Source organism: Apodemus sylvaticus, chromosome 16 (assembly GCF_947179515.1).
Source record: "Apodemus sylvaticus chromosome 16, mApoSyl1.1, whole genome shotgun sequence".
Taxonomy (NCBI): Eukaryota; Metazoa; Chordata; class Mammalia; order Rodentia; family Muridae; genus Apodemus; species Apodemus sylvaticus.
Genome location: NC_067487.1, coordinates 34,847,554 through 34,919,642, shown reverse-complemented (window position 1 = coordinate 34,919,642; position 72,089 = coordinate 34,847,554). Strand labels below are relative to the sequence as shown.

General features: G+C 43.8%; 1 protein-coding gene across 1 annotated transcript; it reads right to left on the bottom strand.

The window, feature by feature from the left end:
- Positions 1 to 18,129: 18,129 nt before the first annotated feature.
- LOC127667126 (keratin-associated protein 10-4-like) lies at positions 18,130 to 32,054 on the bottom strand. The gene is made up of 2 exons (XM_052160135.1): positions 32,046 to 32,054; positions 18,130 to 19,458 (listed from the first exon to the last, which is right to left on the bottom strand). Exons 1-2 carry the CDS (start codon positions 32,052 to 32,054, stop codon positions 18,130 to 18,132), a joined length of 1,338 nt encoding a protein of 445 aa, XP_052016095.1.
- Between the last annotated feature and the right edge of the window lie 40,035 nt (positions 32,055 to 72,089).

Below are 72,089 nucleotides of genomic sequence, written 5' to 3'. Positions count from 1 at the left end.
GCTTAAATCCTCTTATCGTAAACTTAAAGCAGTGTCTTAGCCAAATAATTTATCTTAACATTTTTTTAAATTATTTACTTAAAAAATTTAAAAGCCCATTGTTAAGAGCAAGCCATTTCTTGAGGAAGAACTTTCTAATGAAATATTTTTTACTGTTTTTTTTTTTAAGTTAGCTTATGTTTAACCTTTCACAGATATAAGTTTGAACTTTATTTTGAACCACATCTATATGAATCTGTTAAAAATGTTCTTTCGGCCAGAACTCTCTAGGTGAGGCCTGCAAGATAAGGCTAGACCTACACCCATCAGTCTTGCAAGGAGTAGCCCGTTGTATGAAGGTCAAATAACAAAAGAACCTGTAATATCAAAGCATAACTACAATTTTTTGAAAGCAAAACCCAGTTTTAAGCAATCTTTTCTCCTTAAAAATAATGGCAAACACATTACTTTTATATTGCAAAGTTTGTCTATCAGCTTGTGTGTTTGAATGTATGACAGTGTAACTTATTGAAGAGACATTATTTTAAATTTTATTTTTTATAAGTCTGAGTTCTAGGATAAGAATCACATAAAACATTATGTCAATTTAGAAATATCTTAGAGGCCTGTTTTTCTTGGCTTCTGTCATGCCTCGTGTTGCTTAAGATAGCTTTAACCCTAAATTATCAGTTTTAAACTTACCTTTTGTTACCATCATTATATTTTTTTTTTTTTTAAATCATGTCCAATAATTTATGAGCCAATACTCTATAGTCAAGACATGTAAAACATTTATACCTTTAAGACCAATTAGAAATAAAGATGAAGCAATTACACAAATCTCATTAATTTAAACCAAACATTTTTTTCCAGGTGTAATTTCAGGGGCATAAAGCACTTTGAACCCAGTCATCACCATGGTAGAAATTTGTCTAGGAGAATTAACCATTGAGCTTGAGGCTGCTGGCCCCTTAAGAAGTAGCTTTTTCTCCAGCTGTGTTTAACTCGTAGTTAAGAATGTGAGGCACCTTTAATCATCTTCCTCTGTGTAAATTGCAGACTGGCAGGACTACCAGTAGATCACGTATTTTTTTTTTTACCATTTTTTTTTCTTTTCAACATATAACATAAACACAACAATCATTCAGCCAATCAAAACAATAGACAAACAAATTGACACACATATGGACAGGTTTTGGTGCACCAAAGACAGACAACAGACAGAGATGGAACTCGATGTCCCAAAGAGATCCAAATATCTTAACCAGAACTAAGGATTTTTTTTTTTTCAGGAGAGTTTTGAATTAGTTTTTAACCAATTTTTCTGATACCACGTCCTGCACATGGAAAAACTGCTTTTCCAAAACCTGCTTTTCCTCTTGTTTAAGAGTTAACTCCTTATCTTCTTTTTCTTCTGGGAATTCTGCCAGAGAAGGGCGGGGAGACACAGTGGCATCCACTGATAGTTACTCCATAGTGCCCTGCTTTTGTAACCCCTATTGCGTTCATAAAAAGAGAAAGAGGTTTAGAGAATGTGATATACCTCAGGGTAGAGAAGGGCGGTGCCTAGGCAAACACACAGACATGGTATAGAATAAAGTTTATTCAGGATGGAGGATGAGAGTTAATGGGGTAGTGGAGACAGAGAGAGGCAGAGAGAGTGTGTAGATAAGTACAGACTGGCCATGACCATGTGGAGAGAGGTAGAAGGGGAGGAGACCCCAGGAATTTCTTTACAGTCTAGGACTTACATTCTGCCCCGTGAGTAGTTTTTACTTTCGATTTCTCTGGCCATCTTAGCTGCTTCTGACTTCCAAAGAATAAATTTTCCCCCAGAGAACTCAGCTCGGGCAAGCTGGATAAATTCCTCAGGTGTGAGCCAGTCCTCCGTGCCAAAGTGAAGGGAGCAGTCCACCCATAGGCTGTGACTGCGGACCTTAATTTTTCTAAAATTTTAAAGTCAAGGGGCTTGTTTTGGCTCTGGCTTTTTCTAGCTATTTGTCTTTGAAATAAGTCTTGAAGTTAGGTTTGTCCCTCTGAGTCTCGTAGCTCCTTTAAGAGGACTACTTGCCCCTGTGGCTATCACTTGGTGGAGAGAAGAAATTTTTTCAGTGGCTCTCCTGCTGGCAGCTTCTCTTCTAAGTTGGCTTCCTCCTCGGGAGATAGAGTGTCAGCACCTGGACTATGACTAGATTTCAGAGTTTGTAGAGAAGGATAGACTTTGGTCTTTTTGAGAAATTAGGGAAAAGAGCAGTCATAGACAGAAACCGTTTTAAATGTCCCTTCTCCATATCTATCAGAGGCGGGAGGGATAAGAGAGCACAGAGACAGTGTCCGGACGAGCGCTTTTTCAGAGAACTAGATCTTGGAAACAGGAAGAATTCTGAATAATGTCATTAATCAGAGACCAGTAGTTAAAGACAGTAACTGGAACTTTTTTTGTTTTGTTTTTTTCTTTTTCTTGACCAAAAGTTGCATAGTAATCTCGTACTCTAGCCCATGTTTTCTTACCTATGGTTCCTTTCTCTGGGAACCAGGGACAATTTGTCCGATCTCCTTTTCTTAACCCAGCCCCGTGTCTTGTGAGATTCCTGAATCCCTGAAATGAGCAGGGATTGTTAAGTAAAAGCTTGCCCCATGGGGTCTCACCTTCTGAGAGACGAAGTTGTCGTGGAGACTTTTCCCCTGGCCGAGCGCGCCGGCGGGTCAACCGTGCTTCGACCAAATCCAGTTCTCCCAAGGAGCTGCTCCTCTCCAGGAGCCGAATGCGGAGGGCCCTCCTCCTTGATCCACGACCTCCTTTCTCTAGATAGCTCCACAGGTACCACACTGTTGGGCGCCAAAGTGTCCCGACCCGCAGGACAGTCAACAGGGTTCCTTTAAGCCACCTAGAGGAAAGGCGATGGGGCGACAAGACACAAGAGAGAGAGGCCGGACAGCCTGTCTAGTTCTGATCAAGCTGTCAAACTTTATTTTCCAGACAAGTCAATATAAAGGGAAGCATACAAGGTTTGGGAGGGGTAAAGGGGGGAACAATCTCAGGGGGTTGGCATCATTTCTAAGAAACAGTTTCTCATAATTTCTGGTAAAGCTAGTTATTGCTATTGGAATGTTGGCATGATAAAAGGGGGGCCATGAAGCGGTGAAGTGGAAAGGGGTTGCTATAGTAATGTACCTACAGATGGACTTCAAAGGGAGGGGTTTTGAGATTTATGTAGGAACAGTTCTTGGCATCTACAGATGAATTTCAAAGAGAGGGGGTTTTGAGATTTATGTAGGAACAGTTCCTGGCATGGAGATCTAAGTGAGAATGACTCCTGGTATCGAAGTCTCCTGGCATTGAGAGCCAGGTGGGGATGGCTCCTGGTATGGAGAGTTCTTGGCACTGAATTCTGAAGATGGCTCCCGGCATCCCTCCAGCAAAGTTGGTTTTGAGGAGTTACCATGAGTTTTGCTTACTCTAGTTTCTGCCTTTGCTTCTGTAACTGTTAGTCCTGTATCCCTGACTCTAACCAAGTGCTCATATCTAGATAAAGAATTCAAATGGAGGATAGAAATCACCATACAATGTCATAACTCAAGTACTGTGGAGTCATAGAAGTCAGACAGGCACCTGGCTCTTTCTGTGAGGGAGCAAGGCAGACGAAGAGCAAACATGTTCTGACGAATGAACAGGAGATGTACAAGCAAGGAGGTGCAGCAGAGACACATCTCAGAAGGAAGGTCTGTGTCCACTCACGCTTCTGGGTCTCTTCCTTTTTAGACAAGTCAGTCTTATTAGGCTGGTTGCAGACTTGAAAAGACTTGAGCTGACTTTCTTGACAGCTATTGAGGAAAGGGAACCCATTTGGGAAGTTAGTATTATGATTTTTAAAGACTAAAAAGTAAAGTTAGCCAGATACCCATCTTTATCCCAGCACTCAAGCATAGGCAGGCGGATCTCTGTGAGTTTGAGGCCAGCCTGGTCTACATGGTCAGATCTGGGAAGGCCAGAGCTCTATAGCGAGGCAAAACAAAACTCACACAAACAACCACAACAACCCATAACAAAACCAAAAAAAGGTAAAGTCATGATTGATAAACCATTGTGTCGTGGTTAGGGTTATCATTGCCATGATGAAACACTATGATCAAGACAGCTTGGAAAAGAAGGATTTATTGGACTTACACTTTATCACTGCTCATCAATGAAGGAAGTCAGGACAGGAACCTGGAGGCAGGAAGCTATGGAGAGGTACCACTTCCTGTCTTGCTCAGCCTGCTTCCTTACAGAACCCAAGACCACCAGATGGGGTGGCCACTCCCACAATGGGCTGTGCCCTCTGCATCATTAATTTTAAAAATGCCCAACAGGTTTGCATGCAGCCGGCTCTTGTGGAGACATTTCCTGAATTGAGGCTCCGTCTTCTCCAATGACTCTAACCTGGGTCAAGTTGACATAAGAAACAGCTGGCACACTTTGGTTATGGGTAACTTCCAAAAGTGACATTTGTTTCTCATGAATTAGCACTTCAATGGGTGAGCTACATAATTTGAAATTTTACCCACAGGAAACATTAGTAAGGCTCAAAGCACAAACACAAAATCAGTAGGTGTGTGCGCTGCTTTTTGAGCAAAGGATGGTGGTGGTGGGGTGGAGAATGACCAGCATTTGGATTTCAAAAGCAATTATCATGCAAGTTTGGGCGAGGTGTAAGTTCAGGTCTGACCCTTCATCTAAAGGGAAAGGAAGGGAAACACATCATTAAAGTATTAAGAAAAACATCTCTGACTGCATTTTTGCTCTGCTATGAAGATTTTTACGGAGTTACGAGTAGGACATGATTAGTTTACTTTTGCTACAAGCTAAAGGTAGATTGGTGACTCTTCATTTTCTTTTCTGAAGGAAATGTTTAAAACAACTTATTTTAAAATTTATTATTAAAATGAGAAATAGTTCTGATTGGATGTCTGTATGGAGGCTAGATACTATGAAGGACAGTACCAGGGGTGTGTAACTCTGCGGTTCTGTCACTCGTTAGGAGCCTGAGGGGGCATGCTCGATTCTGGGTTACTATAATTGATAAGTACTGATAAAGGTCTGCTTCTCAAGGACGTCAGGAGCCCCATCCTGTGGCTCTGATGTTATCGACACTCATATTCTACTCCTTAGGGTGAAAACCCTTGTTGCAGCTGCTCCTGGTGATCAATTTATTATAAAATGAATAAGACTTCAGTTCTAGACCCTTATATGTGCTGTACATTTGAGTAGGCTGCAGGCTTTGTGGCAATCAGATTGCAGGGCATGGAGTTTTTCTTTTACCCTTTGGCAGTTTGGTTAAATCTATAAGACCAGTCTAGGGAATAGGTCCAAGGCAGAAGAAGGTTTAATTAAACGCGGAATTACAAAGAGTATCACTTATATATTAAGGTCAATTATAAAGTATTTAAATTTGTGACATAGAAATACATGCATCTTTTTTTTTATAAGATTTAGTGGTGAGCTTAATAACCACCATGCTTTGAAGGAGTAAGGAACATAAGCGATATATGATATTTGCTTTAATTATGACATCAAATGAAAGCGTTATGTTTCTTTTGGTGACGTACTCACAGGTAAAGCAAGTTTTAATAACTTGCTTTAATAAATAAGCAATTGCCTTATATATGGCAATAAATAACTTAGTTTATTGCCTATACGTATAGTGGAGTGAAAATATTTAAAGTAGTACTTTCTTCAGTAGGAGATATGAGGGGTTCATTTTTCAAAGTTTCTATAATTCTTTTTTCCTTTTTTTTTTTTTTTAAAAAAGAAACCCCATACATTTATTTATGTTATTCATTTGTTTGTTTGTTTATTGCATATGGGTACACCACCATTGCTCTCTTCAGACACATCAGAAGAGGGCGTCAGACCCCATTACAGATGGTTGTGAGCTACCATGTGGTTGCTGGGAATTGAAACTCAGGACCTCTGGAAGAGCAGTCAGTGTTCTTAACCACTGAGCCATCTCTCTAGCCCCAGTTTTGTTTGGTTTTTTTCTCATTAAGAACAAAATCTATTTGTCCATATTTTCCTCCATCTTAAGTTCTCTGTACTGTGTCTTTTCTTCAGTGTTTATTATTGCTTCCTAAGGATTCTTTCCTCTGTTAGTAACTCAAGATTTTAGCAGCAACTTGCTTTGCTTCTTACATATTCGCTTGTTCTCTGTGATGTCATTTACCTCACTTCAGCCTTCCGTGCATCCACGAAGTCTTTGCTTTATCTTATTTCCGTCTCTCATTTGAACTTTGCTTTAGTTAACTGCTGTTCTCATTCATCTTGATATGGTCGGCTATTCCCCTCTGTCCCTAGCTTTCCTCCGTGTTTCCTCTCTTCCTTTCCACTTTTATTCTTTTACGTTTCCAGGTTATGTCTCCTAGTTTCTGCTGTCGTTTTCCATGCTTAGCTCCGTCTTGTCATGTGCTCTATTAACCCTGGTACAGCTGAAGGGATTAATTTATTTCCTTTCTGCAATATCTGAGTCCCCTCTCCCTCTGGGTCCTAACACAGAGCAGAAGGCTCCGTTTCCCGCTTATCCAATTGACTGTGTGCATGCTGATGTCTTTGGCCTTGAGTTCAGTTCCATGTTTGACTCTGCCTGGTCTAGTGAGCAAATATCATCCTGAGGGGGTTCGGTGGGCAGAACGTTGAAGTCTGTCTGTTAAAGAAGAGCAAATGCTGTTTGCTTCTTGTGTTTTATTTCCATTTCTTCTTAGTGGAGAAAACCCCAAGATATTAAGAAAGTGAAGACAAGGATGATCAGTTGGTTGCTTTTCTTGAGACATAAGGCGATGGATGGGAATTTTCCGACCCAGTATAATGAGGAGGTCACGAAGGTGGCATTTGAGAGCTGCACTAGTTGCTTCTCTGTTCTGTCCAAGAAGTGACTGTTTCTTTTTTTAGGCTTATTTTTTTTTAAAGATTTATTTACTTATTTTATATATGTGAGCACACTGTCGCTGTCCTCAGACACACCAGAAGAAGGCATCAGATCCCATTACAGATAGTTGTGAGCAACCATGTGGTTGCTGGGAATTGAACTCAGGACCTCTGGAAGAGCAGTCGGTGCTCTTAACCACTCAGTTTAACATCTTTTCTCATTTGGCGACTACTAGTAAATTTTTAGGATAATTTTATTAGACAATATGGAAATTATTTGGAGAAATTTTAATCTCATCTTCTTCCAAAGTGTGAGCCTCAGTTTTTGAACAATAAAATGGACTTAACTGTACCTACCTTGAAGATTAATGTTGCCAGACATGTTGGTGTGTGTCAGTAAGCCCAGCACTTAGGTGGCAGAGAGAGAAGATAACAAGTTTGAGGCTAGCCTGGGCTTTATAGCAAACTCCTGTCTCAAAAGCAGTTGATGTTTGTGGGGTACCCAAAAGGGTGGCCAGTGATGGACTATACCTAATTTAAATGAAATGAATTAATAAAGTAGTATCATTATATATACTGCAAAATTTTAAAAAATGCAGGATTTTCAACCTCATTCAAGATACATCTGTATTTCTAGTTCAGTGCTAACGCAAGTTAAGGCCTTAAATGACACTTTTTTCATTATTGTGTGTGCTGAGGTGGGGGGTGTGCATGTGTGGCGATCAGAGGACGGGTGGCAAGAGATGATTCTTTCCGTCCTCTCAAGCTTAGATGGGCAGGCTTGGCAGCAAACAACGTTTACCTGCTTAGCGGTCTCTCCCGACGCTCATAAATACCTTTATTGCTAACAAAAGACCTGTGATCAAATGGAACATTCAAAGCAAGTATCACATTCAGGACAATGATTTACAAATTATAATTACCTAAATTGAGATCTTTTTAGGTGAGTTGAAAGAATCAGGAGCAATAACATGTGAGAAACATGTTAATACATTTACGCTAACATGTAATACATTTTATTACACACGTGGTGGTTTCTTGAGTATTCGATCGGAAATGCCTTCCAGAGCATACTTGGAAATCAAAACAAAATAACCGAATCAGCAAACAAAGAAAAAAGACGCATTGTTTGGGACTGTATATGTTAGTGGGTTTCTCTCTCCCCTCGATTAGTGAAATTTAGACTGGACCATGATTCCCAAGAAAATCCTCCCATTCCGGAGACTCTATAAACGGAACATCTCTTTCCACACTACTCTCGAGTTAGACATTTGTGCCGCCTCTTCCCTGACATGAAATAATGGCACTGTTGTGTCTACTAAATGGAAAGTAGACGGACAGAGCAAGTCTTACAGTCACTTGTTTCAAAGAATCGAATGTGTGTATTGGAACAAGCTTAATTTTTTTCTTTAAGGAGACAGGAGAGAATAATTTGCGCAACCCTCCCCCGCCACAGACACACACATTCATTCTTTCCCCATCCTTGGCTTCCCTCACCTAATGGATGTCAGTTCCTCAGGAGGGAGGAGTTGTACTTCGCCCTCCTTTCCTGTCTCTCTTCTATGCCCCTCCCAGGCGCATGCGCAATCACTGGCTAGTCAAGTATGCAAATACTAGAAACAGCATGGGGATTTAATGTAGGAACTCTGCCAATACACTCATCTGGCTAAATCTAAAACAATACTCTTTTTTTCATTACTCACGTACAGAAATGAATTCGTCATTACCTCACTCCATCAGAGAAACTATAGTTGCAATTGTTCTTAACAGGCTAGAATGTTTCTAAGCTTTCCACAATCAGGTCTGAATGTATCATTTTGTTACATCCTTCTGGTCGGTCTAGCTGCTAGGAGCCATTTGGAGAATATATTGTGGATATGGGTGATATTTCTTTTCCAGGTAGTCATAGCATTTGTAATACAATTATTAGAGTTCCTGAGGGGTTTGGGGGTATTATTTATTTATTCATTCATTTATTATTGTTGTATGTTGTTTATGATGTGGGGTTGGAGTTCACGTGCCATGGCTTGTGTACGTGCTCTTGTGTGGTGTGCGTGTGCATGTGTGTGTAAGTCAGAAGACAACTCTGATATTGGTTCTTTCTTTGCACTTTTACACGAGTTTCCCAGATCGAAGTGAGGTCACCAGGCTTGCACACACCGCAAGTGCCTACACCTGTTAGCTTTCTCACCAGCTCTGAATTATCCTCTTTCCAGTTAAAACAACAGACAAAACAAATAAACAAACAAACAAAACTCTTTTTAAAAAATAGGGAATGTGTGTTAAGCCATATACTTGACTGATGACACCACCGCTAATCACTAATCAGTCAGGGAAATGTGTGATTTGCATACTCTTGGGTGTTCCCTGTTTTTTGGTGGATGGATGGCTTTTGTAAGTCAACACAATTGCATTCTCCCAAATAAACAGGCATGATAAGGCCAGATATTGTACTGTAATGAACTGCCTCTCACAGTAGGCAACATTGTTGCCTTGGGAAAGGTGTCTAGTGCTAAAATCACCTGCATTTCCCAGACATTGTTGCTTTTCTTATTTTTCCACAGTGACTATCACTTGACATTCCCATGTTCTGTTAAGATCATTTCTAGCTTCTAAGTCCAAATATACTACATATATTCATTTTTCATTATAGCGTAGCATCACTTGTCTCAATGTTTAAAATTTTTATTTCATCATCATTATCATCATTATTATTATCATTAACATCATCATCATCATCATCATCATCGTTGCATTCATGGAGGTGGGTTCCGGGGATCAGACTCAGGTTATCTGGCTTGTGTAGCAAGTACTTATACATGCTTCTCCATGTCGCCTGTCCCACAGACAGGTTGTAAAATGAAAATGTGTAAGTACATTTGAAGCAAAGATATCTAGTTGAATGTTCAGTCCCAACTTCAGATATTATTCTGCAGGCTGTGGAGCCTTTAGGGGCTGAGGCCTAGATGGTCGAAGTAGACCACTAGAGACTGGCCTTTAATGGTTAATAGCTGTTCTGGGTAGCTGGGTAGCTGTTCTGGGAGACAGTCTACAACTGTCTCCATCTTCCTCTACCCCCCATAAACAAGCAGTTGCCAGCTCCTGCTGTCATAGGCTGAGCCACTCCTTTTCCCACACTTCTCTGCCACAGTAGACTGAGAGTCTTGGAAACCGTGAGCCACAATAAATCCTTCCTCCCCCAAACTGTACTTTGTTCTAGTGACAAGCGAAGTGGCTAATGTATTTTAAGGTATATTTTACATTTTAATGTATTTAAAGGCCTTAAAATAAATTCATCGCTCTTCTTAAAATTTAAAATGAATTGAAATCATTTTTCTTCTTCAATGAATACAGTAAGGTAATTCAAACTTGTCTGTTCTCTTCTCCTGACACTTTAAAACAACCTATCTACATTTTAACTGCTTTGTGGATTTTGCTCCTTTAAACAATGATAAGTCTTTAATTTTTGATCATAGAAAAGAAAGGTCTATAGTTTTATTTTATTTTCAATTATTTTTTTTGAGATAAGATCTCCCTATGTAACCCTAGCTGTCCTGCGATTTTCTATGTTGATCAGGCCAGCCTCAAACTCACAAAGATTCACCTGCTTCTGCCTCCTGAATGCTGGGATTTAAAGGTATGTATCACAAGGTCTGGCTGTAAACAAATATTATTTTTTTATGTTTACGTGTGTTTGTGTACATGTACGTGTACTACCTGCATGCCTTGTGCATATGAAGACTGGAAGTGGGTGTTAGATTCCCTGGGACTGGAGTTACAGACACATGAGAGCTGCCCTCGGGTTTCAGGAAACTGAATCTGGATCCTCTGGAAGAGCCACCACTGCTCTTGACCACTGAACCATCCTTTCCTGTCCCAGGTCTGTAGGTCTGATATTTATCCAGCATAAAAAAAATCATGGCATTTGTTGAACATGGAAACAAATTTCAACGTTATCCTAGACGGTGTTAGGAAAAGCATATTAACCTTCCTGAAACTTTGCCTTTGAAGAAGAAACATTGAGATGACAGAAGGAAGATTAAAGAAATATAATCAGTTTCCAAGAGAGAAGAGATAACCTAATTTGAGGTTTTGAAATTGTTCCTAATGACGGGGCGGTTTTTAGATATTACCAGCTAACTGCACAGAAACTATGCAAAGTAATATATGTTTTTATACTATTGAGAATTATGTGGTGGTTTAAAGCATGTCTACTACTTCTTTGACATAACCCCCTTCAAAATATTGAGCCTAAATTACTTCTCCTTGAGAGTTGGCTGTACGTAGTGATTTGCCTCTAATGAATGCTATGGAGCAGAGATGAAAGAGAAGGCCGTAGAAAGCGTGGCAGCTTCTTGTCCAGTCTCTTCCTTGAATTTCCTGTTCTGGAAAAATCCAGCTACTGTCCAGTAGGACAGTCAGGCAACCCCATGAGACACCAAGGCTTACTGCCAATAGTAACTGAGGAACTGAGGAACTCTTAATGGCCTTGCCAGTGAGCATTCTTGAAAATGGAAACCCCAGGCCCAGTAAGACCTTGACACAATTGTATCTCTAGCTGATAACATGATTGTGACTGAAAATGAAGTTCTGATCTTCAAATATCAAGCTAATCTATTCCCAATTTCCTCGCCTAGACAAAACTATGAGATGATAAGTATTATTTTAAAACACCAAGTTTTAGAGAGGATAGTTTGTTACCCAGCAAGAACTGACTAATACCAATTCCTTTAATAGGATTTATTCTCAAAAACTTAAGATAATACCAAATGTTTTCATGCGAAAGTGATCTGGGGAGCTGTCAGTACTGTGACAGTGGTATTTAGGCCACATTTGCATAATAATAGCAGCATATTTAGCCCCAAGGACCACAACAACCTCTCCTAGTATTGGGAAGGAAAAACCAATGAGATTGCCCTAAAACTACTGATTTCCATAGACTTTGTTAGGTGAATTCGAAAGATCTTGCTACTATAATACTGCTGCAGTGCCATAGGGTTCCTCTCTAGGTACACTAAAGAACACGGAGAATGAAATCTTTCATCTTTAGCATCAAGCAAAGCACTGGGGAAAACACTTCTTCCTTCTACCTTTCAGATCACATAAAATGCATTAGGTTGGCAGAAAGCCAAAACAAAACAAATTGAAATTTGCCTTTAGGACCTGAGGCATGAGGAAACCTAGGAAATGTTCTTTTTCTTTAGCACAGCATGACACAGTATGATCCGTTTGGGACTTGCTTAAGGTGTTTGATAAATTGAAGTTAGCATGAGGCAAGTTCCTTCCCACCATCGAGGGAAGAGTCCTCCCTGCATTCTCCTCAGTGTCTGCTGCATTCTGAGCCCTTCTAGGCTGGTTGAGTCTCTTTAGACCAGCGGTTCTCAACTTTCCTAATGCTGTGACATTTTAGTACAGTTCCTCGTGCTGTGATGACCCCTAACCATAAAATGATTTTTGTCACTACTTTATAACCGCAGTTTTGCTATTACTATGAATCATTCTGTCAATATTTTGGGGAGATAGAAGTATGCTGGAGGGGTCGAGACCCACAGGTTGAGAATCTTCCTTGACCTAGGAGTTTCCTCACACACACAAGATGACACACAGAACCTCTGTAGGTCTGTGGGGGTGTTTTCTATGTGACTCTCTTCCTTCATAGACACTGTCTTATGAATTTTGTCACTTTGGTCTCCTGGACCCTTGGTTTTATCTCCTTTATCCAGAAGGCTTTAGGAAGCTCCTCCTGGGTTTCTGCTCCTTGCACTGCGGCCTGGAAGTCATCAGCAGAGCAGGCTGGGGTGTGAGGGCCTGCCTCCCTTCCTTCCTGTTCTCAGGGGTCCACTTGTATCTTTGTTGTTGTTACAGCCGGAAGGATTAATCTGGTCCTTACTGCTTCATCTTGGCCCCTTGGTTTTGTTTGTTTTTTGAATCCTGCCTGTATCATCCTGCAGGAAGGCATTCAAACCTAATGTAGTATTACTTCCCGAGATTTTAATAAGCCATTCCACAGTGTCCCAAGGTTCTGGGTGGTAAGCGACATTCTAATGTCAGCAACTGTCACGGGTATCAGTTCATCACACGTTTTTCGTTCTGTGCATTTAGCTTGTTGGTCAGTAGTTGAACAAACAAGGCATTTAGCAAGTCCATAGCTGGTGGAAATAGTATGAACTGCTGTTGGGAAAATTAGCCCATATGTTTCTGAGATGGAAAGCTTTTGATGTGGGTAAGCAAGTACTAAATGCCGGCTTAGATGATTGACTATATTGTGGACTCCTTGTTGCTTAGTCAGAAGGCTTAGTCTCCAGGGTTTCTGCTCCCTGCAGATCATTGGCATAGCGGACTGTTGGGAGGGTGAGTATTCGCGAGTGGAAGTAGCCAGATCAGCCTTGCTAAAGGAATGTCCACCCTCTATCCACAACAATCTGCTCATAGGCTCACTGAGTATATTCAGGGCGGCTGCAGCAAGGTTGGATGGAGAGCCTAGAACAGCTTTACTTGTCCTGCACATTTCTAATAGCCTTGTCTGTGATTATTGACTTCTGATTAGTACCAATAATGGAAATAAATAACTTTACCCTTTGAGACAATACTGAGAGTTTTTGTTATCTATTTTCTAGTGTTGTATAACAACCCCAGATTCAGTAGTTTAAGACTACATTTATTTTGATCCTGAATCTTCGACATAAGCAGGCCACTCAGGGTCATCAAACTCCCACTGCCATTCGGGGTAAACAAAGCTGAAGGGTGAACTATTCTGAAAGCTTGTACATTTATGCTCAGAGATTGATACTGATAAACACCAGGTCTTCAGCTGGGTCTGAGGCCAGACCATCTGTGTGTGTCTTTTTTGTATTACTTGGCTTCCTTGTAGTCTGGTTACAGGACACTACAGGTGGGTGTCTGTGAGTAACAGTGGGAAGGAATATTACCTTTTATAGCTTAGAATTCATGTAACATTGTTGATGTCATAATTATGGACTTGCCCAGGCTGAAGGAGAAAAATGAAAATCTGACCCTTCGGTGGAGGACAATTGTCATTGTCACATTGTGAAGGGTATGTTGGTGTGGCCAATTCTGGAAAATATAACCTGTATGACCATTATACAGGTGGTACACCCAATTTTACTAATTTTCCATTTCTTATTACTTTCAAGTTCTTGACTCTATGGCCAGATTGTTAGCCTTGCTTGTGAACTGAAGTTCATATAGCCTTTTAGGCATTTCTATTTCCAAACAAAGATGGTAAGACCATATATTGCTCAAAATTCTGTTCACTGAATTTATCTGCCTTATCATTCTTCATATCACATACAAACAGCACTGTAGAATTGATCACTCTACCTATAGAAGGCATATACAGGTTCTGGAAAATGATTTGAAAACCTTTCACTGACAGGTGACTATTTGGGGAGTGAGAACTATATATCAGTGTCTCGAGACTAAAGCACAGACAGTGTGTTTCTGTTGCTGTGAAAAACACCATGACCAAAGCAACTTGGAGAGGAAAAGGTTTATTTCAATTTACAGGCATAGATCATCATCCAGAAAAGCCAGAGTAGGAACTCTAGGCAGGAACCTGGAGGCAGGAGCTTGAAGTACAAACCCTGGAGTAGCCAGGTGTTGGTGATACATGCCTTTAATCCTAGCACTCTGGAGACAGAAACAGGTTCATCTCTGAGTTCAAGACCAGTCTGGTCTACTGAGCCAAGACAGCCAGAGCTAAACAGAGAGACCCTGTCTTAAAAACAAAAAGACAAAAAAACAAAGCAACAACAATAAAAATTAACTCTGGAACAATGATGCTTATGGGGTGCTACCAGACTCACATTCAACTATCTGTGTTATCAAGCCGGGACCTACCTGCCTAAGGATTGTAACGCCCACAGTGGGACTGAGCCCGTCTACATCAAATTATCATCAGTTAAGAAAATGTCCCACAGACTTGGCCTTTGGCCAGTCTGATTGAAACAATTCTTCAGGCAAGGTTTCTTCTTCTCAGGTGACTACAGGTATGTGTCAAGTTGACAGCTAAAACTGTAACCACGTGTATGTGAATTCCAGTGAAAAATTCCAGTGTCTTCACAATGACTTGAATGATATCACTTTCTCTGAGGATACAGTTCAGCTGCAAAGAACCTCATGGTGTTTGGGTAGCACATTAGCTCTCTGTGGGTGTTTTGTAGATATTTGAAGACTAATGTCTGAAGAGTATATGTTTGACTGAATGACTCTCAAATATACCCATCCTGAATCCCTAAACCTGTAGATGTCACATTATATGTTTTTTGCTCAGGTGATGAAGTTTGGTTTAAACCCAGGGCCTTGCACATTTTCTTTCTTTCTTTCTTTCTTTCTTTCTTTCTTTCTTTCTTTCTTTCTTTCTTTCTTTCTTTCTTTCTTTCTTTCTTTCCTTCCTTCCTTCCTTCCTTCTTTCCTCCCTCCCTCTCTCCTTCCCTCCTTTTTCTTTTTTCCTTCCTTCCTTCCTTCCTTCCTTCCTTCCTTCCTTCCTTCCTTCCTTCCTTCCTTCCTTCCTTCCTTCCTTCCTTTCTTTCTTTCTTTCTTTCTTTCTTTCTTTCTTTCTTTCTTTCTTTCTTTCTTTCTTTCTTTCTTTCTTTCTTTCTTTCTTTCTTTCTTTCTTCCTTTTTCTTTTTCCCTCAGAGCTGAGGACCAAACCCAGGGCCTTGCACTTGTTAGGCAAGCACTCTACCACTAAGCTACTAAGCTAAATCCCCAACAGCTCAGGTGATGAAGTTAAGATGAAGATGGAGAGCTACCTTGGAATCTCTGGACAGACCCAATGTAACATCAACATTCTTGGTAAGCACAGGAGAGGCTAAGCCAGGGAAGTAATCGGTGCAAAGACTGGAACAGAAACTAGACTCATACGTGTTGAAGGAAAAGAACGAGTCCAGAGGATAGTCACTGAAAACCTGAGAAGGTCCAATTGACCTCAGAGCTTCTCGAAGGAATTAGGTCTTCCGACACTTTGGCTTTAGCCCAGGAATACTGACTTCAGACTTCCGGAATAGACTCCACATCGTGTTACATCTTTGCATCGGTTTCCTGTTGCTGCTATAACAAATCGCCAGGGATTTAGAGACTCAGGGGAGGAAATGTGTCTCCTGCATGACTGTTCTAGAGACCAGAGAATTGAAGCTATGTGACCAGGCTAGAAACCAACATTTGTAGACAAGGTTGGGAGACTCTCTACGTCACTTCTGCCAGCGTCTGCTGTTTGCTGCCATTCCCTGGGCTTGGGGCAGACTCACTACAATCTCTACCTTGATCTTCAGGTTTATCTGGTTTGCTTTATACATCTTTTGCTGCTTTATGAAGTTGCCATCTATCATAAGTTTTTCACTTAAGGACCACCTAAATAACCCAGAAAAACCAACCCATGTTGAGATCTTGAACTTAGTTCCATCTGCAAAGGCCACTTCTCCTTATAACTTACATTCACAGCTTACTTTTGGGGATTTGATATTCTTGGGTGGTCATGCACCCCCTTACTACAACCATGGTGATTTGTTATAGGAACAACCAAAGCAGCTAAGCGGTAAAGCTCTACTGGGGCTCAATAGTAACCCAAAAGTTATTTCCCCAAAGGAAAATAATCACTTTTCAAGGCAAATACAGTCTCAATGAAATGCTAAGATCTTGATCTATGATTCTTTGAATGTCTCTTTTCCCAGGTCAGACATCACTATTTGAGACTTTACCCAGTCTGATACTCTTACATTACTAAGAACAGCTAAGAAACAACCCTTCTCCTCGCTATGTAGGTAATTGGCAAGCATCAAATAATAAATAAAATTCTGCTAAATCTTAGGAAGTGTATTATGCTTTGTCTCTTATTTTGTTAGGAAGGAGGACAAAGTGTGCATCCTTGGGGGGAGATATTCTAGCATATTCCAATGTTCCGATGCCCAGAAACTTCACAGAATTTATCTTCCATGTGTGTCTCACAAAAGCATCCCACTACGGTTGGCATTGTTGTCTGATCTATCAAGCCCTTTAGTTTCATTAATATACACACAGATGTTCTGTGCTTCTTACCCAGCTGCTCCTCATCTTCTCCCCGCCCCTCAGCTATAAAATATACAATGATAGATTAATAACTCTGACATCTACATTCTCAACTCCCACACCCAGAGTCCTCTGTGAATTGAATGAAGAGGCATTCTGGGGTGAGAACCCACAATGGGCTGATAACTGTCAGGCCTTTCCAAGCTCGCCTCCACCAGATGCAAAACCATATTTGTTTTTTAACGCAATGGGTGTGGCTTGTCTTTTTCATGTGTGTAGACAAGGGACTCTGCAGGTGGGTCTGACTAACAGGGTTCTTCTGTTTTTGAGCCAGATGTGTTCACGAATACATGTGACGCACATTAACTGTGTGCGTATTTGCATGAATAAGTTCCTCCCTCATTAAAAAGCCAAGGACTGAAGAAGACACTGTCTTCTTTCTTCATTTCAGAAATATGACAAGTTGATAACGCTACTTATCCTCCCAAGTGTAATTTTTAGAAGAACTGGATATTTCCACAGCCACTCTGGCTTTTCTGTTTGTCACCAGCCCTTATTGTTTGCAGTCTTATTTGTGTATGAATTTTGATTCCTTTGAAAAGGATTGAAAAACAAAAGAGCATTTCAGACTTCTACTTTTGACAAGAAAATATGTTCAGTTTAGATACAAAATTGAAGCATGTGTATGCACATTGTCCTTTTATTAAAGGAAATATTCCTGGGACTCAGTGGAGACTTGGCTAGCATTCTGTCACTGGGACAAACCATTTGAGAGAAAGAATTTGTGATGGTTTGAATATGCTTGGCCTAGGGAGTGGTACTATTAGATATAACCTTGTTGGAGTAGGTGTGGCCTTGTTGGAGTAGGTGTGGCCTTGTTGGAGTAGGTGTGGCCTTGTTGGAGTAGGTGTGGCCTTGTTGGAGTAGGTGTGGCCTTGTTGGAGTAGGTGTGTCATTGTGGGTGTGGGCTTTGAGACCCTCATCCTAGCTGCCTGGAAGCCAGTCTTTTCCTAGCAGCCTTCAGATAGAAACAGAACTTTCAGCTTCTCCAGCCATATGTTTGCCTGGATGCTGCCATGCTCCTGCCTTGATGATAATGAACCGAACCTCTGAACCTGTAAGCCAGCCCCAATTAAACGTTGTCCTTATAAGAGTTACCTTGGTCATGGTGTCTGTTCACAGCAGTAAAACCCTAACTAAGACAGAATTAAAGAAGCAAAGATTTATTCCAACTCATGATTTCCAGAGTTTAAGCCCATGGCCACTTGACCCCTGCCTGTCACCTTAGTCTGCAATAGCACAGTGCAGCACAGGGGGAGCACAATGCAGCATAGGGTGAGCACACTGCAGCACAGGGGGAGCACAATGCAGCACAGGGGGAGCACAGTGCAGCACAGGGGGAGACAGTGCAGCACAGTGCAGTACAGGGGGAATACAGTGCAGCACAGGGAGAGCACAGTGCAGCACAGGAGGAGCACAGTGCAGCACAGGGGGAGCACAGTGCAGCACAGGGAGAGCACAGTGCAGCACAGGGGGAGCACAGTGCAGCACAGGGGAGCACAGTGCAGCACAGGAGGAGCACAGTGCAGCACAGGAGAAGCACAGTGCAGCACAGGGGGAGCACAGTGCAGCACAGGGGGAGCACAGTGCAGCACAGGGGGAGCACAGTGCAGCACAGGGGAGCACAGTGCAGCACAGGAGGAGCACAGTGCAGCACAGGAAGAGCACAGTGCAGCACAGGGGGAACACAGTGCAGTACAGGGGAGCACAGTGCAGCACAGGAGGAGCACAGTGTAGCACAGGAGAAGCACAGTGCAGCACAGGGGGAGCACAGTGCAGCACAGGGGAGTACAGTGCAGCACAGGAGGAGCACAGTGTAGCACAGGAGGAGCACAGTGCAGCACAGGAGGAGCACAGTGCAGCACAGGGGGAGCACAGTGCAGCACAGGGGGAGCACAGTACAGCACAGGAGGAGCACAGTGCAGCACAGGGAGAGCACAGTGCAGCACAGGAAGAGCACAGTGCAGCACAGGGGGAGCACAGTGCAGCACAGGGGAGCACAGTGCAGCACAGGAGGAGCACAGTGCAGCACAGGAAGAGCACAGTGCAGCACAGGGGGAACACAGTGCAGCACAGGGGAGCACAGTGCAGCACAGGAGGAGCACAGTGTAGCACAGGAGAAGCACAGTGCAGCACAGGGGGAGCACAGTGCAGCACAGGGGAGTACAGTGCAGCACAGGAGGAGCACAGTGCAGCACAGGGGGAGCACAGTGTAGCACAGGAGGAGCACAGTGCAGCACAGGAGGAGCACAGTGCAGCACAGGGGGAGCACAGTGCAGCACAGGGGGAGCACAGTGCAGCACAGGAGGAGCACAGTGCAGCACAGGGAGAGCACAGTGCAGCACAGGGGGAGCACAGTGCAGCACAGGGGGAGCACAGTGCAGCACAGGGGGAGCACAGTGCAGCACAGGGGGAGCACAGTGCAGCACAGGGGGAGCACAGTGCAGCACAGGGGGAGCACATCGCAGAGCATCCTGCTCACTTTGGAGATGCTGGGGAAAAAAAGAGAAGAGGGGACTGAAGTCCTAATATTCCTTTCAAAGTGCCAATGTAAAACACAGCTCTTGCCTAAAAGATAAAAAGATGGTTTGTTTTTAACTAACTATGAGCCACCATGGCTCACAGGGAGCACAGCCAGTCTGTAAACTAGCTTTCTTACACCATGCCCCATTGCTTAAAGGTTCCATTATTTCCCAATACTTACTCCAGGCTAGCAACCAAACCTTTCCCAAATGGGTCTTTGAGGACATTTACCACCCAACTACTAAGAAAGCTAGGACCCTACAGAATATAGGGAAAAGAATTTCATTTTGTAAGTAGCACAACCAAATCTTGTAGACTCCACAAAGCTTTGAAGGAGAATTTCAAGATGATTTTCTCTGCCTCTATAGGAACTAGAGAAATACTAATAATATAAACTGTGAAAGTAATGAAGATACTTGCTTAAAATCAAAGCAAGAATCATTCAACAAAACATTACCTAGTTATCAGAATGGTTTTGGTTATCAGGGACGATTCTGATGCCTTTGGCAACACAGATGAAATTTGAAATGGTAATAAGTGAAAGGATCTCTATGTATCACACAAATATGGCTTTATTTATGTGAGATGTCCAGAACAGGAAAATCCAGAGAAAGAAAGTAGATTCACAGCTGTGAAGGTTGGTGGCAGGGCTGGGGAGTGGTACCCAGGGCCATGGGGATTCTTTTTTTTTAAAGGATTTTTTATTTTATTTTATTTATATATGAGTACACTGTAGTTTGTCTTCAAACACACCAGAAGAGGGCATCGGATCTTATTACAGATGGTTGTGAGTCACCATGTGGTTGCTGGGAATTGAACTCAGGACCTCTGGAAGAACAGTCAGTGCTCTTAACCCCTGAGCCATCTCTCCAGCTCCGGCTGTGGGGATTCTTTTAGGGGTTGGACATATTCTAGAGTTGGCTGATGCTAATAAATGTACAGCTTTGAATATCCTAAAAGTGACTGGGTTTACGCTTTAGAAGGTTGAAAGATGCTATATGTGGATATGTCTCTGGAGCTATGGTTTCAAACGTGAAAATATGAAAAGAGATTTTACTAATGAAACGTTTCTCCAACTGTTCTCCAAATGCAGCATTTTCTCAAACTTTTAAAGACTATGGTAATAATACTACAAATAGACTTTTTAAAAAATCATTTTCATTTAATTAATATGATGTATCATCAACAAAATCAAGGATTTGTCTTTAATTCATCCAAGGGAGATTAAAAAATCTGACACTACAATGTTTAAGGAAAAAAATTGTCCTTGATCTAGTTTTCAGAGTTGTAAGAAAATGCATTTCCACCTCTTTAAATTGTCTTTGTTACAGTAGCCATAGTAAACTAAAGCTTCTTTCTCCTTCTTCTCTTCAATTTTCTATTCCTAATGGAATGCATTTCCTAAAAATACCCTAAATACTTAATAATTATTATTACTTGATATCTTGAAAAAGAACTGAGAATTATCGGGTCTATTTGAACAACCTAATTGCAGATAGTGGGGGTCAGAACATGTCTTTACTTGGAATCATCTTTTTTGTTAGAGAGATTTTCTCACTTGGGAGCAAATTTTAAATCAATTTAATAGTTAAAAGACAGATACTCACCTTTGAAAGCATAAACAATCAGACCTTCAAATACACTGAATCAGTATTGTTCACAGTCTCAAAGGAGTCAAAACTTAGTAGCCAGCACAATTAGGTATGAAGGAAGCACTTCCTGAACCAGGAGTGGAATCCAGAAATCCGAAGGCCTCTGTAATCTGTTGTCTAGCCTCTGTAACCTGTTAGCCTACGTAGCCTGAGGGCTAGCTACAGATTTGTGGACTGTTATCAGTTATCAAAGATTAGATAAGAAACTTTGTTCTTGTATGTAAATCAACCGTTTCTGTTCTGACTGGTTAGTGTAGTTCAGCTTACTTTTTAAACTTTCTTAGTCTGTCTGTCTCTGTCTCTCTGTCTCTCTGTCTCTGTCTCTGTCTCTGTCTCTCTCTCTCTCTCTCTCTCTCTGTGTGTGTGTGTGTGTGTGTGTGTGTGTGTAGATTTCTAGATGAAGAAAACAATGTGCTGTTTTAGATTCTGGTATAGTCTCCTTATCTCGTGGTGGATCGACAGTAAAACAGATAACTTGCTTAGATAAAATCAGTCTGTGTGGGGGAACCTCGCATCTGTAGATCTCCTGTCTGTCAGTTCAATTAAAACCATTATCTAACTTGGATTTGGGAGGAGTTGGAGGAACGGGGAAGAATATGACCAAAATATATTATATGAGAAGTTAAAAAATAAAGTAAAATAAGAAAAAAAATCCAGTTTATATTGGCTGGAGATTATGATGACGTTGTAAGCTATCCCCCGGAGAATTTGGCAACATCTGAAAGTCCCTAGATGATTCCTGCATTCCTTCATATTTGTTCAGAAAATGTTCTCTTTCTTTCTCTCCCTCTCTCTCCCTCCCTCTTCCCTCTTCCCCCAACCCAGGGAGATAGCTCAGTCAATTAAATGCTTGCTGTGCAAGTATGCGTTTGATTCCAGACATCCATCTAAGAAGCTGAGCATGGAAGCATGTGTCTGTAGTTCCAGGGCTGGGGGAGCAGGGACAGGAGCCTTCCTGAGGCTCACTGGCTAGCCTAGCCATTAGTCCCAGGTCCCAGAGGAAGACCTCGTGTCAAAAAAGAAAGTGGACAGCTCCTGAGGAACAACATGTGAAGTTGTTCTCTGGCCTACACAGGCATCTGTGTATGGGCTGGAGTGTACACACACACACACACACACACACACACACACACACACACACACAGAGAGAGAGAGAGAGAGAGAGAGAGAGAGAGAGAGAGAGAGAGAGAGAAGAGAGGTACCCATGCACACATGAATAGAATATGTGTGTATATATACACAAATAAATGCTACAATAAATACTTACAATAAAACGTTCATCACGTTCTAGCCTACGAAGTGAGTCATCTTAAGGTGGCCTCTCTTTGGTGCAAGTACTAAGCGTTATCATTTAGGTTACATAGGCTTGTCAGCGATCAGCGATGAAGCCTGTGTCTACTCGTATCTTTAGCCATGAAGGTGTTTGGCATTCTTAACTACTAGAAAGTTTGGAGGAAAATAGCTGCTGTAGGCTTAAGAAGAGTTTGGCATTCTGCAGCCCAGGCTCCCTCTCCCCCGGGGGTTTCCAGTGTCAGCATGTCATCAGCCTTGGAATTTTCCCATCAAGGAATGAGGATTTTCCCCCAGCTCTCTGGAATCTGAGCTTCCCCCGGCTCTTGTTTGGGTAAGAACGTAAGAACGGTGATGGAGGCCACAGGGAAACCACAGGGCTGGGTCTTAGATGTGCAGTTTCCGATATTGGCTGGCAGAGGGGAAATCAGTTCTCCAATGGAGTCTCACTGGCTATATCAACCACACCCCGGGGCAGGGCCTGTGCTCAGGAGATGATCAGTAAGAACAAACTCAATGGTATTTTTGTGGCATTTTTGTTTTGCTTTGTTTTAACTTTTTTTTTGTCTTATTGGGGCTTTTTTTGCATATTTGTGTTGATTTTTGGTTTTATGATTTTATTGGGGTGATTCTTTTTGTTGTTCTTTCTTACTTTTTGGGAGAGAGAAGAGGGAAGGAGAGAGAAATCATAAGGTAGGGAGGTGGAGAGAATATTGAGGTAATGGAGGGAGGGGAAACCATGATCAAAATATATTTTATGGGGCAAAAAGAGCAGTGTGCAGCTACTGATTTTGTTTGCGACCCTACAGTTGTGTATGGAGGACCACACAGAGAACTAAATTCCCTAACTGGTAGCCCACATCTTATTGTAATGCCAGCCGCTGAACGATGTGAATCTTCCAGCTCTCCTAGTCCTCTGGATGATATCGGCTACAGTGAAAGGACTTCTTCTCAGTGCACAGAATCATGGGAAACCAGAAAGGTATCGCTTTGATTCCTCGTGCGGCTTGTTACATAACATGTGATAACTCAATGGTTAGGAATAGATGCTTGCTTCTTCTTTCAATAAGGAGTGACTTATAGATGTCAAATGAAGAATCATTTTGATCTAATTTAAGTCATCCATTCTTTGCAAAGGGGGGTGAGATGTTACCTAAAATGTGCCACCATTGTTCCCCAGGAGGTTTCTATTTCTGAGACAGCAAGGGTAGAAGATTTGAAATAAATAGTTCTCCACCATCATTTGAAATTGGGTGCTTCTGGAATTTTCCTCCATGAACCACACAATGAAGCTTGAACTTACTGGAAGAGTCGTCCTACATTATGTGAAGCAACCTACACTCAGAGGCAACAGGACTTGACGGCGGGAGAGCTAAAAGCACAGCCCATCACTTCCGTTTCTCAGCCTCGTTCGCACTCCGCTTGGACTCAGAGATTTTTCCAACTTCTTCCCTGGGCTAGTTATTACCTTTGTTGTGCTAGGCTTCTTGGGAAAGACTTGGGCAGCCTGTCTCCAGCTGTCTTTTTATCTTTTATCCACAAGTATTCGATCTTCATCTGCTTGCATCTAAAGCAATACATCCACATGGTCCACAAGTACTCACCAGAAATTTCGCAACATCAAAGGTAGGATCAGGAATTCAAGGTGAGCTACACAGCAGGTTAAAGGTAGCCTATGCTACAGGAGACCCTGTCTCAAAGGCCTATAAACCTTTTTGTTATTATTTATGCTGATGATTCTAGGAGTTGTACTTTCCACAACTTATAGAACTATTTGTGTTAGTCTAGTTATCTTAGCCCTCTCTGGTCTTTTCTGTGCATGTATCCTGGATAACTTCTTCCAAATGCAGTACCACTCATCGTCTCTGACCTTTAAATATCCAGTTCTGTTCATTTAGAAGCAAACAAGCAAGCAAACAAACAAACAAAAAGGAGCTGATTATTATTTTCATAGGGGTTTGTTTTCTAAATTTCCCTCTTTCTTCTGAGACAATTTGACAGTCTCTGGAGACACATTTTGTCTCTTCTGAGGAAGGGTGGTCTCTTTCTTCTGCATCACCAGGAAAACCAGTTTGGATTGGCTGGCTTCATTCTATTAGAAAATTCAGAAATTCCATATCTTAGCAAAAGCTGAGTTCCCTAAAGTCTTTGAAAGACTAGCAAGGGTGGGGTGGGGGTGGTAGGGTGGGGTGGGGGTGGTAGGGTGGGGTGAGGTGGTAGTCTCAGACAAGTGGGACGGGATATAAGGATCCTGAAGCAGGGCTGGAGAAACTGTCTTTATTCACACAAGACCAAGTGTGTGTTTACTGAAAACAACACATGGAGGGGACAGGGAACTGGAACTCTCTTTGTTAAGCTAAAGCCTGGGAAGTATTGTAATTGGAGATCCACCTGGTGTGTTCAAAGCAGATTCTAGAAGCTCATGGAGAAGCGAAGAATTGCTTGTCTGTGGACCTCAGGCTGTTTGTAGGAGCATAGCCCAGATGACTTGATGTATCCAAAGCAAATCAAAATTTGCCCTCATGTATTCTCTCTCTCTCTCTCTCTCTCTCTCTCTCTCTCTCTCTCTCTCTCTCTCACACACACACACACACACACACACACTGTCTCCTCCTCCTCTTCCTCTTTTTTCTCCTTTTTATTCCTCTCAGTTTTAATACATATGTTGATAGACCAAATAATGTCATCAAATCTGTTTCTATTCTAATTCCAGAACCTTACTAAGGAGAAGGAACGTCTCAGAGGTTAAGGTAAGGCTCTTGAGGTGGTGAGGTCATCTGCTCAGGTCATGTCCTCAGTCACAAGTGTTCTTAGAAGAGGACTTGACCTAGAAAAGAGAGAAGACAATGTTGCCATGAATTCAGAAATTGGAGTGGTGCCACCACCACAAGCCAAGAAATGTTGGGAGCTGCCTGAAGCTAGAAGAGTTGGTAACAGTTTCTGGAGAGACTACATTCCCACTGCCGCCTTTCTTTCTTCCAGTGAAACTGTTTTGGGAAACTATAATCTAAGAACTGTGAAAAAATGAATGACCTATGGGTTTCAAGCCATCAAGTTTGTGTTAATCTATTCTATTAGCATCAGGAAACAAACAAACAAAAAATACAATGAAATATCATCTTAGATATCAGAGTGTAATGCAAAAATAATATATGGATAATATAGAGAAATTAGGTTAGACAATCACAATGAATGCACCACAGAACTAGGGGTAGTGGGAGAAGCAGGAGGACCAAGAGTTCAAGGTCATTCTCAGCTACATAGTGAGCTGGAGGCTGGCATGGGCTACTTGAGACATGAAGCAGAAATTGCACACTGTGTAAAATCAGGCAGTACACACTAATAATCCCAATATTACAGAGGTGGAGACAGGAGATTGGAAATTCAAGATCATACTCTGCTACATATCAAGTTCTTAGCTAGCCTTCATTTAAATGATGTCCTGTCTAAGGTGAAAAAAAAAGTGATATGCACACATACTTATATACATACATATGCATGTACATCATATGCATATATATAAGCATATACATACACCTATACATATTTACATGCATCATATACACATGCACATATATCATATACATATACATATACATATATGTCTTTATCATATACACATACATATACATGTACATCATATTCATACATATTCATATACCTCATATACACATACACACATTATATACACATACAAATACATATACATGTACATCATATATATATACACACATGCATGTACATATACATGTATATCATATATACATATACATGTACATCATATACATATGTATACACATACATACTTATATACGCATTTACATATGTACTTATCCCCTAGTGTGAAGTTTAAATATACATGTATATCCATATACATACATGTACACATGCATGTGTATATATGTATGCATGTATATATGTATGCACATACATTCATATATATCAACCCCAGCATCTCATCTCATATTTAGGTAAAAATGAAGTTATAAATGTGGGTCTCAAATCTGTGGATCCCTCCTGGGCATGCTTTCTGATAGGAAGCTTCCTTCTGCTCCACACAGACTGTACTTTCCAATTGGCTCTCAGTAAATCTTCTTTGTCTTTGCCCTTAGCCTGAAGGTGTTCTTCTAGTCTCTAAACATCAACGATCACCATCAGCTGATGCTCTTTAACACATACTTTTATTTCTGGATTTTGCTTCCGGCAACCCGTGCGGAACCTAGGCTAATCCTCGTCTGCATCCCCCTTTCCTCTATTTTTTTTTTTATTCCTTTTCTTTGAACTACCTATTTGTCTTTCGTGCAATGCAGCTGAGATAATTTCTCTAACTATAGGACATTTCTTAGGCTCGGTAAAATTGCTGCAATTTTATACAATCTCCGATAACACTCTGACTGGAAGAGCCAGAGAGTTGAACTCTAGCCATGGCTAAAGATGCCGTCAAGTTGTATCTTCACACATTTCAGAACCAGACTGCAGTGTACTGGGTACCCTTGTTCAGACACCTTAATGGCGGTGCCACTGCAGTGCAGTTGACAACCACACAGTGACTGCATAGGGGTTTTTAAAAAAGAGTGCGTGGACATTAGTACCCAGTTTGGTTGTGAGGTGAGCTGAGGGGCTCCAGAATGACTCTGAAGCTTTCAAATCACCCTCGTCACTCCTGTATGGGCCACCTGTCTCACTGGTGGTTGAAAAAAAAAAGGACGCCCATTTTTATCCAGACAACCTAGTTATTACTGTTTCTCTTTCCACAGCCTTTTTTCTTAGTGTTTTTCTCCCTTCATTGCAGCAGCAAAACTCTGGCTTTCTCCTAAAGAACTCATTGCCTCTCTGTTCCTTGGGTTTATAAAGAAGAGTTGTATAGTTACTGTGTAGTGCTGCCATGTCCAGATTCCTTTCACATCCCAACCTCCAGACTGTTCTATGTTGGTCTCTGACACCACTATGCCCGTCTGAGATTTTCACTGCATCCTGTTCCCTAAGCCAGCTGCAGGGTACCCGCTGGACTTTTCTTACTGCTCTCACCGAATATGTGACAAGACACAACTTAAGGGAGGACAAGTTTATTTTAGCTTGTAGTTATAAATACAGTTCATCATGGTACATGTCTTAGGGTTCTATTGATGTGAAGAGACACCATGACCAAGACAACTCTTACAAAGGACAACATTTAATTGGGGGCTGGCTTACAGTAGAGAAGTTTAGTCCATTGTCATCATGGCAGGACATGGTGGCATACAGGAAGGAGCTGAGGGTTCTACACCTGGATCCGTAGGCCGGAGAAATGTTACTCTAGACTTAGCTTGAAAACTTAACAACTCAAAGCCCTGCCCCTCTGTGACGCACTTCCTCCAATAAAGCCACTCTTACTCCAACAAGGTCGCACCTTCCGGTAGTACCAGCCCTTATGAGCCCAGGGGGCTGTTTTCATTCAAACTACCCCAACAAGGAAGGGATGATAGCCTGCAGGAGCCTGAAGTGGCTTATCTTAAAGCATCCATGATCAAGAAGCAGAGAGGAGACAGGACGTCAAGACTAGTTGTTAAACTTTAGAGTCTTCCCCAGCGACTAAGAAAGGCTCTGTCTCCTAGGTCCACAAACTTTCAACTCTGCTCCACCAGCTGGGGACCAAGTCCAAGCACATGAGTTCTGTCAGATCATTTGATATTCAAACTACCCAGGAAGTTGCTGTAAATGCAAATTCTTGGGCACTGGTGTAGTTTTCTGAGACAGAAACTTAGGCTCAGAGTCCAGCCATCTGTATCACTGAGGTCCAAGCTAGACCCCTGGGAAGGTACATCCAATGGCCTGTCCATTTAATGACTATGGAAATCTGCTCATTCTTTCCCTTAATAGGGGATGAGTCTGTGATGCTGCTTGGGTTCTAGACTAACCTCTTATCTTGGCCAAATATCTCCCCTGCTTAAGAGATGTCATGGAGCTGGGCAGTGGTGGTGCATGCCTGTAATCCCAGCACTTGGGAGTCAGAGGCAGGCAGATTTCTGAGTTCCAAGCCAGCCTGGTCTACAGAGTGAGTTCAGGACAGCCAGGGCTATACAGAGAAACCCTGTCTCTGAGAGAAAGAAAGAAAGAAAGAAAGAAAGAAAGAAAGAAAGAAAGAAAGAAAGAAAGAAAGAAAGAAAGAAAGAAAAGAAAGATGTCATGAGTTGAGTGACACCCTTGCCCCAAATATGTTGCTATGAAATTGGAATGTGATATATGTAATGTAACTGGGAAATAGGGTTCTTGCAGATATAATTAGTAGTGGAGATGAGTACATCTCTACTCCAGCATGACAGGTGTCTTTGTATGGTATAGAGGGACACAGAGAAAGCGCCACATATAACGGCAGTGGAAATTAGAGGGACGCATCAACGCATCATAGAACCACAAAGATTGTTGGCTAATTCTAGAGGCCAGGAGAGAGGGGTGGGCAGATTCTCCATCAGTGCCCTCAGGAGGAAACAACATGTAGATGCCTTTGATTTCAGTCTTCCAACCTTAGCAGAAGAAACTGAGAACATTTTCCTATTTCGAGCCATTCAGTTTATGGAACTGTCTATAGCAGCTGTGAGAAATGAATTTAAAGGTGTTTTGCCTCATCTGGTTCCCTCATTGACTGTCCTGCACAGACAAGAGTCTTGCCTCAGGCTCTGCACAAGGACCTTAATCTGAGACAGAAGAAATTTTCCTGATTTCTCACTGAACCATCTGCCCAGTTGTAACAACTAACTCCTCTGAGTGTGGTATCTTTCAACTATTCTTTCTGTGCTGGTAACTGTTGCAACAGAGGTGTGAAACCAGATGAATAGGGCAGGAAGAGCTCTTGATTGTTTTTCTATTCCAGCAGACTCAAGCACTCCATTGTAAGCCCTACTCTGCCCTCTGATAGCATAGCTTCCCATTGCTTTCCTAGTTGTATGTGGTTAGCAGAGATGTTTCGTTGTAGGGTCTTAAAAAGCTGACTATTTGCATGCGCCATTCCGGCTGCTCACGCTGAGCTGATGATAGACTGTGGTTCAGAAAACAGCGTGGTCCTTTCTTATCCTCTGCCTCCTCCCCAACTCTCTCTGCTGCCTCTGCCTCACCTGAAGCAAGCTGATGAATGACTACAGATATCTCAGCACTATCCAAATGCTGGGATGCAGACTTGCATTATAGGATATTTAATAGTATCCTCAACTTTTACCCACTACATTTCAGTGGCAGTCCCCAACACCCACCCAGACTTTAATGACCAAAAGTGCCTGAATGTTTCCAATGTGCCTAGGGATGGGCAATTATTAAATGGCCAGTGCATGTATCAGCTTGCCGTCAGGGTTGACTATCCAAGGCATATGTCTCTCAATGCTTGTTTCTTTATATAGAACTCTCCGGGGTTCTCAGAGAGACTTCCACTGCTCAGCAGACCCTCATTAGAACCCCTTCCTGCTGACCTCTTCTTGCTTCTGATGGACACTGCCAATCCTAACCGCAGCAAGCAGTTCTTCTGGGTGGAGTCCATTGAAAAAATCTCATTCCCAGCTTCCTCTGCAGGACAACCTGACCCTAAATAAACCCCGCCAGCTTCTCTTGTCCCCATGCCGTGGCAGATAATGGTTTGAGACAACAGTTACTGTCAGATTCCTCAGAACCGGAATCAGGCACTGACCTTTGCCATTCTTCACTCCTAATGGAAAGGACTGTGTGCCTCCTGGGTTTCTCACCACATCTCACTCACTAGGGCTCCATCTTCATCCTATTGCCCAGCAACTAATTGCTGTAATCTTAGCGCCTCAAACCTTCATTTGCAGTTTTATGGGTCAAGGGTTCTGAGTGGAGTTCTTGAAACCGCTGATAAAGGTTTCAGGCTGAAATTCCAAGATTTGGGGTCCTCCTCCTTCATGACCATTTCTTATTGGCAAAATTCATTTCCTTTCAACTGTATGACTGAAGTTCCCATCCAACGCCCCCACTTCCTTGTTGGCCCCCAGATGGGAACCGTTTTCAACTTTCAGAGGTCACCCACCATCCCTTGCTGTGTAATCCTCTTAGACAGTCCACAACATGGCTGTGTATTTTCTCCTAGAGCAACAAGAGTGTATCCCATAGGTCAGACATGGTTTGAAGTGTTTATTTGACTGGGTGAGATCTACTTATCTTCCCTTTTAAATATATCACTGATTGGAGACTTTAATCATACTTACAAGAATACTTCTTGTCATACAATACATCATGGTTACATCATAGCTGTATATTTCATCTACTCAAAGAAGAAGATTCTTGGAGGAAAGGGTATGGGTCCCTGGAAGGGCCATTTTAGGATTCTGCCAATTATAGCCCTCATGAGAGTTCCTCATTCTGCTTGAAGGTGGTGACTGTCAATCTCCTTTCTCTTCTAGAAAAGTGATATGAAATGACATTTCCACCCAACCTCCAAGAATGACAATTTTCTTTTTAGGAACCATTTATTTTTTGGAGAGGAAGCATCTTTACTTTTGTGGCCTAGAGGTGGGCAGTGGGCTTAGGGCTACTGGAATAGATTTTGTCCATCTTTTGACAGCTCCTGGATATGAATTTAACTCTCTGATTTGAATCTGCAAATGTTTATTTACTTACTTATGTGGTGGTTTAAATAAGAATGACCCCCCCCATAGGCCCCCGAAAGGCCCGTATGTCTGAGTACTTAGTCTCCAGTTGGTGGAACTGTTTGGAAAGGATTAGGAGGTGTGGCCTTGCTGGAGAAGGTGTGTCACTGGGATGGGCTTGGAGATTTCAAAAGACTTGCTATTCCCAATGTTCTTTCTGCCTTGCATTGTGGATCAAGATGTTCATTGCTCCATCAGAGTGGATTCTAATCCTTTGAAACCCTAAGCCAAGTTGTCTTAGTTAGGGTTTTACTGTTGTGAACAGACACTATGGCCAATGCAAGTCTTACAAAGGACAACATTTAATTGGGGCTAGCTTACAGGTTCTGAGGTTCAGTCCCCATTATTGTTAAGGTAGGAGCATGGCAGCATCCAGGCAGGCATGGTGCAAGGGGAGCTGAGAGTTCTACATCTTCATCTGAAGGCTGCTAGCAGAATACTGGGTTTTAGGCAGATAGAAAGAGGGTTTTTTAGCCCACACCCACGGTAACATACCTACTCCAACAAGGCCACTCCCACTTCAACAGGGCCACACCTTGTAATAGTGCCACTCCCTGCACCAAGCATACAGAAATAGTCATATAAGTTAAACTCTTTTATACGTTGCCTTAATTGTGGTGTTTTATCACAGCACCAGAAAAGTAGCTGAGACAACTTATTTTTTAATTTTTGAAACAGGCCCTCAATAAACATCAATGTCTGCAAATATTTCTAATCTATCATTAATAACCTAGAGTCTCAGAAAAAAAGGAAATACAGCTTAATTTTCTATTAAATTTCAATATACTGATCTTTTGAAACCACCAATATCTACAACACTTGGTTTAGAATTCCGTCTTCTTCCCAAGCTAGGTGCTAGCAGAGAAAGTCACACAGTGGCCAGAAAGTCACACAGTGGCTCCCCAACAACTTTGCAACTGATAACCTCAGCTGGCGCTCAGTTCTGCCGGAAACCGCTCCCTCCCCACCTCCTGGTCCACTTACCCTCTCCATTCTTGGTGTTTCAGACCTCTGCTCACCACACCTCCCATTTCCTTTGACATAATTCTTGAGCACCTACTGTGTGTTAGGGTGCATGCAATGCTGTTGTAGTGATCCAAAGGCCTATGAATCCATCCCACCTGCCCCAGGTATCACACGTATGGGCTGAGGAGACTGACAATTAACCAGTAACCAACCGTATGAATATGAAAGGAGCAGCAGCATGAGTCTGTCTGTGTTCAGGACATGGTTAGAACACTGAGCACTTCTGAGTTGCCCTCGTAGATAAATATTGTTAGGTCATGGTATACACGTTATCACTCCATGCGATGGTTTGGTTTTAGTGTGAATATAACCGACCCTGTGTTACTCTAAGCCCTATGGAAGATGTGGGATGATTTCCCAGGGTTATCAGTAGTTTCCAAGCTTCATTGCTCTGTGGTTTCATGTGGTTTATGACTTTTTGCTCCATTTGGAAATCCAGTATCATGACAGACTATGTTAGTAGGAGAACCTCTTTTGGTTTATTTTTTTTAATTAAATTACATTTATCTGGGGGAGGGAGCATGTGCATGTCACTCTGTGTGTGTGTGTGTGTAAAGTGTGTATGGTATGTTATATGAGTGTGTGTATGTGTGTGTGAATGTATGTGTGGTATCTATGAGCATGTATGTATATGTGTGTGTTTGTGTGCATATATGTGTGAATGTGTGTATGGTATGTGGGTGTGTGTGTGTGGTACGTGGTGTATGTATGTGTGAATATGTGTGTTTGAGTGTATGTATGATATGGTGCAAATGTGTGTGTGTAAGTATAGTGTGTGTGAATGTGTGAGTGTGTGTGTGTATGTATGGTATGTGTGTGTATAATTGTGTGTGACTGTGTGTGTGAGTGTATATATGTATGGTATGTGTGTGAATGTGTGAGGGACTGTGTGTGTATGTATGGTGTGTGTGTGTGAATGTGTGTATAATTGTGTGTGTATGGTGAATGTATGTGAATATGTGTGTGGATGCATGAGGTGTGTGTATAGGTCAGAAAACAACTTGTGGGAGTGGGTTCTCTGCTTCTACAGTGAAGAAGGTTCAGTATTACAGTAGGTTCAAATCTTAGGTCATCAAGCATGACAGCAAAAGCCTTTACCCACGAAATCATTTTACTAGCCCTGAAGCCCCGACATCTATTCTTCTTTTGTTTTTTTAAAGATTTATTTATTTTATGTATATGAGTACACTGTCGCTGTCTTCAGACACACCAGAAGAAGGCATCAGAACCCATTACAGATGGTGGTGAGCCTCCATGTGGTTGCTGGGAATTGAACTCAGGCCCTCTGGAGGAGCAGTCAGTGCTCTTACCCATTGAGCCATCTCTCCAGCCCCTGATGTATTCTTAAAACTACAGATATGTACTGAGAAGTTAACTGAATTTACAGGTGTCATAGAAGTATTCAGTTACTCATGCGTGATTACCACATTGATCTTAACCATGACCCTCCAGTATCTGCAGTTACTCATCCTGTCTCTGGAGAATAGTAGGTCGCAGGCCACTTGTGACCCACCAGAGTCACGTATTTGGAAGTAGCTACAAAGACTGTTTGCTCAGTGAAATCCAACTGAGCGGCTCTGTGGTTCAAGCACTGTTCTTATCTGGGACTTAAGCCTAGCTTTTCTTCTCAAATTTGCATCTCCCCCAGCTTTAAAAATTATATTAATGTGTATTAATTATGCAAAGTAATGAACTTCTCTGTGACATTTTCATGTGTATATGTCATATTTGGACTGTATCCACCCTCTTTCCCTCCTCCCCGATCCTTCTCATTCCCCTCCTAATGCCTCCCAGTTGCCCCTTATCCTGACCTAGTAGTAGTCCCTCTTCTCCCCTCCTCTCAGGTGTCCTTCAGCTTCACATATAAGACAAAACATGAGCTACTTTCGTAAGATCCCTCATACAGACCCTCCCACCTCTCCCCCTCTCTCCCTCCCTCTCTTCCCTTCCCACTCCCTCTCTCCCTCTCTCTCCATGCTATACCTCACTCATTTCAAGTATAAGATGCCTTTATCCTCTGCCCCAGTACACACCTCTCATCTCCACCAGTGGACTCCAGGGGGTTAGGATCCACCTAAGGACGACTCGGAGATGTGTGGTGGGGTTAGTCCCCGAGAATCAGAGGGCAGGAATCAGAGGATAAATGCTGCTTCTTATACCCCCAAGAGAAGATGCAGTTGACGTGACTTCTTGATGGAGAAGGCTGTGCACTGAGCGTTCAGGAGCCGTCAGCAGAGGCCCCTAAGGTGCTGCGTCTGTGTGTCCGATCTTGTTTTTCTGTCCCATCCTCTTCATGTCCCTCTCCCACCCCATCACTGCTGTTTCCCGGGGCTACACTTCCTAATTAAATATTATTACCTCTGCCTCGGGCTCTGCTGTCTAATGAACCTTTGCTGACAGTGTACATTTAATTAAGATATGGTTAAATGAATAGGCTCCGAGGTCAGAGAAATGAGGTTTCCATCCTAGTGAGTTACTTAAACTCTTCCTGCCTCCCTTTTATAACCTGGGAACCGTGGAATCATGTCTAGTTGAAGGTGCTGTTGTTAAGTATTGAGATTTAAATAGATGGGAATATGGTATCCAATCAACTGTTAGTCGCCATTGTTATTGCCAGGCTGGTGCAGGGTAAATAGCCCTGAATATCAAGATGGTGATAGTGGTACCTTACTTCCAGCAGCCCTTTCCCCTTGCTTCATGTCACAGCGAGTCTTCATCAACCCATGGTGTGAAGTACACAGACCTTCGCCTGTGACTCACACTTACTTCTAGCCAACTTGGTTTGCAGAACTCAGTAAGAACGAAGGCAAGGTTAAGGGTGTGAGCAGCTGGCACCCAGGTTGCAGCTCCGGATGCTGCGAGGAGAAAGGCAGGGCTGGGCGGCTGTCTGTGATTTCTACTGGTTGCCACTCCTGGGGCTTGTACCAGTCACAAGCTCTTTCGGGGTCTCCACAAATGGTGCCTAGTAGGCGGGGCTAACCCCCCCCAAAAAAAAAAAACCAAAAAAACAATTTCATGGTGACAGAACGGCACTGCTCTCGGAATTCCTGCAAAGAGAAGGATCTCAAGTTCTACTGCTCTGCTCAAAGTTGGATTCTTTTAGCCACGAACAGGGTTGCTTTAGAATGGAAACACCGAAGGCTCTGGCTTCCATTCTTAAGTGAAGTCGGACAAGAGCTCATAGGAAGTACAGGTTTCCACGGAGGTACTGCATTGGGTTTTTGGATGCCCTTGCAGCTGAAATCACTGCAGTGTAAGCTTTTAGGTAATGTTTCGCTTGCAGAATTTTGTCATAGCTCATGGTTGGCTTCTCCAACTGGTGCTTTCTGCCGATGAAAACTTCAATAAGACATAACTAAAGAAAGCAAACATTTGACCAGTTACTAAAATGTGCTTGCAATGAAAGACAAGTTTTTAAAACTGTGTCTGTTCAAATACAAGGTTTCTAAAGCAGTTTTTCCAAGGTAATAAACCATTATTTGCAAATTAGTCACTAAAGATACACTGGTTAGCTTGAGCTCTTTTTGTTTAGTGCTGAATAATTCTATATACTTCAAGGCCACATTTTCTCCACTTAGCTTAATTGTCAGTTAGATGAATAGAAAATAGTGTGCAATGAATTCCAATTTATTTTGCTTTGATATAGTCAAAAATTCATGCAGCAAGGAAGAAAAGGAGGTCAGACTATGATCTGACAACTTTTTCTTTTTTATTATTCGTATTTTGCTATAATTGCTAACATTTACCTAATGATTCAATTAAATTACAAATAAAATACACAGTTGTTGACATTTTTCTCATGAAAAAGAAAACATAAAGTCTAGCATAATTACAGAGAATAAAAAGGACATACTTGTACAGTTAATTTTTGCATTTTCTGTGAAGTAGTACCCTGTATGAGGAAAACCTTTGTAAATGGGTTTAAGTTGATTCTGTTTTGGTCAAAGCTTCTTCAAGTGATTGCCTAGTTTTGAATTACTCTTCTCAAAAGCCAATCAGCTCATATTTATTCTCAAGGAGTCTGGTTCTCCTAAAGTCATCAGGGGAACTTGTAGTTTTGCTTGTTTTTATGTGTACCCAATGCCATTTTTTTTGTGTGAGCGGATTGGTGGTCCACGGGTCTGCTACTAATAAAATAAGCTCAGAATTATTCATGATTAGAATGGGTTTTGCAAAGCTCATTATAATGTGTGGCACTGATGCTTGGGGACCTCTTTCCTTTGGAAAGGGATTTATTTGTTCCTGTTGCCTGGCCAGATCCTTTTTCAGTTAGGCAGGTGTGTGGGTAGGCATGTGTGTAGGCATGTTCATGTATGTGCTTGGGATGAGTAGGCATGTGCCTTGTGGAGGGCAGAGCTTGATATTGGTGTCTTCCTCGATTTTTCTCCACCTTATTCACCGAGGCAGGATCTCTGGGTGAACTCGCAGATTACCAACTCAGCTAGCCTAACTAAGCATCTTGTCCCAGGGACCCTCTGTGTTTTCATTTAAACACTAAGATTACGAGAGGAATGCTATCCCACTGTCTTTGTGTGGGTGCTGGGGTGCTGCACGCCTGTCCTCACACTTGTACAATGAGTCCTTTATCCCCTTAGCTACCTCCAGCTCTATGATCTGCTACTTTTGAGCCCTGAATCCCTGGTTGAAGTGGGCCTTCCAGGACAACAGAACTGGCCACCACTGATGTTATGTGCAGCGTGTCTGTGTGTGAGTCTCAGGAGTTCATCTGTAAGGTGGAGGCAGCTCTGCACCATTTATTTTTTGAGGGATGTTAAAACAAGGCAAATTTTGTTTTGGAGGAAAAAGAAAAGATCTTGAATTTTCAATATGATAGAAGAAAAAATAGAAAATGGTTTGCATGAGGGGTATATTAGTGGTCTTCACTCTCTGGGTATTTATTCATGAGGATGATACTAATCTATCTCACATGGTCGACAAGAGCTTCTGATTGCTGTTGGCAAAACACTCTACAAACACCGAGAGGTATCTACAAAGTGCTAAGTCATAGTTCACCACTGCTGTTGAAAGGGTGATTGAGGGAAGGCATGCTGGGATCCCTGCTCCTCTAATAAAAGGCCTCTCTCCTCCTGCTCTTAGTTTTAACTTGTGCTGGAACTCATTGGTTAGGTGCTCCATTTGATTGGATGATGACGGTGATGGTGGTGATGAGGGTGGTGACCATGACTGTTTTACCAAACTGCTTCCAGGCAGAATTTTGGTAACTTTCCCTAGAGGGATCTTATAAGTTACACAGTAGTCCTGGGCATATACCCAGAGGATTCCCCAGCATGTAATAAGGATACATGTTCTACTATGTTCATAGCAGCCCTATTTATAATAGCCAGAAGCTGGAAAGAACCCAGGTGTCCCTCAACAGAAGATTGGATGCAAAAAATGTGGTATATCTACACAATGGAGTACTATTCAGCCATTAGAAACAATGAATTCATGAAATTCTTAGGCAAATGGATGGAGCTGGAGAACATCATACTAAGTGAGGTAACCCAGTCTCAAAAGATCAATCATGGTATGCACTCACTAATAAGTGGATATTAGCCTGGAAAACTGGAATACCCAAAACATAATCCACACATCAAATGAGGTACAAGAAGAAGGAAGGAGTGGCCCCTGGTTCTGGAAAGACTCAGTGAAACAGTATTCAGCAAAACCAGAACAGGGAAGTGGGAAGGGATGGGTGGGAGAACAGGGGGAGGGAAGGGGGCTTATGGGACTTTCGGGGAGTGGGGGACCAGAAAAGGGGAAATCATTTGAAATGTAAATAAAAAATATATTGAATAAAATAAAAATACATCGGAAAAAAAAAGTTACACAGTAGTGAAAGACTTCCGACAAAACCAACCTTTGCTCATTTCATGATGTCCTGCAGTCCTTCCTGAACTTTCCACTCAGGCCTCTCTTATGAATTATGCTTAAAGCACTATCCTTAAATGGTTCAGTGCCTAGGACGGCTGAACAGCGCCTAGGACGGCATCCTAGAGGATGCAGCTTTGGTTCTCAGCACACAAGTTGGGGAACTCACAACCACCTCTAAATCTAGCTCCAGGGAGAGAGACAGAGAGAGACAGAGAGACAGAGACAGAGAGACAGACAGAGAGATGGAGAGACAGAGACAGACAGAGACAGACAAAGAGAGGCATATTTTTTAAGCAAGTTCTGCCCTTCAAGAAGAATTTAGAGTCCTCTATCCCTACTGAGAAGATCATTTCCCACCAATTAAAAAATAATTAAATAAACAAAAATCTTAAGAAGCTTTTAAAATGTTATGGTGCATTAGGAATTGCTTGTAAGTGGAAGCTGTCACTTCCGCTTCCCATAATTAGATTTGCAGAAAATACAGGTTGTAGACTACTGGTGTCAGCTCTTCATTTTCTTGGTGGTAAATGGACTGCCTTTCAAGCGTCCTTATCCCAAAGGGGATTTGATAAAAATGAGACTTCATTCTCATTTCATTATAATGGATATAATTGCCAAAAAGAATCATTTTACAGTTCTTAATATATCTTGAGTAATATCATTGAGTAATATTATTCAAAGAAACCTAGAGAATTTTAGAAGCTGGAAGTTTTCCTTGTAAGTAAATCCGTGGGGGAAGCTCTAAGTTGAGGTCAGTGCCCACAACGCGCCTCAGAGATGCTATCTCCAAGCAGCAGATGCTGCTGTTTGCAGGCTGAGATGCCTGGCGTCGATGCTCCAGCCACCACCACCACATCCCATCTCTGAGATATGTCTGATAATGGAGCCTGCTAGAGTGTGAGTCCACCCACTTGGAGGCTGAGAAGCTCAGGGCCAGGCACTTTCAGATTAGTAGTGAGAGGGGGCGGCCAGTGGAGCATGTTCCTTGGGAAGAGGGTGAGATACCAGGAGACCAGAAAGAATGGCGAGAATTCAACAGTGACACCCATAGAACCAGAGTCTCTCAGTCTGTGGATTTGATATCCTACATTTCCTCCTGGAGTAAACATCTAATATGTTTAGTCTTAATAAAAGGGTATATTGTTTATTTTGTTCTGCTTGAAATAAAGTCCATTATTAACTGATGGTTTTTAATGACTGTACTCATATCTCCCATATACATTTTCTATCGTGTATTTCCATGTAATATGGCATTTAAATTCTTTTCATTGCATGATTGGGAAAACAAATTATCAGAGAAGCCAGAGGGGAAGAACAAGAGATTCCTTTATTAATACCCGTTGCCATTGTAGCCTGCTGGTCTTTTATCCCTTAGTTAACTCAGCAGAAGGTAGCCTTTGGTGCTGAGACCATGCCAAGATTTTTAAACAGTTCCAGATTAACTGATTGCATCACATGGTTTCTAACTCACACTGCTTGCTCTAAATCTAATTATCAATTTTCCAGCTCTCAACGTTGCTGCTGATGAGAGCTTTTTCTTTTTTCTTTTTCTTTTTTAAAAAAAAATATTTATTTATTTTATTTATATGAGTACATTATAACTATCTTCAAACATACCAAAAGAGAGCATCAGATCCTACTAGAGATAGTTGTGAGCCACCATGTGGTTGCTGGGACTTGAACTCAGGACCTTTGGAAGAGCAGCCAGTGCTCTAACCGCTGAGCCATTTCTCCAGCCTAAGCTTTGCTTTTCTTTCTTTTTTTGGTTTTTGGATTTGGTTTTTTCAAGACAGAGTTTCTCTGTGTAGCCCTGGCTGTCCTGGAACTCACTCTGTAGACCAGGCTGGCCTCGAACTCAGAAATCCACCTGCCTCTGCCTCCCAGAGTGCTGGGATTACAGGCGTGCGCCACCACTGCCCGGCTGCTTTTCTTTCTTTTTATTCTCTCTTCTCTTCTCTTCTCTTCTCTTCTCTTCTCTTCTCTTCTCTTCTCTTCTCTTCTCTTCTCTTCTCTTCTCTTCTCTTCTCTTCTCTTCTCTTCTCTTCTCTCTCTTCTCTCCCTCACCCTCTCCCTCTCCCTCTCCCTCTCCCTCACCCTCACCCTCTCCCTCTCCCTCTCCCTCACCCTCTCCCTCTCCCTTTCCCTCTCCCTCTCCCTCTCCCTCTCTCTCTCCCTCTCCCTCTCCGCCCACCGCCCCAGGATAGTGTCTAGCTCTATCAGAACCATGACAACACACCAGCGACTTTTGCAAACCAATAATGCTATTCGTAAAGATTACCAACAATATTCCCCCCGGGGCATTTCATCAGATCAGGTTTGCTGAGCTTTCCTTTGAAATAGTGGGGGCAATGAGAACTGAGCCCTCCAGTTTGGGTGTCTGCTGCTCAGCTCTTCTTGAAGATTTGCGAAGGAAGCAAGTTTGGCTTTTATCTAAACGTGGGCAGCGAAGAAAGCTTGCAGCTTCTTCTCAATCATTCTTTATTAGCACCTGACCCTCATCCTACTTGCTAGACAGAATGTTCAGATAGGCTCTGTTGAACTCTCCTTTTGAGACGGAATAACTTCTAAAACTGAAAGGTCCACTTTAGCTGGCTGCTGTTTTCTCGTCTCCAGATGCTGTTCTTTTGGGTCTAATCTTCCACTCTTATATCTCCCTGTCTCTCAAGAAGAACCCAGAGATATGTTTTCACTCTAAGAGACAATAGGCATAGGGCATAATCCCCGCCCACTTCTCCTGTCGATGATGATGATGATGATGATGGAGACAGGGAAGGGCATTACATGTGGGAATCTGGGCCTGTGACTATCTTGCTCTGTTGGAAGCTGGGAGTCACTGTGTGGCCAGTGGCCAGAGGCCTCTCCTGTGGGCTGGGGAGAGAATGCACTTGTGTTTTGGATCCACGGAGTAGACACAATATAGCAGAAATGGCCTGTGTTAGCACAGCTTCCCTCGTCCTGGGTAGAGAGAGCTCCCAAAGGAAGGGAAGGAAAAGCTGTCGAATGGACTCAGGGATTTCAGTTCATTTTTTCAATGTTTGCTTATTGTGTGCTAATACGGATAGAGGGAAAGGAACTAAAGACTAGAGTGACGTGTATGCAGAAGTGCTTCTGTCCCCAATATGAACCTGCTTACCTCTGGTTGTCATTAGTGCTTCTTAAACATCATTAACATCATTAGCTTAGGGGGCCTTGTTGCTAAATCCCAGTTCAGTAGCATTTGATCCGCCCCCTCCCGCCCCACCAAAAGACCCTCAGTCAAGGAGTTTGTTTAGGTGATTCCAGAAAACAGATGAGGCAAAGAGGAGAGCAGCGCTAAGAAAGAGGGTGGCAGGAATGCAGGTACAACCAGGAGTCTCCCCAAAGATGCATGGGAGGAGGCAGGGCGTTAACCACTGTCTCAGGCTTGGAGCATTATCTTCCCGGCACTTCTGTCCTGGCCCTCTTGTGCAGACACTCAAGAGGGGCCTGGCATTGCTGGTCACTGAGGAGGATTGCCTAGTCCCTGAAGCCGCTGGTGATCCACAGGCCGAGCTAATGAGACCCTGGCCGGGAACCAATGGCGAGACCCACGGACCAAAAGACAGCGTGGCAGGCTCCTCTGGTAGACATTTTTCTCTTTCAAATTCACGTTGAGTTTGTTTTCCCTCTCTCTCCTGTCCCTGCCTGTAAGCACTGCGGTCTCTGGATCCTGAGCTCTATCAGCTTCCGGTTTTCCATCTGTGTGATGGAGACAACAGGGACGCCTCCCTTGACGTCAGTGTGAGAACCAGGTCATGGTAAACAACCGGGAAAATGCCTGGCTTGGGGTGTGCACCCCGCAAGCGTTGGCTGCGGTTATTATAGTGGACCGAGAACTGGGGTTTCTTGCCACTTAGAAACATTTACTCATAGCTGGCAACTGACATTCTAGGCTGCTGTTCTCAGTTTGGTGTTTGGTTGCTTTTTTTTTTGCAGCCCAGTTTTCCTCTCTTTCCATCATGCTTCCTGTATTTGATACCGGATGTCTTCCCTGCTCTCCACACCTATCCCTACCGTCACAGGTTACCCCTCACTGCATCGTCCCGACAGAACTGATTTTAATAGTGAGAAGCAAGCACAAGCAGGTTGCACGTAAGATTTTTGGCATCGGGCACACACGGGCATTAGTGTCCGTGTTGGTTATATAATGATAATCTTTGCTGAGGTAAGCACCAACTCAATTCAATTCAGATCTAGTGAAAGTACTTACTGAGCACTTGCTGTTTTCCAGAGTCTATCCTAAACCCTTTGGGGGGCACAGCAGTCACATAGCAGCGGGGGAGGGGGAGGGAAGGGGGCAGGGGGGAGGGGTAACCCTCTGTTCTAGTGACATTCTCCATCAAAATAAATGAATAGGTGAAAATAAACAGATGGAAAAGTAGATGAATTTTAAAAATTGTAATGATCTTTCTAATCACCAAGTGGTGAGGGATCCCCACGCCTGCTTTTCTCTGGTACTCAGTCCACACAATTCACATGATTAATGTCTAGTTAAGGAACTCAGAGCGCTTGACAGAATAAATTGAAGCTGTTACCGTCCGACGAATGAAGCCTAGCTTGAAAATATTTGGCTTACAGATCAATAACTTATAAGAACAAAACGACTTTATAAAAGTTGCTACAGTCTGATCTGGGAGAGTACTAGGAGCCTGTGGTCATTACCTGGGGTTATTCTGACTGGGCAGATACAGCAGAATTCCTTCAGGAGTGTGGTGGCCTTCTGGGCTCCTAATATTCATCATGGGCAAATGGGAGCGTGTACCTGTGATTACTAATGTACATCATTAATGGTTTAAATGACAAATGAGGTGGGCTCTTGGTTATTGATAAAACGCTTATTTTTTGAACAGATACATATGACTTGGTCTAAAGTGCTAAGTTTTTTTTCTTTCTAGAATATAAGAGGATCCTGCTATTGACTCAATAAATAGTAATCACCTACTATTAAAGTATATATATATATATATATATTTCAAACAAAGTATATATAAAGTATATACATAAAGTATATATATGTATACATCCATATATATGCATACGTATACACACGCACACACACACACACATACACACACACACACACACACACACACACATATATATATATATATATATATATAGAGAGAGAGAGAGAGAGAGAGAGAGGCACATGTGACTTTGTAGACATGCAAACACTGGCCATAGCTAGTCAGAACAGTGATAATTCTAAATGTTAGCATTCGGTCTAAGCTCCACCCCACAGTTACCTGGCAACAGCCAGGTATGCCTGACTCACTATAAAAGGAGCTGCTCGCCCCTCCTTTTGCTCTCTTGAGCTTGCTCCTGCTCTTGCCTTCCTGCTCCTGCTCTCTCCCCATCCCTTCCCCCTCCCTTTCTGTACATGCTCATAGCTGGCCTCTCTCCTCTCCTCTCCTCTCCTCTCCTCTCCTCTCCTCTCCTCTCCTCTCCTCTCCTCTCCTCTCCTCTCCTCTCCTCTCCTCTCCTCTCCTCTCCTCTCCGCTCCGCTCCGCTCCCCTCCCCTCCCCTCCCCTCCCCTCCCTTCTCCTCTCCTCTTTTCCCCTCCCCTCCCTTCTCCCTCCTCCTCTTCTTCCTCTCTCTCTCTCTCTCTCTCTCTCTCTCTCTCTCTCTCTCTCTCTCTCTCTCTCTCTCTCTCTCTCTCTCTCTCTCTCTCTCTCTCTCTCTCTCTGCCTCTACTACCCTCTTGACTCTCTTCCCCACGCCCTGAATAAACTCTATTCTATACTGTACCGACGATGCGAGGCCGGTCCCTCACGGGGAAGGGATGCCTCAGCACTGGCCCGCGGAGGCACCCAATACCTGACTACACCTCCACAAAAGTAAACACATCACTAAATGTGTAACACCTGCTGTTTAAGCTGCTCTTCTGCTCTTCACTTTAGCCTTGGGTAACCTTTGTCCTATTACCTCATGTTTCTTTTTCTTGTTTGGGTTTTGGCTCCACGACTAGCCTCTGAGTGCTTACTGGACTGGACTGCATAGCAAGCTTCTTTCTTTCTCTCTCCATTGCTGGTTACCAGAGAGCTACTTCCTAGCATCACACAGAAGTAGACATTTAACAAGGTTGCCGTATTTCTCAAAGCAACCTCCCTTTGTACAACGTTATTCATTTGTTTTTGATGGGGAAGCTTTCAAAGGCCAGACTGGTTTCAAACTCACTTTGTCGGCAAAGATCTTGAATTTAGGATCCTCTAGCCTCCAAGCCTGGTGAGCTGGGATTAGGGGAGTGGCTAGGCTATCACACCAGGTCTATACTGTGGTGGGAATCTTCAGATTTAGGACTTCATGCCTGCTAGGCACAGTACGGAATTGCGCCCCACCTCCAGGTGCCTTTAGGCAGCTGTTGAACCAAGTAAACTGACAAGAAAGGTCGCTGATCAAAGAGTCTTGTTAGGAGTTTGAAGGCGAGGAAAGAGTTCTATAGCAAGCCAGGAGATTCTGTCCAAAACCAGTTCTCAAGAAGCTGCTGGGCAGTGGACCATACGTGACAGATGCAAGGTTAAATATAACCAAGGCATCACAACGTACACATAGATCAAAGAATCATCACATTCCCTGAACTCTGACCACCGCAACGCCTGCTGGGCACGCCTGCAGTACTGAGTACTGAGTACTGTTTGCACCCCACCCCCACCCCCCGGGACCTCGCCCCTGTGCCTTCTTCACTCGCCCCAATGCTTGATCTCAGGGAGGCAGCTGCCGCCAGGTGCGTTGGGATGCCCCACCCTCTCCGGTTGGAGAGCGGGCAGACCGGTTCTACTCGTCTTAGTCTGATGAAAACAGCAGACCAACTACAGACAACAGGAGGCGGGCGAGGCCCCGCTGTCTCCACCCTCGCATCCTTCTAGCCTCTCTCTGAACTTTTCTACCTGACTTTCGGGATGCTAGTTGAAAGCGAGTCCCCAGCCCAGCAGCCTGCGGAGCACCGTCTCCAGAGACGGCTGCGAAACTGTTCAACTCCAAACACAAACACCAGCCACTGACGTGTTTTTAAGAAACACTCCAGTTGGATGAGTGCGGAACCAAAACAGACCAAATGGGGAGGCAAGGAGGGAATGCAAGCAATTGGCCCAATTCGGTTGGAGCAGCGGGGCTCGTGTTACACTCCCGTTGCCAGTTAGCGTCGTGGGCGTTTGTTGCTGTGTTAATTACAGTTCTTCCCGGAGTCGGAGGCGAGAACAGCCCTCGTGGAACCGTTTCAAGTGGAACGCTCCACCAGGAAGCAAACAACTGCTTTCCTGCCCAGATGGGAGGGATTCCACTCGGCAGCGAAGGGCGGGGCTGCGGGCGCGTCCTGCGGAGCTTTGCGCACGCGCAATGCGGGCCGAGCGCACCTGCCTGCGGTTAGCAACGCGCCAGCCACCAACTCTGGTGGCTCCCGGGCGCAGCGGAGCCAAGAAGGTGCAGCGGAGCAACAGCTTCTCCCCGCCACGGGCGCACCCAGTACCCCAGGGAGCCCGAGCTTCTCCCCCACCCCCACCTCGCCTGCCTTCTTGTTTTCTCTGGAGTTCTTTGGGAGTCAGTCCTGTTTTATCTCCTTGTGGGCGGCAAGAGGATGGGAACAGGTGGCTCCTAAGGAATCGGGGACAAACCCGAGATAGCGCGACAGGGTTGAAAGTACACGGCCTTCCAGATACAGTGAGCTGTCTCCAGACTGGCTGCCCTTCGTCACATACGTGACCTTGGGCAAAGTTGTTTCACTTTTTCTCAAAGGCTCCCAGAAGCTCGCATTCACAAGAGAAAGTGCTTGTTTGTGCTATTGACTCTACTGCCGGAACACACACACACACACACACACATCACTATATAAACGTCGCCTATAGAGAAGTACGCAGGGGCTGGGCATGCAGTTCGGTTGGTAGACTGCTTTCCTAGCAAGCACTATGCTTTGCATATGGACTTCAGCACCACAGAAAATCCCCAGTGCTCTCCGCGGAAGATCAGGAGTTCAAGGCCATCCTTAGCTTCTCAGAGGCCAACAAAAGCAAAACACAAACAAATCCTGTGTCATTCTACACACGAGAAAGCTACTTCCTAAAGACGTTAATGAATACATATACACACATATGTATACATACAAATATACATACACACATATGCATGTATGTATGCATACAAATATATATATACATATAAACGTATATGTATACATACAAATATACACACAAACACACATATATAGTTGCTATTTTTGTTTTCATGACTATAGGATACTAGCTGAGTGCAATGGGTCCTCTATTCACTGGAGAATGAAGGGGCAGAGAGGAAAGGGTCTTGGCGATTACCGACATCCAGCAAAGGCAGCTGGATAAGCAATAGGAAATAGGATGCGAGTGCCAGCATCGGTTTCGCCATCTATTACAGCCCACACTTACTTAGATACCCCTGGGTCAGTGCTGACTCAGCAAGTAGGGGCGTGGAACTGAGCGTAGTCTATACCTGGTCTATCTCACTCACTACAATACTGGCCTGGCAGTTTCCCCCTATTTCAGAAGAATGCTCCCCCCCCCCTTACAGTGCTCTATTTGGGGATTTTACAAATAGAATTCTTAGAATCAATTAAAAAACTGCAATCCAGAAACCATGGTGCGCACTTGAAACTGCCACTTATGCACACTTAAGGCCTGGCGCAGACACCTGACAGGACACATGGGGAGTGCGATGGAATGAAAGCAGGAGTAATGATATTTTAAAAGGATACCATACATGTTTTGATTGTCACAACCATCTTCCTGAGGAAATTTTGTCGCTAACATGTGACTCTCAGTTTCATGTTGTTCTTGGTAAAGTCCTTTTCAGAATGGTTGTGGGGACCGAATAGGAAAGGCACAGCCCAGAAAACAGGTTATACTGGGCGTGGCTTAATCCCCACCTACAAAGAACTGCTGTGGAGGTCGGGGCAGGTATTTGTGTTCTAAAGAGAATAGCTTACTTACTCAGGGTTCACCAGGACAGTCAATGGCAGTTCTGGCGATAGTTTAGATCTGGGGATCTGTAATCAGCTGGCCCAGAGTCAGCTGTCTTCATAGAAGATCAGTACAAGGCTGGAGAGATGGCTCAGCAGGTAAGAGCACCGACTGCTCTTCCAAAGGTTCAAATCCCAGCAACCACATGGTGGCTCACAACCATCTGTAATGAGATCTGACGCCTTCTTCTGGTGTGTCTGAAGACAGCTACAGTGTACTTAAATATAAAAATCTTTCGGTAGGAGCAAGAGAGGCCAACCATAGCGAGTGGACTTGACCTGAGTGAGCAGAGGTCCTAAATCTAATCCCCAGCAACCACATGAAGGCTCACAACCATCTCTACAGCTACAGTGTACTCGTGTATATAAAATCAATAAATCTTAAAAAAAAGAGAGAGAGAGACTAGATTCCAAAATATGCTGAGATTTGTATAGACTAAGGCTTTTAAAAAATCAGTACAAATCTGATGGCTTATAATAACCAAATTTATCATCTTGGATTTCTGAAGCTTAGAAATCTGGCACAGTCTATCTTATTGTGTGAAGCTGCAGGCTAAATTCATTTCTTAGCCTTCCATGGGCTTTCAGTTCCAGGGTCTTTCTTCCAGGGCACCTTCTTCCCTCTGGAGAATCAACAATGATGTCTCAAATCCATACATCGAATCATCTTGAGAGCTATCTTCCATTCCCCCATCCTTTCTTAGGGGCCCATATGGGCCCATCCAGGTAGTGACGCGGAGGATAATTTCCCTATTTGAAGGTGGTCTGATTAGCAAACCCAGAGTCAATTGCACCTCTAATGCCTCTTCAAAATTTAATCTACTGTGTCTACAGGTTCCTAGGATTAGGATATGGTTATCTGTGGGGGCCACACATTCTGCTCATTTTTGTAGCAATCACTGCATTAATTAATTCATAAACATGCTAAATGCTTCTTCCATAAAGGCACAGACATACAGGTCCTTCAGCCCTGTCACTTACTAGGTTAATTAATTACTGAGTTAGGTTGATTCGGGCAAATTATTTAACCCTTTTAACCTGCAATGTCCACATCTGTAAAGTGAGGGTAATGATAATACCTACATTATTGGACTGGTGTTTTAATTAACTAAGATAATGCCAGGAGATAGTGCAGTGCCCGGTGTGTGACGAGCACTTAGAAGCTTGAGGCCATTACTATGTGTCATGAGGATTATACAGTGTCTGCCTCCGCAGAGTTTGTAGGGTAAGACACACTCACACATGTGCTTGTGGAATGAGACAACATATAGGGATAAACAGTGAAAACTACAAGAAGATGTATTCCTTGCCGGTGAGAGTATAGGTGAAAGACATTCCCAACAATCAGGAAATGCCGGGAGTGGATGGAGCAGGTTGATTAGAGAAGTAGGAGACAGGCTGGATTTCGAGAGGGAAGGAGGAAACGATGGGCAGGGAGCACGCTCGTTATATTGACAAGGTGGCAGGAAACGGGCTGACTTCAGCGCCATCTTGTAGGATGGAGAGTTGCGCCAGGGAGTCCATTCATCTGTTTCCACATTTCCTCAGGATGTTTAGGGGAAGAGTGGATGAGCAGACACAGGGCTTGACTGTGGAGACTCAGAAAGCTCGGCTGTAGAGTCCAGCCTCTTTCCTGTGGTAATGGGAAGCCCTGAGACGGTTTAGGGCCAAGGTAAGGTACATTCCTAAGAGCAATGCTCAGGAAGATTAAACACAAGGACCGGCAGCAGGAGGTGTCTTGTGGGCTATCTTCTGTGGTCTCCAGAACAATGGCTGAAGGAGATGTGATGGCGTTTGGCTGGGGAAAGGGGGGGATGGATGCCAGAAACACAAGAAATTAAGAGCAAAGGGCCTTGGTAATCGTTTAGATAGATGGGGGAGGGGGCAGAGGTACTGCAAATTCCTGAAAGGTTGGTGGGAACAACAGTAGAAATGAGATGAATTCAGCTTCTATTTTCCTGTTGGGTAAGGTGTTGGCAGGCTGTCCAAGCAACCCGTGCCCCCGCAGGCCACTGGGAACGTGGATGTGGAAAGTGAGAGGCAGGTCATCAGGGCTGGATAGTGATGTTTGAAAACCATCAGCATCGAGGCGGCAGCTACAGCCCTCACCACCATTCCCAACCCTTAATGACCAAGCCCCCTTTATTGCCTACACTGGAGGATTCCTGATAGACTCCCTCCTCTCCTGTTTTCACAGTTCCTCCCTGTTCTTTGTTCTGAGCTGAACTTTGCCCTTCCCTCGTGTGAGTGTTGAAACATCGTCCCCTACCGCCTTAGGATATGGCTGTATTTAGAAGGAGGGTCTCTACCGAAGTAACGAAAGGTCAAATGAGGTCTCCTGATGTGTTCCTATCAGAAGAGGTTAGGACAAAGACACAACACCAAGTAACAACTACATGAGGCTAAGACTGCGGGATGGTGAGAAAATACAGTTCAGTTGCTGAAGCCACTTTGTCTTGGTGGCCCTAGCAAACCAATGTGTTTCTCCAGGGGCCAGTGCCTTTGGGGCTCCCACTCATGGGAGCCGAGAGCACTCCAAAGTGGCCTTGTTCCAAGACTTAACTTTTCATCAGGCCAGATGCCTTCAGTGTCTAGAATGTGTACTTGATGGTTTTGAGAAATACTGTTCTCGGTGAATGGAAGTAGTGATGTTCTTTATCTTGGGAGACTGTGGTGTCCAAAGCTGGCCGGTGAGGATAGGGTGTGGGTCAAAGAAGCCTTTTGAGTGTGAGGCTTACAGCTGTTAGTTGACTGTCCTGCCACCTGTTCAGAAGGCTGGCTCTGCCAATGGCTGGCTTCCTGTGCTTTTCCCTGAAGCCACCCTTGGGACAGAGAGAAACGTGCTCATTCAGATTATAAAGTAGCACTTTGTTACACTTAGTTAACTTCTCTTTGCACTTACTAATCGTTCTGGGTCTTGTTCTTTAAGATACAAAACAAAGTATCATGAGAGGTGAAGGCCAAGTCTGTACATAAAGTAGCTGGTGGAGAAAAACAGATACAGCCAAACACTTGTGGGGGAATAGAATGACCAGTGCTTAGAAACCCTGAATCCTGTCAGCGCAGCTGGACAGGTTCCAAGCCCTGCCTTGTAGACTTTGGTGACAGTGAGATATTTAGATGAGGACCATGTCCTCAGCGACTTCTCTGTTCAGTAGAGCTGGCCTTTATGATGTATTGAAGCAGTGTTTATGAGAAAGATGCCAAATAACGAGATCCCATCTTCCCCTAGGACTGTGAATGAGAGCCGGGAGTCTTGGAAAGAGCTCGGCTGGCAAACGCCATTTCTGACTAGATTGTTCTCTACCTCCCCCTTCTGGGAGACTGTGGTACTACCCCGAGTTTTTCTCTGTTCCACTAGCGGAATGATTGTTCTTGTGCCCGGTCCTATCAATAGATGGGGACTTCCCCAGGACACATCTCATGTCTCATCTGTCTTTGTCTCTGATTCAACTTCTAGCTGGTATCAGGTATCCCTTGGTGGCTGAATAGAGTAGCTGGCTAACCCTTTGTCCTTTAAAAATGTTCCGGTGTTTCCCAGAGATGTGTGTGTGTGTGTGTGTGTGTGTGGTGTTCGCTTGTGCATGTGAGGGAGGGTTGGGGTAGGGTGAGGGAGAACTATGCAGAACTATTATTGAAAATGACTATGGTGTTTGTATACAAGATTCTATCTATCTTTCTATCTATCTACCTATCTTTCTATTTTTGAAACAGTTAAAGCCCCTGCTGGCTCTGAACTCCCTACAAAGACCAGACTAATCTCATACTTGGAATGATCTTCCTGCCTTTGCCTCCTAAATACAGGTGTTACACTCACCCATATTTCATTATTTTGGATACTAAGGCATGTGAATAGTGTATTTGAGTGTCTAGCCTATGGTTAACAATTAAGACACAGTTATCTGCTGACCAGCAAAGACCTGGAAACACATGTTTACCTGAAGTAAAGTACTGCAAATCAGGGCAGGGAGACAGTAGCACATCTACAAGGACGTGTAGACAACCTAAGGAATACAAGTCTTCTGTAGAACTTACAGACTGCTCAGAAGCACAGCTTGAACTCATATTACGCTTCTGTTCATTGACTTCTATCTCATGTCAGGTGCTCTGTAATGTTATCATTATATTTATATTTTATATATTTATATATTATGTATAACTAATATGAATATTGTTTCCTTAGTTTTGTACAAGGGGAACCTTGGGTGTATAGACAATTATGCATCTACTCAACCACATTTATAAAGTTCATTGTATGTACCAGACATTAAGCTGCAATACAACAATGACAAGTCACCAAGAAGCCTTACCCTCGCGGGGCTTAACTGGCTAGCCGGAAGATGAAATACAGGAGGTAGGAAAGATGTAACACTGCGAGGTCATGGTGGAACGTTTCCCTGTCCCCAGAAGAGGTTTGCAGCACATGCAGTGGCTGATGTACTGAGAAACAAGCACCCAGCTCACTGGTGCTGGTTCTCAGTGCTTTATTACAGCAACCTTAAGGTGTGAGGTTATAATTGTTCCCCGAGAGTAAGCACCTGGTTCGTGGGAGCATGTTGGAAAGAACCAGGGAGGCTCCTCAGAGCAAGTGCAATTACCTGAAACCCAAAGCTTGGGTAGGTGTTCAGTTGGTTAAATCAAAAGGGAAGAGGGGGCTGGAGAGATGGCTCAGAGGTTAAGAGCACTGACTGCTCTTCCGGAGGTCCTGAGTTCAAATTCCAGCAACCACATGGTGTCTCACAGCCATCCGTAATGAGTCCTTTTTGGTGTGTCTGAAGGCAGCTACAGTGTACTTACATATAGTAAATAAATAAATCTTTGAAAAATCAAAAGGGAGGAGGAAGGAAAAGGCAGAAGGAACAAAAAACCTTAAAGATCCAGAGGTGAGAACTAATGTATTTCTTGAGAATTAATTCTGTCTGGGCTTTTGAGGGAGACGTGAGAATGGGAGGGCAACCTGGGGTAGCTCCTGTGGGTTGTCGCACAGTCACACTCAGACTCATCAGTGTTGAGGCGACCAGGAGAGGATTAAGGAAAACCTGGTGTGAAGAAAGCTTAGGAAGGTGCAGGGTCGAATCCACCATCTCACGACCAGAATGAGGCGACATGAAATTTGAAGCCATGTCCAGTCTGACTCAGGAGCTCACCTGCGACCACTGCCCTCTACATCAAGAAACATCACATGAATGATTCCCTCAGAACTTTTCCTTTTAGGATCTCCCCCGAGGCTGTCGCAGGTGCCGGAGGAAGAAGACCCATTCCTGTTCCTCCTCTTCCTTCCTCTTGCCTGGGCGGTGTGGCGCATGTGCTCCGGAGCTGATCTGCAGTAGCCCTCCAGTTCCTGGGTCTCTGCTCCCATTTTTTTCCCCTTCCTGTTCCTGGGGTTAACGTTGTTCCTTGCAAGTCTGTGCCAGGCCTGCTGGTGTGCAGAGGCTGCCTGTGGGGGCTTTCTATTGTCCTCCAGAGAGCAGGCAGGCGAAGGCACCCGCTCCCTGCGTGGGAAAGGAGCAGGTGCTGGGTGGCAAAGAAACGGCTCTGCGTCTAACCTGCGCGTTCTTGCTGGGTGGGTGTGACCACATAGGCGTGGACTTGTTTCACACAGTTTTCCAGTATCCCACCTTGCTCAATGGTTGCCATTAACACCGAAACTTACCTAAATCGATGCACGATTTTATTTTATATTTTGGAACCTTAAAATGTTAAAAAAAAAATGCCTTTGTAGTAAACAACTCAACAATTGCTCTAGAGAAGTCACAACGGACCTTACTCGTTTCTTGATACCTTAGTGGAATGGCTGGATTTACTGATATTTTTCTTTGCAAACTGTATAGCAGCTAAGGGCATGGCCTTTCCCAGACTTCTTCAGTTCAAATGCTAATTTTGACAGCGTTCAGCTGGGTGACACTGGGCAGGCTGCTTACCATGTCTGTACTTCCATGTTGCCTGTCTGAAAGAAAGAGATCCCAGTAATAGCCTCACAGTGAAGGGGTTAAGTGATTTCATTCGGCAATGTACTTCGAATGATGGCTGGCACACAGTAGGTGCTTTATAAGTTTTGAGCTACTACCATTTTTCATTTAGCATAAGTAGTCCTCCTGCCTGCCTGCCTCCTTCCTGCCTTTGTGGGTTTGGACAGGTGTGCACCGTATGTGTATGTATGTGGAGGTCAGAGGTCAAAATCAGCTGCTCGTCACCTTAGCTTTTGGGTCATGGTCTCTCATTGGCTGGGAAGCTCATTGATTCGCCTAGATTGCTTGGGCGGTGGCCTTCGGGGAGAAGGTCACTGCCTGTCTCCCTGTCCTAGTGCTAGGGTTATAGATGTGTGACTTTCCTATGCGTGTTGGAGAGTCAGACTCTGGCCCAGCCAGACCTCACCGACTCAAACAGGTCCCCAGCTTTTTCCCCCCCTTTTTCTTTTTGAGATTCTGGCTGCCAGTTCCAGATAGACCTGTAGGAGAAGCTTGGGAGGGGATAAATCATGCCGCCCTTTATCCACGAGCATTGTCCAACCTGCCGTCACAAAACAGATGACCACGACACCAGGCCTTGTGCAGGATCAAAGCAGCAAGGCGCAGCTCTGCCGGGCTAAGGGTAGGGGTGGCCCAGAGCATTTGCAAAGGACAGAATAATATCCTGCGTGTTAGCACATGCCACATCAATCATCCCCCGACACCCTTCAGGGCAAAGCACCAGCACCCATCCCAGCGCAAAACGCAGAAACTCTAACAAGTTTGTAAACGTAGATAACGCACGCTGTCTGGGTAACCCTGCCGTTCTCCCTGAATCACAGAGGAGGACACTGGTGGGTGGTGGGTGAGTCTTGCTGTGTGGATTTCTTTTTTAAAAGCAGTCAAACCGTTACTATTTTAAAGTCGTCTTTTTCACGGTCAGTTCATCAAACCGAAGACATCAGTCCCTCGGACGAAGAGCTTCCGGGGCATAGGTGAATCTTCTTTACTTCAGAATCAGCGCCAAGGACAGGGCTTCTGCACAGGTGAAGGAGAAGCCTGCTGTCTTCTTTTTCTAGCAGAGGCTACAGTAAGCAAGGTCTCTGTCGTCTGCACAGCCTGGGAATGCGCAGGTGACTATGAAGACAGCCGCGGTGGGACAAGAATTGGGCATATGGTCCTCATTGGCACAGCATGACAAAGTAATTAAAAGTGTCTTAAAATGCAGAAAGCCCCCAAACTGTAAAGTACATCATAGTAGATGTCAAATTAGCATTTTTCTGCTTCTTTTTAACAATGCCATAATCTCATTAATCTACAGAAGGAACGGACTCCAGCCAGTTGGCTGGACATATGTTGCACATTGGACTGGCCATTTGGCTGGATCCGATTAAAGTGGAGAAATTGCATATATATATATATATATATATATATATATATATATATATATATATATATATATATATATATATATATTTGGGCACTGAACACAAATCTGGACCAGCTTATTACTTTTGTCCTCCCTTTTTAAAGTGATGGATTTCTAAGTGCCAAAAATTCAGTACCAACTTGAGTTTAAAAGGAAAAGGAAAGGCTATAAAGAAAAGCCACAGAGAAAAGGGACAAAGGATTGAGGATGAGAATCCTAAAATGACTGTGGAGTGTGGCTGTATTAAAAAGCCACACTCACGCTGATAATGCTATACATTAGAAATGTCAAATCCGCTGGTTCCAGTTCAGTTACTGGCAAGGTGACTCCATTGATAAACATTTTATTTGGAATGTTATATATTATTAAACCATTCTGCATATCACTTTGTCCTATTCTTTTCTTAACAAATATAATTTAAAAAAAAAACTCCCAAATATTCTCAAAAACAGAGCAAACATATTTTGTCTACCCCCGTGGCTATACTCACTAATATGTCCTGAGTATTCACACCTGATCAGGACATTGTCCTGAATAAGAATATACATTTGAATGTGATCCAACGAGGTGCTTGGGCAAATTCTTAGCTAGTTCACGACCAGGCCAGGAGTGGCATTGTGTGGAAGGTGTCAAACACTGTGCGGATGTCCAAGAAAGCTCCCCGTACATCCAGGGCTTGTTGGAAAACAGTCCTTACATCCAGGGCATGCTTGTTGGAAGGGATGAGTAGGCTGGGGTCAGAATTGCCTGCAGGAAGAAGGTAGAGTTTGAAAAAAGTGGAGGTAGGATTCTGACAGGCAGAGTCAGGAGGGTAATTGGCACCTCCAGACTCAGGCCCGGGATGCTGGCGAGCTCAGGGAGGGTTATGGGTGCACTAGAGGATGGCTGTGGAGAAGCAGATGGCAGTCACCATTTGGTGCTTGGGATTCAAGCAGATCAAAGGGTATTCAGGGCAGTCCTCAGCTCCCGCAGCCTTCTGAATGGAAGAACAGCAGAACCTGAAACCGGCTGTTGGGGGTGGGGGGGGGTGCTTCTTGGCAACGAGCAAAGCTCTCGGTGCATTGGGCAGAACATCTTTCTGGAGAGATGACAGGCAGATCAGGCAAGATATGATGCAGCCCTCACTGAGGAAAGGCCCTGTGGGAAGCAAGGGTGGGGTGCAGGTAGGGTGACCCCCAAGAACAGAGGCCACTTGGTGAGGTAACAGGATCAGAAGACCTCAAAAGGTCATCATTTAAAACAGTAAAGACTGCAGTTTGTAGGCAGGCTGGCTGATAACACAAAGCCCTTTGGTTGATAGAACAATTTGATGAACAAATTTGTTCAAAAACTAAGCCTTTCAAAAGAGTATGTTGACACTCAGGAGGCAGACAGGAGAATGTCTGTTAGTTTGAGAACAGTCTGGTCCACTTTGGAAGTTACAGGCCAGCCAGCATAACATAGGGAGTCCCTTTCTTAAAACTAAACAAAAAGTACTAAAACAAACAAACCACAAAAAACAAAAATAAAAACAAACAACAAAACAATCAACCAACCCTCCAAATCTAAGACTTTAGTCCCTCAGACTATAAGAATGAGACTCTGTTGGGACTAGGATCGACGTGGCCCTGGCCTCATGCTCTGTTTTAAATCGTTCAACACTCTATCTCTGAAGCTGGATATTCCTTTGACCTTTTTATAGAAAGACAAGAAAGACAGGAGGACTGGAAGTCGAAAATGTCTCCCGAAGTTGACGATGCTGTCATATCCCCCCATGATGGGCAGGATGCTTTTTCTAGATCTGAAGGCTTTCTGTGGAGGGGCTGGAGAGACGTAGTCAGTCCTAAGAGGCTTGAGCGCTGCAGTCCCGACAGCCCCGCGATATCTCTGTATGGAATTTTAAAATGCAAGAATGTGGTTGGTGAGTGTGTGTTCAGGGCCACGGAGGAAAAGGGTTTCCCTGCAGAGAGGGTGCACTTTTGACCTATGCCCCAAAGCCAGAGTTCACAGAGGAATAGGTTTCAGTTTTAGGAAAGATAGAGGCCGGTTAATTTCATTAATCCCTCTTTTTGCGGCAGTAGAATTTTCTAAACGGAAATGAGACCTCTGAGACTCATGGCATAGAAACGGTAAATTAGAAATCTCTCCATGAAGACTTCTCTGCATTTAATTAAATGGCAGTCTCTGGGGCTTAGCAGCATATAGAGTAATAAACCCATCACACAGAACGGCTAAATATGTGGACTTTAGTCCACATTCATTTTGTTTATAACAAGATGCTAGGTACGTGGAAGCACTCAGAATTAACTGTGAAGAAATATTTCTAACATTTTTTTTTCTCTTAAAATTGCGACTCTGATCTAAACAAATCTGGGTTAAACGTGTTTCCTGAGTTTTGCTCGAAGCTGTTGGATTCACGTGAACTTTTTTTTTTCCCTTCTGGGGATGAAGGTGCTGACGGGAAGAGCTCCTCTCTCTGGTGATGAAGACCCCTGGTACTGCTTCTCAGTTGCCCTGTAACTCATGACTAATGACTGAGGAAGTATCTGACGAATCAGCAAGAGCTGTTTCTTTTCATCTGAGCTCTTGTGGGGATTTCTTTGGGTGCAAAGACAGCTTGTAGGGCACAGAGGGGTCACGATGCATGACGTGTACCTTGGAATGTGTGCCTTGGAATTTCTTTTATTCAGGAAACACACCTGTACACTTCTTCACAGAGAGGACTCTTCCTTTAATGACAGGCTAGTGAAGGTGTGGAAGTATGGAAGTGTAAATTACATGTGTGTGTAAATCACATTTCCATTTTACATTTTGTTTGTTAAAATGATTATAATAACATAAATGTGTCTTTTTAAAAAGGTTTGCCTTGCCTATTACTTTAGTAACAGCTTTAAAAACTGTATATACTTTAAATTTTAAAAGACAGGTATTTCTGTGGACCAGACTGATGAATCAGCAAGAGCTGTTTCTTTTCATCTGAGCTCTTGTGGGGATTTCTTTGGGTGCAAAGACAGCTTGTAGGGCACAGAGGGGTCATGATGCATGACGTGTACCTTGGAATGTGTGCCTTGGAATTTCATTTATTCAGGAAACACACCTGTACACTCACAGAGTCCTATTGCCTCTGCCTCCTGAGTGCTGGGATCAAAAACATGAGCTACCACATCTGTCTCTTTGACATTTAAAAAAAAAGATCTTACTATACGTCATACCTATTATAGAGGAAAGGAAGGAATAGACTTCATTTTGTAGGTGACAGAGTTTAACAAACTGGACATTAAATGAGTTCCTATCACCCTGCGATTTTCGTGGCAGACAGTATCTGGCTTGGGGGCTCTAGGGAGGGCTCTCTTCCAGTCTGATGCTGCTCTTTCTCAGAGCACCTTCGCCAAGGCTTCTCTCCCTTCTTGGAGCCTCCGCTGTCTTGTATATAAAAATGGGAACATAACGGGTCAAAGAAGGCATGGTGGGGCTTTGAACAATGCCCTGTACCTAGCTGACACTCAGTAAACATTAGCAGTCATTAACACTAATGGTAATGTTCTTTTGTTGTTGTTGTTTTGTTTTTTTATGAGATTTTTTTTTCTATATTCTTTGTTTACATTCCAAATGATTTCCCCTTTCCCGGTTCCCTTCTCCCCATAAGTCCCATGAGCCCTCTTCTCTCTGCCTGTTCCCCAATCAACCCCCTCCCACTCCTCTGTCCTGGTACTTCCCTACAATGCTGCATCAAGCCTTTCTAGGACCAGGGCCCTCTCCTTCCTTCCTGGGAATCATTTGATATATGAATTGTGTCCTGGGTATTCAGAGCTTCTGGGCTAATATCCACTTATCAGTGACTGCATTCCATGTGTGTTCTTTTGTGATTGGGTTACCTCACTTAAGATGATATTTTCCAGTTCCAATCATTTGCCTAAGAATTTCATTAATTCATTGTTTTTAATTGCTGAGTAGTATTCCATTGTGTAAATATACCATATTTTCTGTATCCATTCCTCCACTGAGGGACATCTGGGTTCTTTCCAGCTTCTGGCTATTATAAATAAGGCTGCTATGAACATAGTGGAGCATGTGTCCTTATTGCATGCTTGGGGAATCCTCTGGGTATATGCCCAGGAGTGGTATAGCAGGATCCTCCAGAAGTGTCATGTCCAGTTTTCTGAGGAACCGCCAGACTGATTTCCAGAGTGGTTGCACCATCTTACAGCCCCACCAGCAGTGGAGGAGTGTTCCTCTTTCTCCACATCCTCGCCAACACCTGCTGTCTCCTGAGTTTTTAACCTTAGCCATTCTGACTGGTGTGAGGTGAAATCTCAGAGTTGTTTTGATTTGCATTTCCCTAATGACTAATGATATTGAGCATTTCTTAAGGTGCTTCTTGGCCATCCAAATTTCTTCAGGTGAAAATTCTTTGTTTAGCTCTGTACCCCATTTTTAATAGGGTTATTTGGCTCTCTGGAGTCTAGCTTCTTGAGTTCTTTGTATATATTGGATATTAGCCCTCCGTCAGATGTAGGGTTGGTGAAGATGTTTTCCCAGTTTGTTGGTTGCCATTTTGTCTGATTGACAGTGTCCTTTCCCTTACAGAAACTTTGTAATTTTATGAGGTCCCATTTGTCAATTCTTGATCTTAGAACATAAGCTATTGGTGGTCTGTTCAGGAACTTTCCCCTTGTACCGATGTCCTCAAGGGTCTTCCCCAGTTTCTTTTCTATTAATTTCTGGTTTTATTTGGAGGTCCTTGATCCACTTAGAGTTGAGCTTAGTACAAGGAGATAAGAATGGATCAATTTGCATTCTTCTGCATGCTGACCTCCAGTTGAACCAGCACCATTTGTTGAAAAGGCTATCTTTTTTCCACAGGATGCTTTTAGCTCCTTTGTCCAAGATCAAGTGACCATAAGTGTATGGATTCATTTCTGGGTCTTCAATTCTATTCCTGTTTGTTCTTAATAACCGAAGGCCTCCCCGGGCTTGTGTGCTTGGATGGGCTCTCCCCAGGCCACTGGGGTACTTGAGTGATGTCAGAGATGCGTTTCAGGGGGTGGTCGTAGCCCTCACTTTCTCATGCACGTTTCCTCCTAGCTCTGGTCAAAGTTTGTTTAGATCGCACTTAGATTAGAGCAGCCTCCTCGGGTGTGCTGTGGGCTTGGAAGCTCATGCTACCTCTCAGACAACAGTAGCTTCTGGACAGTTGAATAACCCTGAGCTGGAGGGAAGTATAGGCTCCGAAGCCAGACAGGCTAGGTTTGAATCATAGTTTCACACTGTATGATTTTATAAAATCTAGTTCACAGGAACTGGCTCTGCAGAATGATGCCAGGCTTGGATGCAGGAGTAAAGCTGAGCATATCGAATCGCTTATTCTTAGATAACTTACTTAATATTCCCGATCCTCAGTCTCCTCATCTAGAAAGAGGGTTAATGATAATCTTCACCTCACAGAGTTAGCTTGAGGACTAACATCATACCAAATGATCCTGGATTCAGTGCTCAGTTAAAATCTAAGGTGTGTATTGGGGGCTGGGGTGAGGGTGGGGGGTGGAGAGATGGCACAGCGGTTAAGAGCACCAACTGTCTGTCAGAGGTCCTAAGTTCAATTCCCAGCAACCACATGGTGGCTCACAACCATCTGTAATGGGATCTGATGCCCTCTTCTGGTGTGTGTCTGAAGACAGCTACAGTGTACTCATATAAATAAAATAAGTAAATCTTTAAAAAAAAAAAAAAGGTATGGTATGTACCTGAAGAATTTCCGCAAATGCAGATCAAGTGTCCTTCAGTCAAAATTCTGGGGCTAAAATTATTTGCTATTAAAAAAAAAATTGATGGCTGGGGGGCATTTTCTCATGCACAACGAAATATCTTGGGGATGAAATTGAAGTATAATGTGAAATTCCTTTGTTTTTCTGTACACCTGTGTGCATAGTCTGAGGTAATTTTACACTTTCACTGTGCCTGTAATGTTACAGTGAACACATGAAATCAGCTGTGGAATTTTCCAGGTGTGGCATCATCATCAGGACTCAAAAAAAATGCAATTTGGGGTGCTTTTGAGATTTTGGATTATTGAGTTAGAAGTTCTGAACCTGTGTTACTCTTAGCACATGGCCACGGACCAGTTATTTAAATGTTTAGAGGCTCAGCGTTTTGCTTCTTAACCTGAAAGCGGAAACAAAACAAAACAAAACAATTTGTCCGACAGAGCCAGGTGGAACAGATGTTCTAATGTGCAGAGGACCTAAGACAGAGTGGGGCCTCGGTGAAGGACGCGATCGTTGTTACCAGAAATTAACCGCGCTGGAGAGACTTCACTGGCCATGGCCACCCCGAGGCCTGCTTCCTCCCTTTCATGTCATGCCCAAGTTGAACCACATTCCCCACAGAATTGACATCTTTCCAAGCGGATTCGGTTCCAGGTATTGCCACGCAACCCAACCCCTGCCTAGTCTCAGGCCTGCGTAATTACTCTGCACACAGACATTACTCCCAGGGCCCCAGAAGAGGCCTGGCCCAGGAGGCCGCTATATTTGATTTCTGTAGGTCAACAAACAAACATTTGAAATTAAATAAGCATGTTAGTCACGGCAGGTTCAGGTTGCTGTAATTAGCTTCTGTCTGGTCGGCGGCTGGAGCAGCGGCAGGCCTCTGCTTCCCACTGCCGGTGCGGCAAGAACACACCGGGGCCCCAGGGCTCTGGGGGTGCTGTGCCCAAAGCAGTTGACGTTGATGCTTCAGGACAGATGTTGGCAAGGCCTCTTCCTGTGCTGGAGGAGGGGGGTGTTGGGCCGTTTTGTTTCGAGCCTGTGAAGAATTACTAAGCAAGCTACTGGTCCGGCAGAGACAAAGACAACCCTGATTATAAGGAGCTGTGATGGGGGCCGGCTCAGAGACAAGCAATAATCATCTTTCTCTTTGATTCCAGGACTAAGGCCACTCAGGGTTCAGACTTCCCAGGAGTGCTTTCTGGGCTAGGCGGTTCCCTTCTGAAACCTTCCGCTGTCAGGCTCCTGCGATCATTCGCTGCGTGTTCTTCTTCACCCATGCGTGGTCCTACCTTCGGGGTCCTGGGCCACCCCTGAGACTCTGTGTCTCAGAGTCCCTTTTCGGTCCTTGTCCTGGCTCAGAAACTCTTGGGTTGCTTGTTCCTCGGCTTGGTTACTTTTCTTTGAAGTTATTTATTTATTTATTTATTTATTTATTTATTTATTTATTTATTTTTGATCGGATTACAGTCCGTGTGCATACGACCTGCCAGACTTCTGATGTCTCTGATCATAGTGGGGTTGATAGTAATAAGGCAGACAGCGATTCTTTGCTTTGTAAAGTTCTTTTGATCTTTCAAAGCAAATTGTATTTCACAACCTCCCCCACCCCCACCCCCACCCCCTAGAACCTGCTTTGGATGCACATTCATTGGCTTCACCAGGCAGTTCTTGGGAGCTGAATCAGTCGGGGCTCTCTATGGGAACGGACCCAATGGAAGGAAGATATGTTAGTAGGATTAGTTTGGCTGACTCTATACGGGCAGGGTAGTCCAACATTGCTGTCTTCACACCGGAGAGACTGAGACCCAGCAGGTTGTTCAGTCCTAGAGTCTGGGTGTCTTCTCAGTCCTAATCTGGCCCCGGAAGGGCTGGAGAATTATTCCTGGAGGGTCACTAGTCTTCAGTTCATGTTGGAAGTTTGAAGAAGTTCAGGGAAGGGTGGCAACAGCAGTAGCAGCAGCAGCAGCAAAGTAGATGCACACCTGAACAAGACTGAAAGCAAGCAGGCATAAAAAGCAGAACTCTCCTTAAGGCTCTCTTATGTCTCATATATAGGACAGGTCTTCTCACTTCAGCTAATGTAAGCCAGAAAAATCCTTCCAGGTAGCCCCACACTGGTGTGTCTTATGGGTGATGTTTTAGAGACTGTCAAGGAGGAAAGTAAAACTTAACGTGGGCTTTATACACCTTCTTGCCGTTTATTAGCTCTGTGTGTGACCTTTGACATATATGACAGTTTTGTACCTTTACTGTAGGTATAGTGGCAGTTCCCATGAACCTTCCGTGTAATGCCCTGAAGCACCAGCCTTGAAGTGCTCACCCAGAATGTGTTTGGGTGCTTTATCGGATCAGCCTTACACACCATGGAAGGTTTTGCGAGCTCCAACTGCTTCAGTTCCACGGGGAGGGATCCGAGGCTTTCTGAAGCTCACGATATCATCACACAGAAAAGCTGTGGTTGGAAGGCAGCCCCTGCTCAGACACCCTGTTTGCAGTACAGCCGCACTGGAGCTTGCTAAAAGCCAAGCCCAACGCTCAGTCCAATGATTGGCTGCGAGCATCCGCCTCTGTATTTATGAGGCTCTGGCAGGGCCTCTCAGGAGACAGCCATATGAGGCTCAATGGAGGAGTTAGAGAAAGGACTGCAGGAGCTGAAGGGGTTTGCAGCCTCATAGGAAGAACAGCAACATCAACCAACCAGATCCGCCAGAGCTCCAGGGACTAAGCCACCAACCAAGGAGTACACATGGCTCCAGCTGCATATGTAGCAGAGGATAGCCTTGCCAGGCATCAATGGGAGGAGAGATTCCTTGGTCCTATGAAGGCTCCATAGATGCCCCAGTGTAGGGGAATCGAGGGTGGGGAGGCGGGAGTGGGTGGGTTGGTGGAGAAACACCCTCATGGAAGCAGGGGGAGGGGGATGGGATGGGGGTTTCTAGGAGGGGGGAAAGGGGATAACATTTGAAATGTAAATAAAGAAGATATCCAATTAAAAAAAAAACATTAAGAAAAAAAAAGCCAAGCTGAAAGAGGTGATAAAGAATGGGAACTAGAAAACCCAGAGACGTGAGCTCAAGACATGAAGGCATGCTTATTCCGTGCATGTTCTGGGTTCCTTTTTATTTTAAACTATAATACACATAATTGAATTATATATGTGTTATATATAATTATATACCTATATTTCACATACATGCATACATATAAACACATGTATATTTGAGACAGGGTTTCTTAGCCCCAACCGTCCCAGAAATCACTGCATAGACCGGGCTGACCTGGAACTCATAGAGATCCACCTGTCTCCGCCTCCCTAGTGCTGGGATTAAAGGTGGGCACCACCCCACCTAGCTATATGGTTATTTTTAATAAGACACCAATCTTGAAACATGCACCTGCATCATGATTGCGTGTAGCATACTTTGTGCTTCCAGTGAATTCTAACGTGACATAGTTGTATTCAAAGTTTTGCTCAAGTGAAGGAGTGAGGGCATTCTATTCAAGGAGGAGCTTTTCAATAATTGTTAAAAGTCAGATACAAGTTGTAAGACAGATTGGGTTTTGCATCAGTGCCCTCTGGTGGCCGATTCAGGAATGACCATTTCCATTCACCTCTTACAAAATCAATATGGAACTAAAGAAAAAAAAAACCAATTTATCCAATATCATTCTTCGACTTTTTGTTAAGATATTAATAGTATAATCTGGCATCCTATTTTTTGCTACATAAAATATGCTTATAACAGTTCAAAACTATAAGAAAGATTTGACTTTTACACAAGCGTTCAACTCTCAAACACAGCAGCCATGTCTGCTCTTTCTACGTTCCCGCCCATGACTGTAGCGATGGAGTTACTGTTTGCCTAAACAAAGAGGCTCCACAGGCATGCGGCTATGCCACCTCTAGAACTCACGGGAAGCAGGAAGCTCCTCTTTGCTGGCTGCGAAGAGTGAATGTTGATGATACTGGTAGGTGTGTACTTGGGCACTGAGACGTCGCACAGTCAAGCCCACATAGCTCAACATAGCTTTACACCGCAGTCTCCCTTTCCCCACCTCCACACACAGGCATTCCCGAAGGGCAGCTGTCTTATAGTCAGCAGACACAACTCAAGCTTGTCCGTCGTCTGGGACTGCTCTTGGACCCTGACTTCACTACTAATTTGCACATTGCTCAATAACCTGTTGAAGAAGACTTGGTCTGCTTCAGCTCTGAATTGATCAATGTCATTAATTCCTATTGGCCATTCCGTCTTCTTCTCTTGGACGCCATAATGTGTGAAAAGATTCACAAAACAAACTTCTTCATTCACCAATACACTGTGGATAGAAGGGTTGAGAGGGTAGTTTCCCGGTGGCCATCTGAAAGTCCGCACCCTGGAATCATTTCTGTTGAGTTACATTTGTGTTCAAAGATGCAAGCATCCGAATGTTAACTACATAATCGAGACTAGCTTTACAATGGAGAGGAGACCCCGTCTAGTACTTACATGTGATTAAACTAAGTAGGGACGGAATGCGTTCTTATGATCAAATGGAACAGTTGTTAAAGAAACATTGAGATGATGTGCCAATGTCCCCGTGTTACGGAGCTGTGTATCACTGCTTAATTTCCAAAACAAAAACAAATTGCAGAGCTGGGTACATTAGAAAAGTTATAGGAATTTGTATATGTGTTATATTCATAGGAAAAATAACTGTTAGCTGAACAGGTTATACTTAGAAATTATATGTGTGTGTGTGTACACATATGATATGAATGTATATACATTTGTGCTTACAATGAATTTAAAGGAGAGTAGGAAGGGGTATATGTGAAGGTTTGGAAGGAGGAAAGGGAATGGAGAAATGCTGTAATTGTTTTTATAATCTCAAAAGGAAAAACTGTACATAGCAAACTGTGAGAGTGTGTTTCCTGGTGTACAGAGGTGCTGAGCAGGTAGGGAGACCAGGAAGTGGAGGGAGGGCGCTTCTATTCTACAAGATTGAGAATTATCTGAATTTTAAAAAAATAAAAAGCATGTGTGAATGTTGGTATTGAAAAAGAAAAATATTCTTTATATTAACTTCAGGAAGGATATTTGAAGTATTAACAGTCAGGAGTGTAGACGGTGTGTCCCATGTCAGGCCTGTTTCTCAATCACTCAAGGACTCCCCAGTCCAGACACGCATCTCAGATCCACTTTGGGTGACCCTAACAGCATCAGTGTAGACACACAGTCTAGCTCCCTTCGACTCTTCGCCTCTCTCCCCTAAACTTTGCCATAAGCCTCCAGGGATAACATCATGGGTAGGAATTCACAGTGACTAAGATGATGCAACCCAGTAAGCTCGGAGTAAGTAAGGATTCGCCTCAGAACAAAGTCCAGACCAGCAAACCAGAAATGGTGTCTGGAAGATTCTCTAGACCTCGAGAGAATCCAGGTCCTAGAGAAAGACTGTGTCCCTTAGGTGGGCAGGGCACTCTGACGCTTAAGGATTGTGTCAAGGGGTATCAGGGTCATTGTGAGCCATATGCCAGGCTGAAGTTGACAATGCCGAGGGAAGATCTGAGTCCTAGAGGATCTTGGGTACCAGGACAATAGCCAGAGTTCAGATGCAAGGAATAAAATTGCCAAGATAGGGAGGGCTACACCGGTCTCGGGAACCATGCAGAAGCCTTGAGGTCTTCCTGGAGGTCAGTATCAGAGACACCTGCGATTGATGCTTCCCGGAACAAACAGGAGGTCCCAAGAGACTTAGGTTTGCAGAGAAAGAAGCACGCAGAGGCTACAGCGCCAGATGGCATGAGACATTGGGATTTTCACCCTTTCTAGATTCTAATCACCAGTTCCTTGGAAATCTGAGTTGAATGCGTGCTGTTAGACTAGGGCATGGGAATAGCTCGGTAAGCTGTCACCTTGGCTTCATTGCTATTTTGTTTGTTTGTTTAAAGTCCAGAAACCAACAGGATGAGAGATTTTGAGGTCTTAGCAGATGCTGGGAAATCCACTATAGGACTGTGTGTCCCATAGCCCCTGGCCTTCTGGTTATTGTAACTCTTGAGTGACATTTTGTATCACTGTCCTATCTGCTCAGACAGAGCTCAGCACTGTACCTTGGATGTGCCACGGAGACTTTGAGACAGCTCCTCTCTCCACTGGGACCCCTCTTCCTCAAGATGGCTACATACCTTGATGCATGAACAGACCTGCTCCTTCAAGTTGGCGCAAAGCTCTGCTTTTCAGGGAGTCTTCTCCGTATGACCATGATATTACAATCTCCCTTGTTTTGCCTGCCCCCACCCCCCTTGTGGTCACTATTGTTTAACGGATTTTAAAAATGATATTCATTGCCTTCCTCCTATTTCAGATTCCTCCCTGTATCCCTTAACATAGGAACTGACGGCTGAGGGTCATTGCTTTTTCTATTTCGTCCACTGATGCACAGTGCTTAAAACTGGGCCCAACACAAAAGGCCGTCTGTGATTATTAAACAAGAGACTGAATGGTCTGTGGCAAAGACCTGGGCTCCTTCGATCGCTAGACAATTGCAGTTCAGAGAACTCTGTTTTCCCTCTGGCCATGCTCAAGCCGCCATGGCTTTAGGTTTTAGCCTTCAGTGCATGGCCTGTGGTTGCTGGCTAAAGTTGAGGGAAGCAGGAGCAGGGGTTTGGAGTAAGAGTCAGGTGCACATCCCTGCCCGTTCTCCTTCCCAGCTGTGTGACTTGGAGGGAGTCCTCTTCTCCAATGGGAGGCTGGAATGCATGCCTTGTCTACAGCGCTACCTCATATCATATCAGTGGAGGCGAGTGGACAAGGCAGCAATGGGTCTGAGAAACGAAGTTTCTCCCTAATCACTATCTGAACCGTGTTTGGCAAAAATACTGAGGGAGGAAACCTCTCAGATTTTCTTGTTAATTAAAAAACAAACAAACAAACAAAAAAAAAAAACACCAAGAGGTTTTCATAGAGTTTTTTTTCATTGAGAAGAGTTTTAATTAAGGCCAAATAATGGAGTTGGACAAGGCTTTTGTACCTCAAATCTTCCTCCTAGAAGAGACCACAGAACCCTAGGAGGTACCCTGTGTCTGACACAGAGCCCGTTGGGATTTTTGTGGTTTGATATGGGCAGATGTTCCTGCGTCTGCAGCCTCAACATCTGGAGCCAGGTTACCCAGTGATATAGATAGAAAATTAGCAAAGTGCAAACTCTACGGGTTTAGCGGAGAAGAGTCAAGGCAGAGTCTGAGAAGGCACGCGGAAAGTGAGCCAGATTCCTGTTCAGGCAGGCGTCTGCAGCAGCTCTGTGACTGGAGCCCGTGGCCACGAGGGAGTGCGAGGGCTAGGAGAGAAGCTGGCTAGGTCTCTGTCATTGCTCCAGTCTTAAAAGACCTGAAACAAATCTACCTTGCGGCTGCTTTACTACTCTGGGAAACTATGAAGAGCTCTGTGGCTCAGTGGTTAGAGCACCCCTCTTGTGACACTGGGATGGACACTCTGTACTGTCAGTTTGACTGGATTCAGGAACACCTCGGAGACACATCCTTGGCCCCACAGAGTGAGTGGGGCGGGGGTGGGGGGCGGGGGTGTTTTCCAGAATTGATAAACCGAGGAGACAGGATCCACCTTGAATGTGAGCAGCACCATTCCGTGAACTTGGGAGCTGAGGCAAAATAAAAGAGGAAGAAAAAAAAAGGCAGGCGAGCACCCCATTCTCTCTCTCTGCTTCCTAATCTATGCCGGATCCTGGGTGGCCCAGCCACACGCTTCTACCACCAAAAGCCCCACCACGCCTTCTCCACCATGGGAGACTCTATTTCCCCAAGATTGGGAGCCAAAATAAACCCTCCCTCATTTACATTGTCATTTGTCAGGCATTTGTTAAACAAACAAACAGACAGACAGACAGACAAACAAACCACGAAAAATATTCATTGTCAACAACCACAACCCTCAAAATAGCTAAGGCAAAACCTTAGAGGGACAAAAGAAGGTCTTCTGTTCCAAAGCTCTGTCTCCCGTTTCACCAACACATCCCTCTATCGCCATCCGTCCATTTAAAATTCATCTTTATTTTAAAATCCTCTCGTCCATTTTAAGTCCACGTCTATTTAAAAGTCCCAAGAGTTTGTGCATTTTTTTTTCTCAGCTTCTTCAAACTATTGCCTAAAACAAATGTGCGCTCTGGAATGCCCCCCACCCCAACCCCACGGGGATAGGAGGGGACCTAAACGGTAATCTGACCTGTGAATCTAGTCCCTGCTATTGATTCTAGGTGAGAAAGAGAAGCCAATTCCATGTGCATTATCCACATAGGAGAAAAAAAATAGCTCAGAAAGACAAGCTCTTTCACCATCTCTCTTCATTGAAGTGTGGCCGTGGGTGAGTGCTGGCCGGACACTCGCCAAGTAGTACTACTTAGGAATTTTTGGAGTATCATCTCTGCAAAGTGAATCAGATGCGCTCAAAGCTTCCTCTAGTGTAGACGCTGCTGGGAACGCCACCCTTCTGGCTAACCTTGGAACCAGCCAATCAGCGAAGAGCCCAAGTTCCTCTGGGAAACATGAGGAACTTGTCTGGGACTACCACCTATATTGGCCCTTCCTCATTCCCCAAGTGGTAGAACGGACTAGAACACCGAGGGATGTCTCAGATGCCTTTCATAGCCACCTGCTATGGCTGAAGGGGACTCAGAGGACCCTAAAGCTTCAGGAATCTGCATGGACCGTGTTCTCTGTTCTCACCATTCTTACCCGTCAGCTCCTTCTGTTCCGTCCTTCACTAAGCCCATTAGCAAACGTTTACATATTGTGTTGCTGGGAACAGGCAGGTTGTTCTTGTGGTTTTGTCTTGAAACCTTATTTGTCTTGGGTTTTTGAGTCTTCAGAAGGCACCGGGTGCCTGGCAGCCAACTTCAGTGACCTCTGTCCGGGCAATAGCTACTTTGACATTCATTCTTCATTGCTCTTAGAAAAGTCATCTCCCACCGTCCTCTCAATCCCACTAGCACCTCGCAGTCAATTTCCCTGCTCCCCTTTCACGGTTTCCAGTCTGTGGTTCAGTGTGGCCCTGACACCCACGGATCAGATCTATCCCTCGCAAACCGCACCCTATCACTGTCTTTTCAGGGCCAAGCGAGGCTTCTACCCCGGCTTGAAAGATGACTGTTCTCAAAGTTTTCCCTACAGAGCTCCCACCTGACCCAGATAACGCTACCAGTGAAAATAATTTTGGCTCGGGGCCCATAACACTCACCAGTCATTATGCTGTATTGGAGAATAAAACTGATTTGGCAGCCTCATTAGGTTATAATCAGTTCAGATCTCCTTCTGGCTTCTTAGAGCGTAACTACCTGTCCCTGGGTGCAGCAGAGGGGGAGAAAACTACCTTTCCTCCCAGATTTCTGTATTTCTTCTAGGCTCATGTCTCAAATTAAATCTCCATTCTGTTAGAGAAAAGAATGACTCATTGGCCACCGTGCTTACCACTTTTAAGTGTGGTTCTAATTAGCTTCAGAAGCTCTCGGGGAGCCCCAGGATAGCATCTCAAGTCTCCAAGGTGCAGTTCTGGGGTATCCACTGCATAGCCTATGGATGCAGGGCTTAGATGTTTGGACCACATTCAGTAACAACAGTAATAAGAGCCACGGCTTACTTCACGCTCATTAAATGCCAGATGGTTCTGTATTAACCTGTTTAATCCTCAGATCAATTTGGTAAGGTGTATGCTGTGTTATCTGATTCTGGGAAAAGGGTGCTGAGGTACAGAGGGGTTCAGTAACTTGCCTAAAGTGCTAGAGTTATTAAGTGGTGGGATCAAGTTGGAATGCGGACCGGCTAGCTTCAGATTCCGTGCTCTTAAGTCTTCCTGGATCACAGGCTATAGGAAGGAAGTTGGTGAAGAAGCACGACATGAAGGTAGCGATGCTTAGCGGGGGAATGCTAACGCTTTTGGAAATGAAGATGGGGCAGTGAGTGAGTAAATCAAAGAATCCGGGAACGGAGTGAGCATTAATGTCTCAATTATGGTAGAACCAGTCATCGGGACAGACACAACTGTTAAAAACGGTGGCAAGTATATATTTGTCCTGACTTGAGATCCTGGAACGTTCAGCCTGAGAGAACCGTAGTGTTATTGTTGGAAGCGGGGCTGGCGGAGAAGTGCCCCTAATGCCTGTGTGCCCCCGAGGTGTTGGGCTGACAACATTTTAAAGATGCAAGGATGAAGGCTTCTCTAGAGTCAAATGGTCTGTCTCCAAAGGAGAGGTACTTGCTTGGAGAAGACAAGAAGAAGCTGTAGAGACCTATCTCGTGCCTCTCATCTTCCTGAGACTTTCTTCAGGGCCTGTGTTCCAAGGAGAAGATAATGGATGGTCTGATACAGAGTCCCAGGGACCTTAGGACTCTAACCCCCTTACAAGCCTTGCTGGGTGCGGGCAGCAATAAGAAACAGAAAAGTCCTTTGGGGGAGGGGCATGCTCCTATCTCCCTCTGGTGGGGGGAAGACAGTGAAACTGGCATCAGGGAAGTGGAAGTTGCTGAGGAGATGTGAGGCGAGCCATTAGCTTCTACTCTGGACTGGGGGCTAAGGGGGAAATGGAGCCTCAGAACTCAGCTTCCCAGGGTAAGGGAGGAGCCAGAGACTAAAACAGAGGTCCATGTTGAAGACTACAAATTGTCCTTTGAGCAATGTCCAAAGCAGAAGTCGTCAAGAGAGCAGAATTTAAAGAGTCAGAACTTACCTTTAGCCACCCTGATTATAAAGTGTATTTCGTCTATCCAGACTTCAATTCGTTTGTCTCCCGTGTTAGCACCCCACCCTTCCCACGTTTCCTCACTTTAGTGAGACGAATGAAGTGGTGATGAGCAGTCTTGAAGAGGAAAAGGAACTATAAGGATAAAGGCACCTCCCCCACCAGGTCTTGCAGTGCCTGATAAAATCATGGCATCAAAGCCCTTGATGAGAAGAAGCTCTTGTTGCTAATAAATATATAAAATCTAAGGCTATGCCAATATGAATAGTTTGGAGATGTAGGTGGAGGTATCAATATTCTTGAACAGCATCACACTTTGTCGTTTCATTTATTGAAGTTCTTTTTCTTGAGGTTTCAGCGGGAGATGGCTTGGGGTAAGAGAATGAGACCTGGATTTATGTGAATAGGATTTTTTTTATTTCATCACTCAATCCAAATAGCATCTCCCTAGTGTGAAAGCAGATGGTAGAGACTTTATTTGTGGTCAAAGGCGCTGTGGCTGAGAACAAACCTTGCTTGGCAGGCAGATTTGAACAAATCCAGGAAGTGATTTAAGATATGACACATCTCCCAGCACCAAATCTATTGACAGGTGCTTTCATTAATAACATTTATGCACTCAGGCACAGTGACTTGGGGAAAGCTAATTTTCATTCTGGCAAATAACAGGGTTTTGGGGTTGTTTTGTTGTTTTGTTTTTATTTTTTTAATTTTTATTTTTGGCCATTGACCATGTATGTAGGGATTAAGACCAACTTGGAAAACCCAGCCCAAGAATTTGTAAATTTCTTACATCCTAGCAGAAGAATGTCTCCTGACGTGGTTTTTGAGACCTCAGTATATTTGAAAAGAATTGTTCCATAGAAGTAGCTAAATCTTGGTTTGCTATTTACTTTATTAGTCCCCAAATGGTGATTTTAGCATCTCTAACAATGTAAATTTTCACTGATATATGGCCCCTAAAGAATGATGTAATTATACTATAATCTCATAAAATAAGAGAAATAATTAAAAAAAATGTTTGGAATCACAATTTACTTTGCAAATGTAATAGAATAATGCTATTTTTATAGCCTGTAACCAAATTTCTCCTATATTCTCAATGGAAATTAGGCAACAAGTTTACCCCTTCATGCTTCTAGATTCAAACTGGCTTTAGAACCCAAATAGGACCTAAGGCAGTGATTCTCAACCTGTGGTCTGGGACCCTTTTGGGGGTCAAATGAGCCTTTCATAGAGGTCACCTATAACCATCAGAAAACAGATATT